General features: G+C 34.1%; 2 protein-coding genes across 2 annotated transcripts; one reads left to right on the plus strand and one right to left on the minus strand.

Moving 5' to 3' along the window:
- The first annotated feature begins 10,896 nt into the window (after nucleotides 1–10,896).
- Vmat (Vesicular monoamine transporter) lies at nucleotides 10,897–41,966 on the plus strand. Its single transcript, XM_068769913.1, has 12 exons — nucleotides 10,897–11,026; nucleotides 29,114–29,269; nucleotides 31,352–31,484; nucleotides 31,897–31,955; nucleotides 32,585–32,706; nucleotides 33,785–33,929; nucleotides 35,193–35,294; nucleotides 36,748–36,882; nucleotides 38,281–38,372; nucleotides 39,038–39,221; nucleotides 40,923–41,056; nucleotides 41,830–41,966. Exons 1-12 carry the CDS (start codon nucleotides 10,897–10,899, stop codon nucleotides 41,893–41,895), a joined length of 1,458 nt encoding a protein of 485 aa, XP_068626014.1. The 3' UTR covers nucleotides 41,896–41,966.
- A 3,848-nt stretch (nucleotides 41,967–45,814) lies between these two features.
- Nucleotides 45,815–58,519, minus strand: LOC137926112 (endocuticle structural glycoprotein SgAbd-1-like). The gene is made up of 9 exons (XM_068769640.1): nucleotides 58,457–58,519; nucleotides 55,272–55,340; nucleotides 53,184–53,298; nucleotides 51,743–51,826; nucleotides 50,221–50,375; nucleotides 49,307–49,361; nucleotides 48,331–48,416; nucleotides 47,244–47,321; nucleotides 45,815–46,011 (listed from the first exon to the last, which is right to left on the minus strand). The coding sequence occupies exons 1-9, from the start codon at nucleotides 58,517–58,519 to the stop codon at nucleotides 45,934–45,936; spliced, it is 783 nt and encodes a 260-aa protein (XP_068625741.1). The 3' UTR covers nucleotides 45,815–45,933.
- Nucleotides 58,520–65,050: the final 6,531 nt, after the last annotated feature.

A 65,050-nucleotide genomic window follows, 5' to 3' on the forward strand; every position in this document is an offset into this window, starting at 1 on the left:
ATATGCAGATGAACCGTAGCTTGCTATATTTGGAGATCAAACTAATAATAAATAAGCGAATGCTATCTGTTGCTCTTTCTTGGGAACTTCTCATACTCTGTCTTGAGTTCACGGGGACTATTTTTTAATTTTTTTTCATTATATTATTTGCGTTCTCACCTGTTTTCTTTCTCAATGTCATTCAATCATACATCTTTCATTTTTCATAAATTTGAAACAATTAGTGAAGAATGAAAGATGCTTTCACTTTTTTCTAATCCTTTCATTCATCATCCTTTCGTTCATCACCTCACTTTCACCGCCTTCTCTGTAGAATACTACAGACATTCTTTTTTTCTGTTTCGCTTAATTTTTATTTTTATTTTTTTCTTACATTTACATTCCATTATCATTTAATTTATTCTTTCCTATTTTCACACTAAATTCAATCACAGGTTTAAGTATTGACTTTTTACATTATTGTTTTTTTTTACATACTAGTTCCTTTTAACGGTCTCTCCTATTCATCTGCAGTACTCTTAAAAGGTCCAGCAACACTCTTCGCTATCCATAAGTGATTCGATGTTCCTCTCTTCGACCCCTTACTACAACCGAAACTGGCAATCCATTTTTAGTGCGCCAAGTTCGGGAAAGCCGGTGATCAGGTGCGCCGCGGTCTGCTCCACGGCAGGGTCACAAGTACACGAGGACTCTCCTTGAGTTTAAGCCTCTGCAGGTACTCGAAACCTCCGTGCCGCTTCAACATTTGGACCAGAACCGTGTCCACCTCTAGCTCTAAGATCTGAGAACAATGACATAGGGAACAGTTTAAATGAGACGAAACTTTGAAAAGCCTAAACACAATGTCCATGAGGCTACGCGCAAAGAGTTGCAGTTATTGAATGAGGATTGAAAAGAAAATTCTTGTTATAGTCGTGTATACACCACGATCCGGTAGACGCGAAGTGGGTAAGCCCTTCTCGAGATGAACCGAGTCGCTGATGCCTAGCGGTGCGCGTCTGCCGACTGGCTTGATGATGATGTATTTAATGGAATCAGGCGTTACTTCGCGGAAGTCCATCCTAAGTAAGAAAAGGACCAATATTTAGCCACTTCCGCACATACAGTGCACTCTGTGTTTGGCACTAATCGGTGTAACATAACTCCTGAAGATGCCCCGTGGAGAGGTGAAACACGTGTTGAGTGATTTAACGGTGGCAGTTGTGTAATTCGCATTGTTTGCCGCATGTGCATTTATCAGCGGGCTGGCGGGCGGTGCATTTCATTGCACGACTATCACTGCATGTGCGGAAGTGGCTAAATATTGGTCCTTTTCTTACTTTGATGATGATGATTATGATGCCCATGTCTATACCAGTATTAATATCCCGTGGACTTTACTCAGTCGATCCACAGGTACAGTAAGCACTAAGAACCGCTATGGAACGAGTTCAAAGATACAAAAGAATAATTCTTTCAGAGGCAAGTTGCTAGGGTGTCAAGCTTTTACGACATACGCGGAATTCCTATTACACAACGCATGAAATGTTTATAAAAATTCGTTAGAATTAAATTTGCCATTAATATTCCTGGAATGCCTCGCAGAACCGCACGGCATCCTACTGCTCTGTATTGACGGGATGGCCTAAGTCATAAGTGTAAAGGGAAACAGAGATATATAGATGCGCAAGAGGGAGAGAGATGGGTAGAGAAATTAAGGACCTCTTGCAACGGTCAGTCCGGAGATGGACGAAGCTGAGTTTTGTATTTTCCGCCAATAAAATGTTTAAATTGTCGCTTCGAAATCAACCTCTGTATTACAATGTATACATAAATACAATAAACAAATGATTAACATTTATTTTTGTATAACAAAATACTCCGAAAAGATTATTAACTGGCTAATTAAGTAGTTACCAATTTACTCCAAATTTAGTTAACGATTCATCTATATCACCTAAAATAAATAGACAAACTTAATACAAATTGTAGAACTGTTATTTTATATTATGATTAAAGTATAACAAATGTTCCCATATACAAAAAATAATGAAAAATCGCTATAAAAATGACTTTAAATTAATTTAAAGATTGTTAGGATAGTCATAACAAACCAGTGCTAAAGCTCAGAGTGCAGGAGGACAGCGTCGAAAGATGCTGGATGCAAACCGCTGTGTATTATAAATTTACGGTGGATGCTTATACCCAGCTGTGGGCTTCCTACAGCATAAATGATGATTATAAATAATATGTGATGGTCTCGCAGCATAGAAAGCAGAAAATTTATTCTGTAATTAACTTTTTTTTTATAAACATATTAAATCAATAAATAAAGTTATCACTCTCCAATACAATCTAGTAACGGTAGAAAGTCTGACGAGGAAGCTGTACTTTGCGCGTAATTGCTAGTCACGGAGAAGTCGCAACTGACAAGACGCACACGAAATATTTGCAAACAGATGGATTGACGTTTGACCTCACAATCCTTTATTTATAAACAAAGTTATTATAAAATTTATTGATTTATGAATTCGATCATAAAAACAAAACGAACTTTATTTGTCCTCTTTTCAGATGAGGGTGCCGTTGAAATACTAAAAGATTGATAATTCTGGATTTTATTGAATTGAGTTTTTCTAGCATTCAAGTGGATAATAATATGCCTTTATACAATCATAGATACTAATTTTTAACACGAACACGAAGTGTGCAGTAGACGGTAACTAACAGACGAAATAAAACTCTTATCACTTCAGAAAAGACAGTTTCCACGTTTTCTACGGAAGCTGCATAGCGCACTTTCAGCGGGAACTTATCGAAAACCTGTAGCTTTTAATGTACATTACAAGTCATTTTCGACCACAGTCGCTATGTATTATAGTGCAATTTTCCATACACTCTTTCACAGTACAGGACTCCTGAGTCTAACATTGTAAAATATACTCTATGAACCAGAGACATGGTCTATATTTAATTTTCTATAAAATAAATTATTACCAACGTCCATCTTAATTTGACGCACCTCTCCTCCCTCGCGGTGACGTCGTCAGCCCATCAAAGGGGCGTCGAACATATATATCAAGGATCAACAGTTTCTGGTCGCATTCGAAGACAGATTTTTGAATTTGGAATTGTGCGTGGTGAAGCTCAGTCGGTTTTCAGGCGCGAAGGAGTCAAGACGTTCTTATCGAAGTACTTATTACAGACAATTATAATAAATAGCAATAAATTTAATATAGTATTTGGGCAGATGATGGGCGGCATCTCCAGTCGGTGCAGATAGAGTGAGTATTATATTATAAATTATTAAATTTCAAGGTTAAATAAAACGTCATTTTTAAGACTTTTTATTAATTTAAACTTTGATTTTTGATTGCAAAAAACCCACCGAAAATATGTTGTATACAGAATAATTTAAATACGTTTTTTTAATATTATTTTTATTTGAGAAAATATATTTCGAATAAACTACGTACCATTGTATAAAAAACGTATAAATCAGATACAAAAACTGATTAGAAATACTGATTCGATTCAGAAAAATTTAAAACGTATTTATTTATTATAATAATAAATAAAATTAAACAAATTAAGAGTAATTGGTGATCATAGGGCAATTTATTTTTATTTATTTGACGTTATATTCGACAGCGAATATTATTGTAAAAGTTAGCCCATATTTTAACATTGATTTCTTTTTTCTATAAACGTTCGAAAGGAGCAATTTAGTTTACAATACAGTTTTTGTACGAAGTCGTCTTATAACGACATAACATAAAAGCGTCGATGGATCTTACAATTAGTTATTATCAAAAGCATGGGAGTCTAATCATTCCTGTTGCGTGTAAACTATGCCAAATACCAAATACATATTTATATACAAAGAATACACAAAAGTTCTAAACATTTTGATAAATTTTTCTAGGTCTATTAGTTTTTATTAAAATAAAACGTTGCGGCTAACGTCCGTTACAACATTGCTGTAGTAGCGGACTTTATTGTAAGTTTTGCAGAAGTTGTCAGTCTAGTAATTTGAAAAAAAAATCGCGCATTCTTAGTATTTTTTGATATGCATTATCCCAGCAATTCTCATTAGCTAAAGCACGGTCAAAACTGAGTTATACATACGCTATAATATCAGGTAACAGATTTGGAAAAATAACTAGTAAATGTTTAGTAGTAATTGTTAAGTTTTACTAAAAATATAAAGAGAAGAACAGTACTACATATTGTATATAGTCTGTTATGATCGTAGGTGGAAGCTTTGACTTCCGGCAGGTATGCTATCGTATGAATTAAAGGTAAAGCTTCAAATATTAAGCGAAAATATAAAAGTACCATGGGACAGAAAAACTTCATATACACCGACCCTTAGTCAGCATAGATAATGTTCGTATCGTCTCCCAAAAGCCTTATTCCAAGCCAGAAAAAACCCTTTTTCAATTGAAATGGGCTCTTCTATAATAGTATCCGTGAAATTAAAACTACGAGGATTCTTATTTCGCCCTAGTATTAGAAAAAACTACAAAAAACTCGGGTTTTTTTATCACTATCGCAATATCCTAATTAAATTGTAATTAAATAAAAGCAATTAAATCAGTTAAAAATATTTTATACTGTAATAGGATTTTTACTAGTTTTTGTTCAATAAAGATCACAAATTTATTCAGGAAAAGAGTTACAAATTTTATGAAGCCTAGAGAAAGGTATGTTATAACTAGGACATTAAAATGGAATATTTAATGGAATCAGGCGTTACCTTGCGGAAGTCCATCCTAAGTAAGAAAAGGACCAATATTTAGCTACTTCCGCACATGCAGTGGTAGTCGTGCAACAAAGTGCACCGCCCGCCGGCCCGCTGATAAATGCGTATGCGGCAAACAATGCGAATCATACAACTGCTACCGTTAAATCACTCAACACGTGTTTCACGTGGGGTATCTTCAGGAGTTATGTTACACCGATTAGTGCCAAACACAGAGTGCACTCTGTGTTCCTTTTCTTAATTAAAATGGAACTTATGACTATATGTAAATTATGATCATATTATATTTATTATTTAAAATCATTACAAATCTGTGTATGGTCATTCATAACAATAAGAAATTAACTTAGAGTAAACGAAACATAAAAATAATTTTGAACATATCGTCGAACTTAATAACGAATAGTCGAATATCTATTTGCTTTGATCGATTACCATACACAACCTTTTATCGTTTTCGTCATTGCAGAGAGTCGTGATACCATAGAAATGGAATCTTTGTCCACACTTTGCTGCACTTACTACACTATTGCGCATATTCTTGTCTTAGTCATCATGGAGCATAGTATAAACTTTTTAGAAGGCAGAAATTTCATTCCACGGAGATTTTTTTGGGTAGTACAAGTGGTGGCCTCTCAGTCTATGTCCAAACTTTAAGGGTATCTAAGCCTTCGTGGCTATGGAATCGGAAAATACAGGGCCGGATTTAGATTTCAGACAATTTTTTACACGCGGCAAATATTGAAGAGAAAATTAATTTTTAAAAATATTCATTTCTGAATGGGGGCGGCAAAATATAATTGCAGTGTGCATGTGTGAATTTATGTTGGTAGATTGTTCATCTCCATACTTTTTACCCGGGCTTGAACCAACAATGGCGGAGTTGAATACCATAAAACTTCTTCTTCTCCTTTTCAGCAGATAGTCACTTCAAGGCATAATGACCCGTTTTACGTTGCCCACGTCCAGTATCTTCCTGCGACCCTATTTCATCGGTCTGCCTAGAGTGTGGCCTATTCACATCGCTTTTACCAGTTCGTGTTCACCACTCGAGAACTTATAAAGACACCAAAAAAATTCGAAACATTACTCCGGTGTTTAAGATGAGAGGAAACCCTCTACCGTGCCGACGGCTATTACTTGTCTTAAAGTCAAGACTAATGGTCCTTGTGGACTTTTCACTTATACAAATGTAATTAATGTATCGCCTGATACCTTCGAGTTTGAGACGGGTGTCGTGAATAAACAATTACTATGTTACAGTAATAATCAATCGTGTCGTGATTCGACACTTCCGAGCATCGAACTAAACGCATGAAGTTCAAACTAAGTTTTCTTTCCTTGTGCTTTTATCATATTTGTTAATTATGACAAATAGCTACCAATATTTAATACAAAAAAGTAAAGAAATAAATAAATTGCAATTCGAATAATAAACAACCACAACATGCATGAGTTTAACAAAAAAAAATGAATATATATGATTTGTATAATCAAAACGAAACCAAATATCTAATTACATACTTAAATATAAATAATAAAATATGATTTATTTATTATTATTTATTTATTATAGACAGAATGTTATTGTCAATATTTACCAAACTATTTTGTTTAAATGATTCTCTTTATATTTGTCCCTTCGTGGAACGTCCGTCCATACGACCTTTACCCTTAATAGCCTAGTTTCAATTTTGATACCAATATTTTAAACCGAATGTTCACATTACTATTACTTTTTTTATAGGTTGGCTGTATGAATTTTACTGTTGTATAATATTCTTTCCAACGAAATTAAAAAAAAAACTGTTTTTCCCTTTATCTAGTCCCTCAAGCAAAAACAGTAATATTAAAAAAAATCACTTTCGTAAATCAGGCTACTAAGGGTTAAATTTAAAAAGCTTCGTCCAGCTTCAGCCGAAATCGCTTAAGGAACCCTCAAGCCTAGTACAAAGCTGTCTATTTGTAAAATAAATTTATGTGTTATTATATAAAATATAAAATACAAGTAAAAGATTGGGTCAATTACTGAAAATCAGCCCATAGCACAGGTAAGGTGGTATTAGTCTAATCAAACTCGCGGCATGCGATTTAGAGTCACGGTTCTTAGTTTCTAACCTATCACTGCTATAGTGCTTCCTCTTTAATTTTACATCAGTTTTATTACTTTTAACGGTTACTTTTCATACAATAATTATAATCATTTAATTTTATTGTGTGATTTCCCCTTTTTTGTCTGGATTTGAACCTCTCTCAAAAGTCTCATAAAACTTAAAGATTGGCTGAATACGCTGCGTTTTCCGCTCGGTGATCATCACTTCAGAACCTTGAGGTCCCAGCGGCCGTGTGTTTTGCACGCTATATGGCATCAACTTCAATTTACCTCTATTTGTATTTATTACAACTTTTAAAACGCTTAAATGAATCATTAATTAATATAAATCATTAGGAAATAAATCCTCGGAGAGCAAGAAGGGGAGGAGAAAGATTTAAGGTAATTTCTCCAGAGATTCCGTCCAGTACCGGATCGCTTTGATCCGTCGCAAATCTTAAAATCTATAAAGCGGATATGAAACGGACCACAATGATCCTCGTCGTTCCATCTGCCGAAGCGATGGAAATTTTATTGTCTATTTAAATTCGCATTCAGTTTTATATCAAGTTATTTAACCGTGGAAGCTAATAAACTGCCTGAAGAATCGTTTTATTTGTGAATAAATAACGTGCATTTAACTTGAATATAAATTAAATAATCCAAGGATTCTGTTTTTTAAAAATTGGTCTTGAGGTGGAATATTAAATATATCGTGCCCTCTGGACATCAACACTTGTTTATGACCTCCCAAGAAATGCGACAAAAATAATTAAGAGCTAATAAGCTATATAGCTTGTTAATCGAATAATTGCTCCTTTGACGGAAGGTCATAAAATTTGATGTCATAATCGCATTCACGGATTCCACGGCTTTGAGGATATAGAAGGCATGAAGTCTTTGCCGGAACTTCTTTTCCTCGATTGCAGTTACTGTAAAAACAAAAGTAACCAACATAGCCAAAGGGACTGGCAAGTTCAAGTGACAGTGGACAGGCCACGTAATGTGCAGAATACAGAATTGCTCAGGTTTTAAGGCGATGGAGTCAAGACTACAAACCAATTACTGCAGCGTAGCGAGTGCACACGGGAGGTCGACAGACAACTTTTATAGGAAAAGACGCAAGCAGTATCCAAGTCTTGCCGGAAATCTATAAGGAATGCCTCTATCTAGTGGTGGACTGCATACATATTTAATGGAATCAGGCGTAGCCTCGCGGAAGTCCATCCTAAGTAAGAAAAGGACCAATATTTTAGCCACTTCCGCACACTCAGTGTTAGTCGTGCAATGAAATGCACCGCCCGCCAGCCCGCTGATAAATGCGTATGCGGCAAACAATGCGAATCACACAACCGGTACCACCAAATTACTCAACACGTGTTTCACCCCTCCACGGGGCATCTTCAGGAGTTATGTTACACCGATTAGTGCCAAACACACTTCACAGACTGCCTACAGTTAAAATTATGATGTTTTTGCGTCTTTTACTTCAACTAAATCTGTTCACTATTTTAGGATTTAGAATAACAAGATAAATGGTTGTCCTGTAAGGAATAAATTTGTATGAGTGCTGTTTTACACAACAAATCTGTCGTTCCTCTCAGTTTTAACTCTTGTACCGTATGAGGCTGTAGATGGTAGGTGAAAAGAAAACAGCATATCGGCAACAGAAGAAAAAAAAAATTAATTAAAATGGGTAGTGGGCAGAAGGCCTGGTCTGATTTTACACCGCAACTTGGTACTCCCCTGATGGTGGTGATAGTCAGCCGCACGATCTCCAAGGACTGGTTAGGCGGCAGCAAATCGAGAGCAAGGAGCGCTGGTAGTTCACAGGATGTGTTTGTTCCAGTGCAAGGTGATATAAATTCAACCTCAATGATCGAAGGTTGTTTTAGTATAAAACTCGCAACTGTGTGTTAATGTCACAGTTATAATATACATATATAAATATATGTACAATTTGCTCCGCTGACAGTATACCCCAAGATGGCTTGCGATGAAGGAAGGAAAGAAACCGAAAGCAGTGGATGTGATTGTTTACTGTCAGAACGGAGTTACAAAATTTAAAGCATGTAAAACAAAAATAGAAGAGATAAACAAATAAATGAATTGATAAATAATAATGAATACATAATGATGGAACTATGAACACAGAAAAAATGTTCAGTTCTAGCTTATAGCGAAACTCTACTTAATATTTATGTCTATGTAATAGTTGTTCAATACTTACCCATTTGGGGTGCGAGGCAATATAAAGGTGGTGTGATTTTAAAACTTGCTTCGAGGATGAAGAAAACCAAGACGTGAATTTATAACGTGAATTCGAATTGGCCCCGGCGCGTGAGACGTCACGTAGCTGGTGAACGCAACCGACACAAAGAGTGTGCGTCTGTGCTCGAGACGACACCTAGCTAGTGAACGCGACCGAGGCCAGGGTCCTTCTTTCGGGAAATAGATGTAAACTGCTGTGGCTGGTGCGCGGGCGCATAGGAATATTTGTTTTAAAAACAAAGTTCCGCTGAACCAATAGCACGCTTTCATGATCCCACGCCACTTGAGATTATCTAAGTCAATCAAGTCAGTCAAGTCAAGATCAACTAAGCTATATGGGATGCTGACATGCAACGTTACACTCTTGCAAATTGCCCAGTAATGCAAATAATCTCAGATTTGAAAAGTATTATCGTTTCAGCCGTAGGACAATAATTGCTGGTAGCAGGTTTTCTCATCAGATTTCCTATAGGACTGGGTAAAAAAGGTCTACATCTAACATTCCGACACCATTAAAAAGACAGTTTGTCTACCTTGTAGTCAGACATGCTAAGCTGCGCTTGTCGGTCTGTGGTTTCCACTACAGAACCATAAGACCTGAGGCCACTTCAACGTTATAATCCGCAAGATGTAGAACAGATATTTCTTTTACAAACATTTACCATATAAATCGACTCTTACATATAATTTTATCTGATTTCAAATTTCGTCCGTATTTTAATACAAAGAATTTCGTAATGAAATATTTAATTAACCGTTGTTCAGCACTCCAACCGGATTTATTTAACTCTTTAAACGAGACATAAATAAATTTGCAAAAGCGAATTAATATCGCAAAGACAAAGCGGAAACGTTCGCCGCCATATTGCTGGGGACGACTCGTTAGTTCCCGGCTCATTTCCGGACGCCATTTTGACTCGTAGCGCCATTATCGCGATTTTCCTTTAATGCGACCAATTTTTCAACTCGTTTGGCATTAGATAGAAACCGGTAGATGGTAGGTGAATCTGTACAGTTGTAACAATATGGTTTACAAGTTTCTTTCTTCTGTCTGGTATTATGGCGTTTTTTTTATAATATTCTTTATGCAAACTATTTGATACTTAAACAATACAAAGACGAACTAGACTGTGAAACAAATTCTCTGAAAGAAAATCTTATAAAAAGAAACTTTCATATTTCATATTTTAAGGAGTACTTTAAAAATCTATTTAAAAGAAACAAGGAGTTTTTCTTAAATATAGAGACGGCAACCTAGCGTTAGAGGACTGAAACTTGCGACCATCTGTCATTGGTTCGATTCTACGGATAAAGTCGTATATGGCATTTATTATAAAGGATTGCTTGAGTGAGAAGGCTATGCTCGGAGCTTCGTTGCGAGATCGAGTCAGAAATGAGAAGAAAGCTCATCTGACGTGGCAGTTGTTAGGTGGGTCGCTGGTGCAAGCGAAGGCCCAGGAGGCCGAAAACATTTTAGAGTGATGACCATTAGCCGGTAGACGCGGCGTGAGTAGGCCTCCCCAAGGTAGATTGACGTGACAGTCAAGATCGCGGGAAGTCGGTGGGTGCGGGAAGCGAAACATCGGTCTTTGTGACGATCTTTACCGGAGGCCTAAGCCTTGCAGTGGGCTTTTATCGGCATGATGATCATAACGTTATTCCAAGTAATTTTAAAATATCCTGTTGAAACATGTATTATGTCATTAAATCCAGCTCTTGCTTATAGACTAATCTTAAGGTGATGAATAAAACAAATCAATTTCCATAGGAGTATATTCAACGCGCGAAGATGGGTGCGGCGTCGGATGGCTTCGGGGGATGGCGCGCGCGTGTGGCCGCCTGCAGGGAGTCCAGAAAGCTGGTGCTGGTCATCGTGGCTATAGCTCTGCTACTAGACAATATGCTGCTGACCACCGTCGGTGAGTTCTTTAAATATAATCAGGTGGCGCAGCCGTGCTATTTGCTGTGCCAATCTTAACAACCCTTATAATCGCATCACCCTTATAATCCCTTATAATCCCGCGGAATCTGCAAATACCACTTGAGCAGCAGTGTAAGTAAAAAAAACAGTAATATTTTTTTCAAATTTTATTAACACGAAAAATTAATTATTTTAAGGTATTCCCCCATAAAAACTAATGTTGGTGCTGACATTCACTTACATTGTAAACAATAATTAATGTATAACCGCACTGGGGCGCTGGTGAATGTGCACTGCGAAGGGAGATACAATGGCGGTGCATTCCTCACCCGGTTCGCTTAGTAAAGTTTAACTTGGTTTCTTACTTTCAGTAAAATAATACAATAATTGACATATCCGGTATATAACGGTTGATGGTTTGTAGTTGTAAAAGCTATCAAGGTGTGAATATATAGCTCATTTGTCACCAAAAAGCTTTTAAGCTTTCGCACCCTGTTATAAAGTGATTACCTCTGATATATGTAACATTAATTTATTTTTCCACATCGGAGATACGAGCGGCCAATAACTTTTGACAACATAAAATCAGTAGACACGAATAGAAAATAATAATTAATTATAAAGTATAATAATCCTAATTTTGAAATCGCATTTGAACATTATTTTTTCTGAAATAATAAGATTTTGTATAGGGTGCACATATATTAATTGACTGTAAATGAGCTATACATTCATTATTTTAAACCTTATATATAAATACCTATTACCGGTGTCTCTATTACTAAGTCATATTAATATTAATAATATGCTAAGGAAACTGTCGGTATAAAAATAAACATTTAGTTACGCATAAAATTTGACATAGCAATTTTAAAAATCGAATAATCTCATAATAAAGCGACAAGCGAACGCGTTCTCGCACAGATACTGCAATACCATTCACAATATTTCACAAGACAATTCAGGTAGATAACAAAAATAGAAAAACTCTGGTAATATTTTTCGCGAGGTTATAAATCTGTATTAATATATTCATTATATTCGAATTCGTTCGTGCGAGATCGTAAGCTCACCGACTCTTATGAATTAGAGATGAGCCACTCAGCTGATTGCGCGGCCATCTTGACCGATCGACGGGGAAACGCGAACATTGTCAGAGAAAAATGGCGCGCATTTTGCTCTTTCCACAGGTTATAAAACTTCAACGTCAATAAAAGATTATTTTTAATGAAAAACTTCAAAATTAAAATTTGCTTATAATGTAGAAGAGCAGTTTAATTTGCTATTTCATGTACTAGAAGTTATGCATGCTATATTTATCGAAATTGAGCCCGTGGAAACAGAGGTCCACGGACTGAAAATTTTTCGCTGGGCATCGTACCTCAGTTAAGACGAAGACGTCCACACGCGGAGAACTGTACCCGTGTAGGTGTATAGTGTAGTGGGTGGAATGTAGTGAATGTAGCACGAAGCGAGGACTACTCAGCTGTCTGGAGAGACACGGGCCTCTCCGGACCGCCTTCGCTTGAACGCGGGTTAGGCGGACGCGGCCGCCGTGTCATGTGTAAGTGAGTAGTGCGTGACGTGTGCATCAAGACCGCCGGGGTTCAATGTGAGGCGTGTATCCTGACGTTGAGACGGGGGAGCGGATTTTGTTTAAATTCTGCTTTAAGGGCGGCAAGAAGGGCCGACTGCTCCGCAATACAGAGAAAGCGCTCCGAGGGACCGGAGCCTTTGCGGAGTTTTGCGGCGAGAATGCAGACCTCGTCGAGGTCTACATTGTCGAGGTATAGCGCGAGGGCTTTAAGTTCCTAGGCAGGCGAAGGGGACTCGATTTGGGGTTTAGTGGGTTTCGATTGCTCGTGAGCCACCGAGGGGACAGTAAGGAGGTTGGCGGGCTTGTCTCTCGGAAAGAGTGGATTCGCCCAAGCTGAAGTGGCTGGGGGCGGAGGGGGGAGAAAAGGTTTTGAAGTAGGCTTCGAAACTTACTCCGCGAGAGCTGAGGAGGTTGGTCAGGCGGCGAAAAAGAGCAGTGGTAGCCCAGCGTTAGAGGAATGTGACTTACGATCGTAGTCGTGGGTTTCGGCTCCCGGGATACAATCTTATCTAATTAACATTTTGTACGTTAATTATACGGGATTTCCACGGCTCACAAATAAGTTTCTAAAGGGTGAGCAGCTGCGTCCACTGCGTACTTTAAACCTCACTGCGATCCCCGAAAGGTGTGTATAATGGCGACTATAGTATATTCCACTAGGGATATCTTTGGGGACATCTATGCCTTCCAGTGGGTGTCTTCCTAAATTATTAATGTACAGTATGAACGACATAAAATTGTATCCCGGGAATCGAACCTTCGGTGCACGATCGCAAATCTGAATCGTCTCTTTTGCTGGGCTAATACTACTCACTTGGCATTTGATATGGCACGTCGGAATTATTTTCGTTGGGTACAATATATCGTATATATAATAAAATATTAGATTTATATTATATATCTAATGTTTTATTTATTTTTATTTAATTTAGACACGCCTAGAAAAAGTTATAATGAATCTCTTCAAGCGTGTCATTCTAACTGTAGACGAAGTTTGAAGTACGAGAGAGTTTGAAGTAAGACGAGATAGTTTAGAAGATACACTATAACTACACTACATAACTGCGAAATAGTTTTTTTTATAAGAGCGTGCAGACTATTTAACGAGCTTTCACGCGAATTCAACTCAAACTTGTTTGATTCTACTGTTTCTCATTTAAAAATTAGATAACAAAAAAAAATATTTCATAAATTTCAGGCGCTAATTTTAAAACTATGTGATAAGACTGACAAATTTATAAGACAAATTAAATACTCTTTTTAAGTCTAAATTACAATTTTTTACCCTCATTTTTTCTTTATATATTTTTACTTTGATTTTTTCATGATTGGCAAATCAGCACTGTAGGAAATTTTTAAATTTTATTTTTAATGTCATTGTAGCAATCTGTAGGTTTATGCCTTGCAGGAGAGGTCTATCGGCTGACATGGTCCCATCCTGTCAAACTGTAGTATGCAAAGTTTCTTGCCAGGCTTTTCTAGATAAAATCAAATTTCCATACCCGCCAGTAATGCCAGTAAAATATATAAATGCACGTTTTATCAATGCCTTGAATGTCAAAAATGTTTAGCCTATATATTACCAATAAAAATAGATTAGATGTAAAATACATCTAGTGAAAGCTAGAGTAGAATATAACAAGCCTTTTCAACAATATTGTACAAACAAATTCAACGGAACCATTAGATATAAATATCTAACAAGACAGGTCAAATAAGTATATGACACTATCCGTAAGAAATTATTATGATAGAACCCAAAAATATTTGATCAAACAAAATTTAACAAAATAGTTTTCTTACGAAATGTGTTTTATCACCTTTGCGTTGTGAAAAAGAAACTTAAAAGACACTTGGTACGAAGTACTGGTCAAAATAAAACATCTAATATATAAAATTCTCGTGTCACGGTGTTCGAACTTGAACTCCTCTGAAACAGCTTGACAGATTTTTACCAAATTTTATATGCGTATTTAGTAGGTCTGAGAATCGGCTACTATCTATTTTTCATACCCCTAAGTGATAAGGGTTGTTCACCCTTAAAAAATTTTTTTTATTTTTTTGAGGAAATTTTTAGTTTTTATTTTTTTATGATACAACATACAAAAATCATACAACCCTAAATTTTCACCCCTCTACGATCAACCCTTATTTTTAAATTGAAAATTGAAAATATTTTTTTTGCAAAACAACGTTTGCAGGATCAGCTACTTTATTTATAATGTAACTGCATGCTAGTGTAACATGTAAATATATCTTGCTTGTAATAAAAGCGCCTATTTTGCAATAACAAGCAGTGTAGAGGTTGGTGATGTTTTATGTATTTATTTTTTTATCAAATAAAAATGTGTTAAAAATAATAACTGGAAAGAATACAACCTATTTTTGGATGTATCTGACAATCTTGTGCCTCGTATTAATTTATAGTGAACATTACTCGCATGCGAACGATCGACTAAGTAAAAACTATTCGTTGCTTCCAATGCGAATCACAGCTTTAACAAAAAAAAAAAAGCCTAACAATTTTCAAGTATACAAATTAAAAAGGGTTTAATATAAAAGCACAGCTTACACCGTGAACATTCCTGACGCGCTTAGTCGACCCTAACTGCTATGGTGAAATATTTGCGGTTTATATTGTGTTTGAAGTCCAACTTGTAAGGTAGCTGTATAGCTGTATATGGGCAGGCCTTCACTCTGAGGACTGACAATATAGTTAACGGCAATTATCGGCTGAAAAGTAGGCGAAGACGGTTACTATATGACTCTCTATAGGATAGACAATCATTGATTGTGAGGTGACAATTGCATTGGTTTCCAAGTAGTCGGCGTTGAAAGCGTATAGACATAAGCTCTACCGAAATAATGTTTGTTACTAGTTACACATTTTTATTTTATCGGATTAGCAGATCACTAAATTCTTTGCTTTATTTGGTGAAAGCATCATTCTTATTTCGAAAACGCTTTTTCTTATTATTTTATTTTTGAAACCTTTTATTTTTGGATAGGCTGTACCGTAGATTAATTGACAGCAAATTAGCTATACATTCACCCCTTTAAACCTTTTATACCTCTTACCAAACATACTGTACAGTTACTAAAATAATTTAGTAATAAGCTTTGTTTATCTCTTTGTGTATATTTAAATAATCTTTTTTTTAATGAATTCTCCATAGTTTTGCTATTTAAACATTTATTTAAATCTATTCATATTTATATGATTATTATATATATAGTTCAATTTTGTGCCAGAAAATTTATCTTGTGAAGCCAAGTCGTCGCAAAGCGTCTATTTAACACCTCTCCTATTTGAAGTCGGACCGGAACAGGGACAATTTCCCCTTCGGTGAGATCAAAGTTAAACTCACTTAGCTGCCTCATCAAAGGAGCCGTCCGCTGTAGAGATGGGCTTGTGATTTATCGATAAAACTACCATTTAAGTTTTATTTTTGTAACGTAATATTATTTGATGTAATTATAATAATCTTTAGTCCAGGCCATTTTATTAAGGGTTATACAATTAATATATAAAATACAAAAATGAATGTATAAAATATGTAAAATTAAAAAATACAGCAAGCTCCAAAAATTTGCTAACTTAAGCCTATATATATATATATATATATATATATATATATATAAAATGTGTAATCATAACATGAATTCCAAACTGCATCAATTATTTATTAAATTAAAGTTCAATTAAAACCTCTAGGTATCTATATGTACATTTGAAGGCGTTTACGATCAATGCTATGAAAAAGAAAATATCATCTTCCAACATTTTCAAAATTATTCTATAACCAATTTTTATGTGTTGGTTGTTCCTTCCTCATTACGGGGTAGTAACACCTTGTGGTCGGAGCTTGAATTTGACTCATATATGTATAACACTAAATACCATTAATATCGTGAAACCTAAGTTGCATATGTTACTAAGTTTCCCAAGACATCTTAGAGCTTTCTTTTCTTAGCTATAAAACTGAAATTGAAAGTATATTATTAATAAAATCTTATTATATAGTTCAAGAGTTGTTGATCATAATGTTGACACATTTATACTTCATACATGATTGATATTATAATGTATGCATAAAAAAATGTTAAATTTAATTTATGAAGAGCATCCGTTTAGTTTTTGGCCGGGTTTTCACAGAGTATCAAAACGTTTCAAAACTCCAGAAACTTATAATTCCAGCAGCCATCTGTTTGAGCACCATGTGGCCATTATTAAAGAAAAAAATAATGATTCATTTTATATATTTTTATATTAGACCGGAGATATTATTGTAGTAAAAATTACTGGCAAACACAGCCAGTTTTCTGTTCACGAATTGGCATATTTTGTGATGACTTACGTGTTTTATTTTTAAACGGTTTTATTTAGTTCGACCCGTACGGAATTTATTTGTTTATTTAGTTGGGCCAAAACTAGAAATTGAAATTTAAACACCTTCCCGTTGTCAGATTGATCTGAAATTTGGTACACACATTTAATTTAGATGACAATACAATATAATAAAATCAATAACATTATAAATATAAGATGGCCGCCGATACAAAATGGCGGATTACATATTTTTCCTTAACCCCCCTCAATATGGGTATCGAATGAAAGGGCTACACTAGTAAAACACGATGATTATGTCAAAATTTAAAATTCAAGATGGACGCCGTTCCAATATGGCGGACTAGGTACATGTTTTTCCACAGCCACCACAATATGGGTATCAAAAAACTTTTAACTGAAAAGTTTTTTAAATGTATTTATTATTGATATCGATAAGAATATTACGTGTTAAGTACATCACGAAATGGTGCGGTGTCGCAGTTGGTGCAGCGTCGCAAATCGCATTGCGCCCGGCCCGGCGTCTATTAGCGAACGTTTTGATACGGCGCGACTCCGCAAATCAGATTTACGGAGCCCTAACTTGTTGCTGGAGTCAATTTGCTCCCCATTTACTTTGCTTATATAAATTTGGTGAGTAAATTGAAGTGATATCTTCATTTTACTTACAAAATTAGGTGGCTAATGGTTGAAAACCCTTTAAAATTTGTTTTTATGAAATTCTCAACTTACCGTATTAGTTATGCAGCCAAGTCGCTTATGAAACCGACGACGTTGAGGCCGAAAGAGTCTCGAAGATCCACCACGAGGCGACAGACGTTACGTGTAGACCCCCATCTGGGCAGATAGACGACGCATCCATGGTTGTAAATAGTCGCCGGATACGGGCAGCAACACCGTTTATCGTGACGATCTTTAGTGGAGGCCTATACCTTACAATGGGCATCTATAAGCCAACTTAATGATCGTTAAGGATGTGTTTACACGTATTAGTTTGAATTGTTCAAATACGTTCTAAGTAAGAAAAGGACTAATACTTAGCCACTTCCGTCAATCAGACAGACTCAGAGTCAGAGTCAGAGACTCTGTGGCACTAATCGGTGTAACATAACTCCTGAAGATGCCCCATGGAGGGGTGAAACACGTGTTGAGTAATTTGGCGGTGGCGGTAGTGTGATTCGCATTGTTTGCCGCATACGCATTTATCAGCGGGCTGGCGGGCGGTGCACTTTATTGCACGACTACTACTGCATGTGCATAAGTGGCTAAATATTGGTCCTTTTCTTACTTAGGATGGACTTCCGCGAGGTAACGCCTGATTTTATTAAACAAATACGTTCTCTTTATCTAATCCTACGAACTTTCTACGAAAGCTCTACGAACGTTCTACGAACCTTTATTCTACGAACGTTCCTGCTTATTCTACGAATTACTATGTTGTACACTGTTTTCTTTGTAACCTGGAGTTTAGCAAGTTGTATTGATTACTAGTTAAACTGTAACTTGAGTTTTTTTTTGGAAAACGATGGATTTAGATAAGGATTTTATCTTTAATAACAACGCGACTTATTTTTGCAGCATACGGTAACATTACAACATCTTTTCTAACTTTAATGATACCAACGTATTGTAAGTGAACATCTCAACTGCCACAGGTTTCGGTATAATTTATAGTTCTACATATTATGGGCAAATTTTATCATAACTTAATTAATTAAACTTTAAATAATAGTCTATGGACTCATTATTATTATATTAATTTAATGACGCTTTTATAGAATTGAGCTAATGATTTTATATATTATAATTATATTCAGTCATTGCCACCGGCAGCCTAGTTAAATCAGCTTGGCTGGAATTATCTACCTCAAGACTTAAGACGACATATTACTGAAATTCAAAATCTTAGCTAGTTGCATTGTAAAGGATAAATCGTGTTATTTTCATCAAGAGTACTTTTTTCTTGGATCTTTTATTTTCTGTAGATATGTAGAGTGCAACGGTATAAAAGAAAAAAAATTTCCAAGTTTGAATATTTAAAATAATTTAGAATAATATCATTCTTGTCGGCATGTATAGGTATGTAGTCGAGCAGTTTCAGCGGATTGAGACTTACATCGTAGATCGCGGGTCGATTTTTGGAATACACACTCTTTATAACTCACATTTTGTGCATTAATTATATAAGATCGCCACTACTCACAAACAACTTTCAAGGCGATGGGCATCTACATAATAGTTCACAGCAATTGCCAACCCACCTTTTAAGCGTGGCTATTATGATATATCTCACTACTGATATCGTTGGAATAAGCCTATATCTTCACTGTAAGGCATAGAATTCGATCTTTGTTATAAATATTGTGAAAACAAAAAAATTAGTTAAATAACAATTTTTTACAAAAGAAATGACAATATTCATCAAAGAGATATATCGAGAAAAATCAAACTCGTAAATAAAATTATAAAAACGATGTCTTAACCAGAGTACAACTCTTTGCGAAATTAAATCAACTCGAAGGCAAAAAAAGTCGGTTTTTAACGACAATTGTGATAACAGAGGAGTCGTTATCGACAACACTAGTGGGAAATGAGCTGTCAACCGCACGGGCACTCGACACGAACGCCCGCACTCCAATCCGCTCGCGATCGAAGAGCCATCCGTTGGCGGGAATTTTTCCTTTTTCTACTGAGATAATTAACAAACTCTTTTATGAAACGAAAGACGAGACGAGCATACACTTGATGGAAAATTCAAACTCAAAGTTCGCTATTCAACATAGAATGAATGAATTTCAAATTTAAGTCAAGTTCAGTCTAACGTTGCCCAGATAATAAATGGCTCAGTTATGAATGGGTCGTGCTGGGTTTGTGTCCTCGAGGGCTGGCTGGGTGAGCCCCGCTGCTTCTATCTCGCGGCCACTACCTTTGTGACTTCCTTCTCCCCGCCGCGTACTGATACGGGTTCGGAAATTGAATCCTGTAATTTTATGTAGTTCACGGACCCCTCCGTTCCGTGAACACGTTTCCGATGAAGTTGTTAAAGCCGCAAGGTTAACAGCAAAAACTTCACATGAGACAATAGACAATAGAAGAATAGACGAAACTCAGAGGAACTATATGCTTTTTAAGAATATTAAATATTAAAATATCATTGAAACAGCTTGGAGAACACACCATTCCTTAGGTGTGTGTAACATTATATGACATTTGCAAAGATGCTTTCTGAACATTTTCAGGGATCCTATTGTAAAAACGTATACATTACATAAAGAAAGATTTACTAACTCTAATTTTAGGTATACAAAATGTATTTCTGACTATGCTATTTACATTGTACCTGCATAAGTTTAAACTCAAAGAGAGTCCCTCGTGACCCTGCGGTCAACCAAGAGCTGGATGGTCTACGAAGATTCTTTAATTTGAATGGACCGTAACCACATAATATCGTGTGTGGGGATTCTCTGAGTACCTGCATAAGTTTAAACTCAAAGAGAGTCCCTCGTGACCCTGCGGTCAACCAAGAGCTGGACGGTCTACAAAAATTCTTTAATTTGAAAGGACCGTAACCACATAATATCGTGTGTGGTCCAGATGGTCAAGGGGCACGGGGGTTTCTCTGAGTACCTGCATAAGTTTAAACTCAAAGAAAATCCCCCGTGACTCTGCGGTCAAACTGACCGTGGTGCATGCTATCGCTTACTACCTCGTATTTTGTGGCATGAAAACATATCTGAAAATAGAATTGGGAGGTAAAATAGACAGCATCGCCTCTCTAATAAGAACCACAGAAACCAACATTTTTGTCGATATAAGAATAAGTATAATAAAAGTATGTTATAAAAATTAAGGTTGGGCAAAGAAATAAACAGGTATGTCCAAATAACCGTAGTATAGAAATAAAACATATTAAAAATAGTGTTATAAGTAAATGCTTTTTAAGAAAAATATCTTGATTACTGTAAAAGAAAATATAAAGAAAAATTTAAAATAAAATCTATAAAAAAGTAATATTGTAAGAAATGCAGCGAAAGATAGAAGGCGGTGCTTAGAAGGTATATAAATGAAAGAAATAAGTATGAAAGAAAATGTAAAGGAACATAGATATATATAAGATAAAATTCCAGATTTGTGACGGACGAAAGAAGATAAATAAATAAAACTACGTTTAAAAACTAATTGAAATCAAAGTTCCCGTCATAAAAAATGATAAGGGAACGTGAAAACAACAATAACGGGGGCAAAAATATAGAAAAAATCCCGCCTGCCATGTGTGAGAACTATAATATATCCACTCATAGACGTCCTGAGGAGAGACCTTCGCCTAGTAGTGGGTGTCTATGAGCTGAAACGATGAGGTCTTAGGTCACTTAGACCAGCGCTCCATGGAATGACCTAGTGCAAGGGTTCCCGAGAGAGAAAACCATGACTTGATCGATTGCTGTTGTCTAGTTAACATACAACTACTAAAAGACATTTGAAGCTAATAGCAATACTTTTTTTCATTATTATTGTTCATTAGAAAAACGGAAGAGGTGTGGTTTTGAATAGCGTCGAAACATTTGTGACAACCCTGTAAGAATATTCTTACAGGGTTGTCACAAATGTTTTTATTCAGGGTTGTACAACGCGTGTAATATTAATAGATCATTGATTAATGTAGCACAAAGGGCGGTCTTATCGCTAGTAGTGGTTTCGTACAGACGACCTTTAGATCGATATGGAACATTCATACAAAGAGCCATCGTGGAACCTAAAACATTATGCGTTATATTTATAGTTAAGCATATATAATGACATTACTTTCTCTTCTTTTTATTTATTCTCGTATTATACATTTACAGGACAAATAAAGAAATCATATAAAACACACCAAAAAAATTGTACAAAGGGTATCGCAAACGGCTTTCTTTCAGACAACCATTAGATGATTAATAATGAAAAAAGAACGAGCGATATCAAGCGATAGGATGTGCTAGGAATGGGAATTCGTATATATTTCTGATTATATATATTACCAAATACTTATAACAAATAAGTCTTAAAAACACTTGCTCTACACTGCTAAAATAAAATACACCTATCCCCCGATTTATACGGTATATATATTCCTGAGAAAAACGTGTAAATCGAAAAGCTTGCAGAAAATGCATAGTTTTGCTATGATTTTATATAAATATATTTTTAGTTGTACACAGAAATAAAAACAAAATGCGTTGACAAGTTAAAATATTTAATATATTACGGATACACTGTTTTTTTATTTTTAATTTAGAAATTATGCACTCATTTGTAATTTACGAATATGAAAAATTAAATAAATAAATCTTTCTGAAACTGTGAAACTTTCACTCAAATACAATTTTCCGTAGATAAAACATTAACTTTATGCGAAGAAATACAGACACAGTGTGCGTGTGCAGCAAGTCAGCACATATGCTCGGGATTCCCCGTGAAATGTGTACACAGCACACGTGTTCAATCATAGTAGCATTTACTAGAGTGCGATGAAAACGAAAAAAAACTTAACTTTAACTAAACTAAACTTTAAAACGTGTAAAACAAGTACCGTGTAAATCGGGGGATAGGTGTATATACATACATTCAGTGAGAAGCTGAAATTATATATAGTGAAGGCCTATTTTTATATTTATATTATCTACTTTTTTAATTTTGAACACCTTGCAATCTTGCTCCACTCCATGCTTCGATCACATTTGTAGCTTTTCCCCTTTGACCTTTTTGGTACTACAGTCTCCTTTATAGGTGTTAATTCTTCTTCTTTTCAGCCAATGGCCAGTCTTGTGCTTTCTGCATCCAGCGACTACTTATGTTTCACCTACCTTTATTAATTTATCTCCGCACCGCCTAACGGTTAACTAGTAGAGAAAGCCTTCGGAATTAAGTTCTCCGTTATGCATAAAATGTGTAAAAAAAATTTAATCAATTTTTTTTAATAAAGTGACCACGCAGAATTATGATACAATAATTTATTTTTTATATTGGAATGCGACAGGCCAATAACATCTGGCAGTACAAAGTCTACAGAGACAGACAATAAAAAATAACTAATTTAAAAATGTAGTAATTCGAATTTTAAAAACGCTTTTTCTCTATTTTCTGTAAATTAGGCTATTTATTATTCCTAAAACCATTGAGATTTGGATAGGTTGTACCGTTCGTTGACAGCATATGCATATATTCACTAATTTAAAGCTTCTGCACTTATTATTATTACCAATCATCCTGTATATTAGCTACCTTGACGGACATGATACTGCCAAAATTTATTGGTCTCTTGCAGTCGAATAGACACTAAACAAAACTGTAATTCAGAGTGATCACTTTATTGAATTAATGTCTTAATAATAAAAAAATACTAACAAAGATAAGCACTCTATTTCATACATTGGTAATACGATTTATGCAAACATGAGGCGTTTATGGTTTTGATTGACGTCAAAAGGTTGTTTTTCTAGGTACAATTGTTTTAATTTCTGTATGGAACAGTACTTCCGTTTATTCCACTCAATAATCTTTCATTTCAATAAGTGTAGAGAATCTCTCTCAGCTCCTTAGGTTCTAGGTGTCTACGTCTAAACGTGTATAGTTTTTTTTTATTTCGTTCTTACTGCCATATGTGGACAAGGGCGTTTCATATTCCGGTATATAGATTTTTTCAATTAAACCTTTTATATCTCATTCTTTATCTATATATTACATTATTTATATTCTTCACAACAATTCTTTCGAGATTTCCTTTATCCTTCACAATATCTATCTTTCCATCGCTTACACATCATCATTCCTTCATCGCCTTTCTTTCTTCGTTTACGCTCTTAGGTCAGTTTGAATCGTCTTTATTTATTTTTTTAACATCTATAGTTAGTTAATTTTTAATTTTAATTTTTACATTTTTAGCTAGCACGTTTTTTATTTTTTTTTTCTTATAATGTTTCCACTTTTCTTAATAAAATTGCCTTGGGTTCTAATCAGACCTCTGTACTACGCTTGAGTTTTGTTTAAATTTATTTTATACTGTACTCCCTCGTGCAAAAACCTAAGATCTATAGGCGCAGTTGGATATAGACATTAGGGAGGCGATGTTATTTATTTATATTTTTACTCTCATCTCTAACTCTAAATCAGAGCGAAGCCTTCCAGAAACAGGACAGCCGGCGATAAGGTGCACCACGATCTGATCTTTCCGGCTCACAGATGCACGAGGGACTTCTTGAGCTTAGATCTATAAAGGTACTCAGGGAATCTCCCGTGCCCTATGAACATCTGGACGAGACCAGCTGAACTTTCTGGAATACGCGATAGGCTGATGCGGCGTCCGGAAAGAAACTCCTTGTGCATGCCATCGTACTTTCCGTATATCTCCTGTTCTACTCGTCAAGCGTATCTAGTTAGAGTTGCCGCTTGTCGAAGGAAGTAGGCCATTTTGATGATATTCTGGTCAAACAGTTGCATAATCTAACGGAATACAAAGCACGCAGAGAAACGTACTTATGTATCGTATATTAAATTAGGGAGGGGAAAACATATCCGATATCAAAATAAACCCACTTGTGGGATAAAACGTTATCTGCAGATAAATATTTAATAACGGTTATTCGACAATGTGGGAGGGACTAACGTTTTTGGTTGAGTTTGCGTAATATAAACGTAAAAGATGCTTATTAAGAGCTGGTTAGCTGGATTCTTCCCCAGTAGTTAGCTTTCTTAATTACGATCCCTTCAAATCGTTACACTGAAAGTTTGATGAACTATGCCTTTATGATAACTAAACCGAAAATTACTTAATATGAACTATGTTATTTATATGTCTAGTAGTGGAAATCCTAGAAAACAAATACTTAACAGTTATAAAAATTAACAAAATGGAAGTTGCTTCCCACCTTTTCTATTTGAAATGATCTTTGGTAGATCTTTATACAGCTGTGGACGTCTTACGACTGATATAATAACAATAAACAAAAAAACAGTTAATTGGTAGATAATGCGGCAATAACTTTGCCATAAAAGTTTTAATAAACACTGACAGGTGTACCGCCACAAAGTGTGGTCTTGAACACGTAGTGATGGTTACTACGAAGTTTTTTATAATATGCACTAATACAATAGCAGAAAGAATGTTCTTTTCGCTGTACATGTGAACGAATAAATTTATTGCATTTCGTCTACTTTATTACTTATCACGTCTGTAATAACACGTCGATTTACTGGTAATCCTGTGTAGTGAAACAGTAGGATCGTTTTTATGTTGAAAATAAGAAAATTTATAAAATATGTTATAATTTCAGTTATTGCTATATATCTACAGTGTTCGGTCTTGCAAAATTATCTATAACAGTTCGTTAAACATGCGGGTTTTGCAATAAGGATAATCGTAAAATAAAATCTCTTTTATATAACGGTTACTAGCGATGTTTAGATGATGTAAAAAGATTTTCATGTTTTAATCATTTTAGTCTTTAATATCACCGACGTAATGTTTTAAACTGTTTTTAAAGTACATTTATAGTCCGCAGTGAAAAATATCGAAGCTTTTAAAGTTGGAATTTTATAAAGCAGCGAGATGAACAAGTTAATTATTTTTAAAAAGCTTACAAAAGTGTAATATATAAAAATAATCAGAAATAATATCATAAATGTTGGTAAACAAACAGTATAACTTCTTACTATTATTTATTATAACCAAGGTGAATGATTCATGTGTACTAATGTGATAGTAGCTAGAATCTGATAAGTTCTCCCAGGTTATACTTCGACTTAACCCTTAATAGCCCGATTTACGAAAGTGATTTTTTTTAATATTACTGTGTTTGCTTGAGGGTCTAGATGAAGGGAAAAATAGATTTTTTTTTTAATTTCGTTGGAAAGAATATTATACAACAGTAAAATTCGTACAGCCAACCTATAAAAAAAACTAATAGTAATGTGAACATTCGGTTTAAAAGATTGGTATCAAAATTGAAACTCTAGGCTATTAAGGGTTAAAACTGCGAGGGTTCCAAACGCACCCAGATCTGACAAAAGTCAGACTTTTTCGTGGTCATCTTAACACAGTATCAGAGCAATTCATTCATAAGCTTTATTGTGAAATTAAAAATCTTATACATTTTAAAAATATTTTTTACACAATTTTTTTACGTAGCGGTATAGGACTTGCGATCGTTGGTCACGGGTTTGAAACCCAGGATACAGTTTCATATATAATTAGCACTTTGTGTATTAATTATATAGGATTACCACTGCCCACAAGTTTCCAGAAGATGAGCAGTAGCGTACAATAATACCACACTGCGATCGCCAAACCGCCTGCTAATCGTGGCGATTATGGTATATCCTCCAAAGATATCTTGGGGTAAGACCTGTGCCTTGCAGTGGGCATCTATGGGCTTAAGCGATGATACATCTTAAATTTATGATGTAATAATTCAGAGATATGCTCTGGGGGCGTATTGTAGAATATATAAAAAAACTTACGGAAAACGTAATTATTGCGAGCATTCGTACGTCATGACGATGTAATTTAAATAACTGAATTACTACCAAAAAATAGGCGTCAATTTGTGATATAATACTAGTATCGAGGCAATGCTTAGTTAAAACTACAGCTGTATATCGTCTAAAGTTATCGTATATAAACATGTTTTATGGACGATCATGCTACGCAGCCTCCAACTATCTAAGTGATGTTCCTTCTAAGCACGCAATTAACTGTTAAGTGTGACCTCAATTCTAGACGTACTGAGTCTCACGCAGCGCTAATGGATTTCTCTGAAGGTTGCTACGAACTTCATGTTATATTGATTGCTTTTAAAACTTATATATCTTATTTCTGTAAATTGATTTATAACAAAAAAATTGTTAGTAATTATTTTCTAACAGCAGACAGTCAAACACTTAAAATTTGTGTATATATTAGGTAATGCAGTGCTATTTCATCTGCACTTTTTGCAATAGAAAGGGACAGATGGAAGATAATAGTTTTTTTAATAATTATTGAAACGATATTCCTCTGAAAGGCAGTTGTATATTAGACCAGGGATAGTCTTTTCACAAATAATATATATTAACTTGTTATAAAATCTCTTTAATTATAGTATTCATATCAGGCTGGTTATTATGGCGTTAAAAATACATTTCAATTTCATTAGTTTTACAATTTTACTTTAAAAATAGAATAAATATAGTGCTACTCGCGTAAAATTTTGTAACCTTTATGGATGTAATGCAGTGTCAATAGAAGTAGCGTAAAGCTAGTTTAAGCGTTTAAAATGTGGTAATTTTGATTACAGAATTACACCGTCAATAGACCAGGGCGCGGTGTCTAATTACAATTAAAATGGACACCATTGTTATGTTCTTTGTTCTTAAATTTTTGCCGCAGTGAAACTTTTTTTATTGGCTTTGCTAAGCACCTTTCAAAGTTAGGACATTAAATATAACAAATTAAAAATGCATTTATTGGATTGTTGATTCCATCGAGAAGAATCTGACAAGAAACCCGGTAGTTATTTTACACACACACACACACACACACATATATATATATATATTTAAATATATAAGTGTGTGTGTGTGTGTATGTGTGTGAAATAATATACATACATATATATATATATATATATATATATATATATATATATATATATATATATATATATATATATATATATATACAATAATAACAATATAAATCTTCTTTTTGTCACGTAAAACTCAATACAATAATACTCCTTATTCATCAATCTTGCCATAGCATAAGCTCTGAAATTTTTGTTAATAAATTGGAAAATACTACAGAGATTTTATTACACAGGCGTCCCAAAAAGGATGAATCAAATTTATGTAAATGAAAACATGGTGTTGTGTGACAAGCTTCATTTATCCTCCTCGTATTTAAAAAAAGATGGCCGCTCCTTTTTTAATTATCTGTATTTTAATAAATATAAAGGATATGATTATAAATATATTGTGATGCAAAGTGAAAATGAAAATAGCTTTTGAATCTATAACCGCAACAAATGTGCGAATAATGCGACCGTAAATATATACCAGGGGTGGCCAAGCTCTTTGATAATAGGAGCCATTTTTCTAAATTAAAATTTTTTGCGAGCCGCAATTGAATACCCATTTAAAAATCGTATTTATTGAAATTATTAAAACAAAAGTACAAAATATGTGTATTAAAGTACGATATAACGGCACACGTATATGACAGCATTCCTAATAATAATTAAGATGCCGGTGTGATCAGAATTTCGCTACTTTTATGGTGGAATAATAGTAATTATTATTTACACCAGTAATTTGTTTCAATTGTCTAGGAGATGACATAGGTTATATAAATTTAAATATTGAAATAATTCGACAATCAATCGGAGCCAAAAATAATCGTTCAATGAGCCGCATGTGGATCGTGAGCCGCAGTTTGACCACCCCTGGGATAAACATCTCACTAAATACGTCTAGTGGACCTTGCTCTATGATATTGTTAATTACTCAAATTGCTTTTTTAATAATGGACAGCTAATGGACAGGCGTAAAAAAAATCAGAGAGGATACAATAGCCTCTCTGATAGAAGAAAAATCGACGAAAGATGACTTCCTCTCATACTGTAGAGAAATAATTAAAAAAGCAATTCATAATAACCAAAGCTAAATAAGATTAATAAAAATGTAAATAAAAAATAAGTAATAATGATAATAACTCTTAGTAAATTGTAAATAAATAAAATTATAAAGCTAATGTGCAATAAATGTAAAACAAAAAAAAAGAATGTAAATAAACAGAAATAAAATGATAAAATGCTAATGTGTAACGAGAGAGGAATGGAAGGTCACAGAGCGAAAGAGAATGGAAGAAGAAATGTGGAATGAATACCGAATAAAAGATCATAAGATGCATAAATGAAGAGTAAGAAAATAGAAAAGACTGTGAAAAATAAATAAATGTAAGCAAATGTCCCTGTCCCACACCAGATAGGGGTACGAGAGGCTCCCAATAGCGGGGGCCATTTAAAAAAAAATAATGGACAGTTTGAATAATTTTCAGTTCTTTTGGATTGAATCCCCGCGATGCGATGATTATAATTAAGTCTTATACGTAACTCTCGTTTGTCTAGTGCCAATCATACCGGAGTTCCTGTACGACATCCGTCACCCCGACGCACCGCTGTCCATGTCGCTGGACGAGCCCAGCACGCTGCCGCCCGTGCCCACACCCTACTGCCCGTGCCTCGATCACAACACCACCACCGTATACGAGAACGTGACGCATCGTGAGTAACATTTTATATTATTATCTTCCTATACTAAGTTAAATTCCAATGGCATTCTTTGTTCGAAAGTTTTTTGGGAGGTGCAGGGATAAATATTCATAATTTTAGCCGTAGCTATGTTCTAAAATGCTGCTAGACATAGGCGTTTCTCATATATTTCCAATAGGATCTGTAATCCTTCGCTGTAATTTGGTCTCCGCTCCAGAACTTTATAGCCCAAACGGTTAATAATGAAATGACCAAAAAATATATACATATTATTTATATATATATATATATACATATATATATATATATATATACATATATACATATATATATATATACATACATATATATATATACATATATATATATATATATTCCAAAATCCATGGAGGCGCGTTGTCAGAACTGTAACGGAGACACTGAAATCGTTCGAAAAGCGAAATGATTGTGATGCACATAATTCATGTGAAAATCATTCAACTATTTATAATATTATCAATAGAAAATAAATTATAAAACATCCATCATATAATAATTACATAAAGTGAAACAAATTTTAGAGACTCTTTCCAAGTATTTAATTTTGTTTAATATTTCTTAAAACTCTTATGCAGAATTAACTCGTAATGTCTATTTTAATTATTTATAAAGTAATGACATAATTACCTTCTTCGTCCACATTTATTCCTCAAAAGAAAAAAAATATGTATTTTTAATTTTTTCTATTATTGCGATATTGATTCAAATGTCGCCTGATCATCGTACGCTCCTTTGAAACAAGAGATTGTGTGCTCGATTTAGCTATCAACGCCATCTACAGACAACAAAGCGAAGATTTTTTTATAATACAATATAACGAACATTAGGCCGAACAACATTGTAAAGCTATAAAAGCATTAATAGTCAAGAAAACTAATTTACACGTGTCGTGAGTTTTATTGCTTACAAACGGTAAAAAGAAACACCGTTAGGCCCGTGTTTCAACAGTGAGAATCATACTAAGCTCTTAAAAAATTAATATAACTGTAAAAAGTCTGATTTCAAGTAATCTGTGTTTAATTTAATTCACTTATGCATATATAAAGAAATATATGGACAATTGTAAAAAAATGTTCTATGCATTATTTACTCTATGAATGTCTCAATCATTTGTCAATATATTACCTTTTAAAGCCCGTATTCGTTTGAAATAAGCGACAGACAGTTTTTCTGAAGAGACGTTAACGCCATCTAGCGACAAAAATTAAAACGTTATGGTTTAAAGTAGTCAAGAGAAGAGTCCAACTTTATGGATACTATTACAAAATTTTGCTTTACCTTCACTGACACCGGTTTTAGTGACTATCTTCATAGACGTTCTTAAAACAAATTAGTATTATTTACTAAATGATTTAAATTTTTTTAAGCAAAGTAAACTTATTTATTCATTTATTATTATTGATATTAAAGTAAATTCAGTGTTAAAGTAAATATTAAACTTGGTATGAATTATGAATGGCTTCTTGCTGAGAAAGAACAACATAAAATTATTTTTTTTTATCCTGATTGTATTTCAACAAGACAAAAAGAAATCGCATGTTGTACAAAAAAATTAAGTCGAATGGGTGGTCTCTCCGAAAAACGTGAGTTCTTCCAAACAAGCATTGGAAGGAATTGGTTAATACAGAGAAAGAAAGAGGGATCATCAAGCAATAGGTCATTATTTTTTCTTTGAGTTCTCCAATAAAGATTACAAATGAAATTGTTACTATTTAACATAGAAAATATAATACAAAACAATGTGTAACTTTAGTCTAAAGAGAAGTCTACATTACGTAAAAAAACTGATACCACATATACAATGAAATATTAAAAAAATGATATTTTTAAGAACATAAAATAAAAATAATCGGAAATAATCTTTTGGCACCAAAGAAATCCAGAAAATAACATTTGATCAACTTTATACTGCTACATTGAAGTCCATACTTTACATGATATGTAATTAAATTTTAATAAAGTATTAAACAAATTTTTGATGAAAAGGTTGTGAGCTCAAAGTGGATCTGGTGTCATACATATCACAAGTCATTTCAATTATCCACTTTCTTGCAGTAAACCTAACAGCGGAACGCGAGGAACGTCACAAGGAGCTGATCCACGAGACTGTGGCAGTGGGCGTGATGTTCGCCAGCAAGGCCATCGTGCAGCTGATCGCCAACCCGTTCGTCGGGCCGCTCACGCACAGGTAGGAAAGATTTTTAAGTTAGATCTTGACCTATTATTTATCGTAATCCCTTGTATGCGTCATGGGAAAGAGAGTTCTTTTGTGACCATTTCCACAAATATTCTTAATATAGCGAGGATAATTCAATCACAAAGTTTATTGTATATAAATTTATTTAAAAATCCTTTATAATGTAATAGGATAAGGATTTTTGCTAGTTTTATTCCCGCTTGTAGATAAAAACTGCAACAACCAAAGATGCAGTGCTATAATACTTTAAAATTTCCCGTACTTAAGTATGGGCATATTAATATCATCAAGAAAATTTTAAACATTCTTAGTAATTCGTTAAATCCTAAATAGCACATTTATTCTGGACAAAGAAAATTCCGGAGACAAATGATTTGGACGTAAAGTTTTCTTTTACTTCCAGGATCGGCTACAGTGTTCCCATGTTTACCGGCTTCATCCTGATGTTTCTGTCGACTCTAAGTGAGTAACGCTTTACTTTTATTTTTAACTTTACACCAGCAATAATAGCTTTTGTAAGTAATAATAGTTGTGTAATTTGCATTGTGCATATCAGCGGGCTGGCGGGCGGTGCACTTTATTGCACGAGTACTACTGCATTGGTGGAAGTAGCTATATTATTGGTCCTTTTCTTACAAATAATATTTGTAAGTAATGTACTAATGTAGAGCTATATTAATGTAATACATGAGCTATTAATCATCTAATATATAAAATTCTCGTGTCACGGTGTTCGAACTTGAACTCCTCCTAAACGGCTTGACCGACTTTTACCAAATTTTATATGCGTATTCAGTAGATCTGAGAATCGGCTACTATCTATTTTTCATACCCCTAAGTTATAAGGGTGGTCCACCCCTAAATTATTTTTTTTATTTTTTAGACAATTTTTTTGGTTTTTATTTTATTATGATACAGCATACAAAATACATACAACCTTCAATTTTCACCCCTCTACGATCAACCGTTTTTTTTGTTAATTAAAACCCTATTTTTTTTTTGCAAAACAACGTTTGCGGGAACAGCTAGTCTAAATATAAAATTTCACCTGTTGGAAAATGTTCATGTTGCAATGGTTTACGATATTCCAGTCTTTGCATTCGGGCGGTCTTACGGAGTCCTGTTCGTGGCGCGAGCTCTTCAGGGCATCGGGTCTTCCTGTTCCTCGGTATCAGGAATGGGAATGTTGGCAGAGAGGTACCCTGACGACAAGGTGAGTGTTTTGTTTTCATTTTTTTTTTGTTTTAAGGCCAAAGTATACATTGTGATTGTTTATAGGTGTAAAAACTTTAATCTTTTGATTGTTTAGCTTATTTGCTGTCGATTAATGTATCATATATATTACGCTGCATAAAAAAATTCAGATATAATAAATAACGTAATGACAATATAGTAAGAAAAAAAGCATTTTTAAAATATGGATTTCTAGTTATTAAAATCAATTATTTTTCTATTATTTTTAATAGTTTTCTGAAGATCGTCTGCACTGCCCTTGCCGGTGTAGTCTTGCATAACCCTCTTTGAATTGGTTATTTATTCTTTTTTATTTTATACAAACAACGTATCAAACTACAATTAATGCCAATGAAACCTCCCATCGTTTCTGGATTCTGGATTCTGGACAAGCCCTAGTGGAAACACTCGAGCGTAGTAACCATTAGAGGTATAGTTTAGGTTCGGGAAATAGGTATAAGAAGGAGATATCGTCTCCTTCATGGGCAATGATCGCTTGCGCCTATCATTCCTAAAATTCGGTAGAAAAGTAGTTCAGTCTGCAACAAAATAAAACCAAACAGAAATAAAAAATAGTAACACTTACAAAAGTCCAGAAAATAATTTGGATATATATATATACTTTATTCCAGGCATACTGAAAAAATATAAGATCAAGTTTTTTACAAAAAAGTATTAACCTAGTCCCAAATAGTAAAATAACAAAAGAAATGTAAATATATGAAATAAATGTAAAAAGTCTGTGATTTAAAATAATCTGATGAATAAAAAACTGTGATTTGGGAATATAGAATTTGCAAGGAAAGTATGCAAGCGAAGAATGACAGACCATGAGAGGCGTAAAAGGAATGAATATCTTTTATTCATACATATTATATAAATAGCCTAAACCCCTATACAGTTATTTTCTGTAAAATAAATATAGAATTAACATCGAAGGATCTGCCCTATAATAAAATACCGTAAGAGCTGCTATGATAATTACTAAAATTTCCGTAAAAATGGTTGGAGGTGTAGTGAAATGCACCCAGCAGTGAAATGCTTATTTTGTTCACCAGGAGCGCGGCAACGCAATGGGCATCGCGTTGGGTGGTCTGGCGCTGGGCGTCCTTATTGGCCCTCCGTTCGGAGGACTCATGTACGAGTTCGTCGGCAAAACCGCGCCCTTCCTGATGCTTTCGGCCCTCGCTCTCGGAGATGGACGTAAGTGAATTTTTTCGATACCTTACACCAGTGCTGGGAACCAAAAAGATTAAGAATCCTTTTTCGTTCCCGTATCTTTTTATCCTGATATCCAAGTAAAAATTTACATCTATCTATTTATTATCTCTGCATCACTCTGAGTTGACTAGTATATAAAAAGACATAAACAGTGTAATAAAATAAATTAAACCATAACGAAGTCCACAGGCTGTGCATAGTAACAATTAGTTTGACAATGACATTTCTAAAATCTATTATAGATCAAATAATTTTTATTTTACAACTAACAAAAAAAAATAACTAATTCAAATGCAAAATATTTTTATTCTAGTAGGCATTTACATACACTTTTGAATCGTATTATTCTGACGCTATAAATGGTACGGTATCACCAATTCGGAATACCTGAGAAGCGCCGAACAGAAACTCCACAGTTACTCTTTTTAAATGAAATTTAACAATTTTAAAAGAAAAAAATTCAATACTTACCACTAAAAACGTGCCATCTTTTCTTTGAAACAAAGTTACAAACGGTTCACGTTAAAAATGCTTTGACGCATCGATGTTTAATAATTAGTTTTTTGTTTATCTTACGAATACAACATAACATTATAACAATATTAAGTGCAATAGGCGGTCTTATTCAATCCGTGATTTCTAACAGAAAAAATATGTATTTTTAAGATATGTCGAATGAAAACCAAAAAATAACTGTTATATAATATACAAAGGATAAAGATGTATCTACAATTACATAAATATTTAATTAAATGGAAAACATAATAACACACATTCACTTAATACTATTTTCTTGATTTCTAGTTTAAAAACAAAAAAATGAATCCAAAGTATCACAGAACCAGAAAAACAATCCAATTAAAACAATTAAGAGAATCTCCAGCATTAACAATAAAATTTTCACGCACATCCCATAGAACTCCGCGTTTCTCTAACGTAGAAAAACGTGGACGCCGGAAAAAAAATAATACTCAAAATACATAAAAAGTTTCTTAAAAAAATCTAATTTTTTTTCTTTATTTAAAAAAATTACAGTCACGGTAAGTAATTCTTTCGTATAAGTCACATTTATTAAAATGTTAGTAATAGTTGTACCAACCAAAATTGAATACTTTTTTAATTTTTATATACGTAATATGTTATATATCATTGAAGCTGGGGTTGAAGATTCACAGAAAGCAAAAGAAAGTGAACACGTTATGTATAGGATGTCACATCAAGGGATCTTTCTTTTTCCGACACCAGTACTGCAGCTGATGATTCTGCAGCCCGGAGTGGTGCGGCAGGAGACCGAGCCACCGTCCCTGCGCGACCTGGTCACAGATCCCTACATCATCGTCGCTGCCGGTGAGTTGAAAAATCACGTTCACAGCTTCTCTGCATTCTTTACTATTCGACATCAAACTGAAGCCTGTAGTGTACGGGGTGTGGCTATGCTAATTGCACTTAGCATAGTTCCTTGGCTAACTATATAATAGTATAAAGAATGCTATATTACATTCAATAAGCAGTTGAAGTAAATCCTTCAGAAAGTATTGAGTTTTGTCATCTTGCCTATTGATGATAATACAGTATCCCATGTCATTAATGAATATGAAAATAGGCAGGATATCGACGAGTTCCAAGAGTAAGCATTCAACTTTTGTTCACCAACTCTACCTTTTACTTTGAATCAAGAGCACAATTTGATAGCAATAAATATCAAATTAAATTATTTTAGGAAGACACTTTTAAATTAAGAGGTCATTCACCCACATCAGAATCTAAAGATATTTTCTCTCACGTGCGACCACTTTTCTCTTCAATCTTTTTTCAACCATTTTTTTTATTTAATGTGGCATGATCTGTTGTATATTGTATGTAGTAAATTTTTAATGTTATGTCACCAATAAAAGAACAAACAACAGAACTATTATCTATACGGTAACTTTTATTGTAATTTTAATTTACGTGTACTGTTGGTGTACGTGACAACCTTTAATTCAAAATAGAACTACCAGAGTTCTTATCGCGTCCGGTTTCAAGAAGAGACCACAAGAAACCAATAGGAGTTAATCTTGGAATTTTTCAAAAAGATTTTACTTTAAAAATCTCCACTAATACAAAAAAAGTAATTTTTTTAAAAATTAATTTTAGTTTCCTGAAATTTTGACTATAGTAAAAATAATTCGTTCAGAAGGAATACCTTCAACATCTCTTTATAAATCAAGCAAGAACGATGAACTTGCTAGTTGTGGTCGATTGGCGGGTAATTAAACGGTTTTATTAAACGGTTTTATTTAGTTCGACCCGTATGGAAGTTATTTGTTTAGTTATTTGGGTCAAAATTAGAAATTGAAATTTAAGCATCTATCCGTTGTCAGATTGATCTGAAATTTGGTACACACATTTAATTTAGATGACAATACAATATAATAAAATCAATAACATTATAAATCTAAGATGGCCGCCGATACAAAATGGCGGATTACATATTTTTCCTTAACCCCCTCAATATGGGTATCAAATGAAAGGGCTACACTAGTAAAACACGATGATTATGTCAAAATTTTAAATTCAAGTTGGACGCCGTTCCAATATGGCGGATTAAGTACATATTTTTCCACAACCACCACAATATGAGTATCAAAAAACCGTTTAACTTAAAAGTTTTTTAAATGTATTTATTATTACTGCATGTGTCTCGAATAATGTTTTGTTTTGTTAACTTTAGTTAAGATAGAGAACTTCTCTACTCCTATAGTTCTCTACTCGTAAAAATTGATACTTAATCACACTGACATTGAGGAACATGTTTCAGGAGCTATCACTTTCGCGAACGTGGGCATTGCTATGTTGGAGCCAAGTTTACCCATCTGGATGGCGGACACCATGGAGGCGCGCCGCTGGCAACAAGGAGTTGCCTTCTTGCCAGCCAGTATCTGCTACCTCATCGGTATACTTTCGTCACTGTAGATTACACTGGTGTATTTAAACACTCATTCATTCTATGAATATGATAAAGAATCGTATCTATATATATAGTTCCGCTAATTAAATTATTCTCTTTGGCAATAAAATATAGATTGTAATAATATTGCTACATAAAAAGCCGCCATATGTGAAAGTTCCCGCGGACGTCGTCACAACGCTCAACCGTTTGCTCGTCTCGCCCACTCGTCTCGCTCACTCGCACGGCGTGCACTATACGCGCTCTTGCTTGCGCCCTGGCATGTAGCCAAGGCGCAGCACGTGCGCCCGCGGCCGTTGCAGTTCTCGGGAGTCGGATTTGAACCAGAGAACGATGCGCAACCGCTCGTAGGCGCATTATTCATTTTCCGGGCACAAATTATGTTAATTATTCAATAAATGTTTTTCCACATCACAAGATTGAATATATTATATATATTTTACCTCGGGATTGAGGGGACAAGACGCAGAGTGTGCTTTGTTTAAAACCTCCCGGAGGAGCCAGGGCTCATAACGCTTTATTCTACAGTTTCACTGAATTGACAGGCCGCCGAACTTTTGTTTTGCTTCGGCGAACGCTTGGAGTATGCTCACGGAATCCCTAAAGACCTTGACTTGGGCTGTCAATAGTTCATAATACCCTTTAAACTCGACTTAGCTAGTTGCTAGCTGGCTAAGTATACTACCACTTCGGAAAGCGTTTGCGCTGGGTGAAGAAGTGGATGCAACTCCATCAACGATTCTTTCTAAAAAGAAGATGTGGTCACATCTCTAGGTCAATTAGTTCTCAAGCGGCTCTGAAATGATTGAATTTAATTGTAGTTGGTGGAAATTGAAGATGAGACTTGATGTCTCGAAGAAATGATCAAAAACCCTTTACTGACCAGAATTGTGAATTTTATTTTTGCTAATTGTTAGAGTGATGTTTTTTAGACATTAGGACAACGTTTCCCAACATAGAGATACACATAGATACAACATAGATCCTCATGGAGGCAATTCAAATGTTGAATCGACGCAAGTTAAACCCTTTTGTATTAAAGTAAAAAACATATATATTACATAGTTTAAAATTTCGCAGTACGCTATATTGCACATATATTTTCTTTTACAAAAATAGCTTCACCATATCATTACGCGACCATAGCAGTAAGTAAAGAACAAGGTAATAGATGGCGCTATATGAAGCATAATGAAGATGAAGAATATAATGTTTTAAACAGATTACAGAACTAATGATGTTCGTGATTTATGTAAATATTTGTTATCTGTAATAATTGCAGGACTTGTTAAATTCATGGAAATATGTGACTTTCTTTTACAAATTGTTGCGGAGTTACTATGGGTTTCATTTCAGCACTGTGAAATTCAATCGTGTTTATAGGGACCAACTTATTTGGACCTCTTGGACATAAGATGGGGCGCTGGTTGGCGGCTCTGTCTGGACTTGTGATTATCGGACTCTGTTTGATCTTGGTAAGTTTAAATACACTAATTATACACGATTACGTTTGGGCATATTTTCAATTCATCATCATTGTCATTATATCAGACTATATACGCCCATTGCAAGGTATAGGCCTTCTCACCAAAGATTCCAACGATGACCGGCCTTTCGTTGCCTAAATCCAGCGACTGCAAGCGACCTCTACTTTGCCGTCGGTCGACCTAATGGACTGCCTTCCCACACTGCGTTTACCGATGCATGATCCCCACTCTTGAATTTTTCGGCCCCAACGGCCATTGTTTTCACGAGCGATTCGCTCCTCTGACTGACACTTAAAACGAGCAATTCTTAGAGTTACAGAGATGATCTTGATTTTTTTGTTTTCAATTATTTTCTCTATTTTGTTTACTTTACAGTTTTATATACTTTCCACTGAGCTGTGTTGTAAACGTATTTATGTAGAACAATGTCGTATTTTTCTTCTTATATTAAAAGAATCACATGACTTCAAATTATGAAGCATTATCTTCATATCTACTAGAGACACACACAAAATTTTATCAAAACGATTTAATTTCTTCAAATAAATAGGAGATGAAACTGATCAAGAAGTATGTACTCAATTTCTTCTAATAACATATTATTTTTACTATATTATCAAACTACTCTTATCAACTATTTCAATACGTTCCAGATACCGATGGCGCGAAAATTGGAACATCTGATTATTCCCAACGCTGGATTGGGCTTCGCTATTGGTATGGTGGACTCCTCTATGATGCCTGAGCTTGGGTTCCTTGTGGACATTCGTCACGCAGCCGTCTACGGTTCTGTCTACGCCATTGGTGACACGGCATTTTGTCTTGGCTACGCTGTTGGTACGTTGACCATTATACATTCATCTTTTTTGCTCGGTATATTGACGTGGGGAAGTCCGTTACTACCGTGAACCACCGGCAAGTATCTAATCTTGCTCCTTGCTAACAGTTGACGATACGAGTAAACAGTGATGATGCGAACAGAATATACGAATACTATGAAGAGAGCAAGGAAAATCGACAAGAACATGTTTTTTATGTTCCTTGAAATATGAAATGTTTACCGGTGACTAAAAAATATTATAATTATAATAAGACATTATTTAAAAAACTATTCGGTTAGTTTTTATTTAATAACTACAGAAATATTCGCTAGAATCGTTAATTACAATTCTTTATCAACCCAGGCTGATAGTGTTGTGGGCCAAGCAATGGCAACCAACCAAATCTAGGTTTGACTTTCTCATGGAAATGCCAATGCATATTGAGTGACAACCCAAGCTGATGTGCCATTGATTAGGACCATTCATGGAGGATCCCATCTGGGCGATCTAAGATACAATATAACCTCATACAATCTGAGTCAGATTTATTATCTATACAAAGCATCAATCTATTTGTCATAATGCTGTGGAAATATCTAGAATGCACTTTACTAGCAGTAGTAATATTTTATTTTCTAACTACATAAGATGTAGCACAAAGCCTGATCACAAGAGAATCGATGTGAGGGCTCCATTGAAGTTAATAAACAATTGGACAACTCAGGAAAACTGTAGAGTGTACATAGTTTAGAACATCAACATTCATTTATTTTTTTCAGGGATGCTTGATTTACATTGAATAAAAAATTCACAACTGCAAGCACGCAAGCCAGGCCGGACTGGCTAGGTTATCTTTTTCCAATTTAAAGTGATCACTTTGAAATATGTTATATGTATATATCATCTGTCAACTTATTTTTTCTTCTTTGACAATGCGACAGGCAAATACTTCTGGCAGTACAGTCTTCAAGGACAGATAATAAATAATAATTAATTTTAATAAATAGTTATCTGAATAGTAAAAACGTATTATCTTATTACGTTATCATTTCGTTATTAATTATTACTGAAACCATAGAATTTTTCGTTGGGTGTTGGGTACATTAAATGAAGTATATAAAAGAAGTATACGTGAGAGAGAGTTTTTTCACTTTTTTTGGTTTCCCTTTGATAGTTTACACCTATAACCAATCACCGTTTATAATAGTAGCTGCTCACAAACAGAGTAGTTACACATCGCATGAAAACTAACCAATAGAAGAAAAATGACTAGGCCCAAAAATGTAACCAAAAAAAGGCAATATGCACGCAAATCATCTTTTATTTTGTATTTAGTCTTATATGTATGAGTTGGAATCTTACATATAATGCGTTGGAATACCTAATAACACTAAAATTTTAAAAATGTTATTTATATAAATTTCAGTATTTATTTAGAGCAAGCAGGAAATATAGTTTTAAAAATTCAAAACATCAACATATTAAACAAGAAAGGTTTTAGACGTGGTAAAAAAAATACTGAACGATCTTAAAAATTTGTTTTACCCGCACACTCATCACTGGTGCTGAGAAGATTCGAGACCAAAGACACACACAATACACTACAAAGACCATAAAATACTTTATTTTTTATCTTAGGATCTGTGTGAGTATATATATGGGTTATTTATGTGTTATTAAAAGGGATTTTTATGATGTAATGATGTGGTGTGTGCAGGGCCTGCATTCTCCGGCGCTCTCGTGAACAGCATCGGCTTCGAGTGGATGCTGGTTATCATTGCGCTGCTGAACTTCGCATATGCACCCTGCCTGCTCATGCTGCGCTCGCCGCCTGCCAGGGATGAGAAACAGGTGTGACTTGTGCAACACTTGCTCAACAATTCATTGATTCTGTAATAAGACTGTAGATATCAAGGAATTCGGTTAGTCAGTTGTAGCAAAGCAAGCTTCTCGATAACTTAAGTGTATCGTTAACTTAAGATTTTTTAAGTACAATTTGAGGAGAATTTATTATACTCGTGGCATGGTTTCGACCTTCCTAACCTTATGTCTCCATTACGGACTATACCTTATTTAAGGGGAAGTCCCCTCGTCGGAATATCTTTATTAATTGGGTTCATTTAGTTTATCATAGAGCAAGTTGTTGCACTTGCACTGACCAGGTTGCACTTTATTTTTACATATATACGTCATACTTTTGCGCAGTGGTAGCCCAGTAATAAAGGACTGAGACTTGCGATCGTAGATCACGGGTTCTATTCCCCGGATACAATCTTATGTAATTCACAATTTTTACTTTGATTATATAGGATTGCGACTACTCCCAAAAAATTTCCAGAGTAGACAACAGCGTCCTCTGCGTACCATAATACCGCACTGCGCCTGTCAAGTGTAGTGATTATTATATATCCCCCATAAATGTCTTTAGAAGAAGCTATGATTTTCAATGGGCGTCTATAGGATGAAACGACGATGTCATACTCAATATTGGCGGAAATTTAAGCGATGCAATTTGTTTGTGAACCTAAAAAGAAACAAACACTAATACTATTTTGGAAGCAATTAGCTCCTAAGCAGTTAAACTTGTTTTTTATTAAATCAACTTTTTTGTTACAATTTTTCAGAGTTTGATCATAAGCGAAAAATCATCGGTACGGTACGTGACCTACCAAAACGAAGAGGAGGAATAAAGCGCGCCATTTTCGCTGTCACTATCGCGAAGTCCGCCATTTCCCAACGCCATTTTGAAGCCCGCCCGTTTCTAAGTATAACATACGCAAGAATTATTCCAAAGGTAATTTATTGTAAGACATATATATACATGTAATTTTAAGCATCTATATACTCATAAAGTGTATTTTTCTGTACAATTTAATCTAAAAAAATTCTTCATATTATCTAAAAAAAAATAAAAAAACTAATGAATCTATCTACTATTTATTATTCACCTCAGTGTATTTTACAGAATATATTTCTATGTATACTGTAGTAACTAGTATATGTTACATAATAGTCCATAAAATCAATATATATATCTGTAATTATGACCAATATATAGCTTTTGACTTTTAAAAATCTATTTATATTATATAATTCAAAACGGTCAACATGTAGTCGCATTTATTATCTTTAATTATTTATTTTATTCATTATACACTCCTTTTTAGTGCTCGCCCGCTTTACAGATAATTCGGTCTGTTGTATCTAATCTTACTTTATTTTTTCTACTACATCCGTTTCTCTCTCGTTTCAACATGGTAACATTTATTTACCTACGATAAAATCCTATTTTAAAACATTTCGATGAAATTTTCCTAACCAGACACTGTCTTAAAAATTTATTTTACCGCCTCTTAATATCATGTATAAATTATAATTTTGCGAATGTGACTGTGACAATATATTTATTAAAATGTTTTATGAAACATTAATATATACTGTATTTTAGACAATAAATTGATATTCATAAATTTGCTCCACATTCGTTGGATTTTTGTTTCACATTTAAAATATAGATAATGGACAATAATTTTTTGTTACATAAATTTTAGCCATTTTTGTACAATTCGATTAAAGGTCCAAAAAAAGTATTATCATTTATTTATAAGAAAAACATAATATCTGCCTGCATAATCAAATGTATTTGAAAAGTAATTTTTAAAAACATAGTTGTTAAGCGTATCTAGTTGATGTCTATTTATACATTTAATATGCTAAAAAGTTTAAATACATATTTTCTATATTTTTCAATATACCGGTGTATAAATTGTGACATCTCATGTAAATCAAATATGAATGATTAATCGATTTAATTCATACGTTTTTTGTTTAAAAAAAAATATATGCATTTAGATTTTATAAATATCGTAAGCTAGTGTAGTAGATCGTTATTAGTAAAGGTCTTGTAGTTAATTCTATACCTTTTAAAATAGTAGAATTATATTCATAAAATATACTCAGTAGGAATTTACGCTTTTATCTGTAGGCAATTTTAACTTAATCTAATTTTATGTACTTTGTGTTTATGGTGCGGACCTCATATCGATAGTGTTTCCTTAATCACATCAATTTTCAAAAACGAAAATTTCAATCTTTTTAATCTATTTAATAAAAAAATAATAATAATAATGTGATACATTTTAAATGTACATATTACGCAGACGTTTAGACTTTATCTTATGTTATCGCATTATATATTTTAACAATTGAAAGAATATCTATTTATCAAGTAATTTAGTAAATTTGAATACGAATACAATTAGATACAGAGATCAAAGAACACAAGAGGTTTTGTTTTTTGTTATAACTATGTAAAGTTTGTCTTTCGTTTGTGAGTTTCGATATCGTATTTCCCAAGTTAATAATTATGTTATAGTAAAAAGTAACTCGAAAAATTTATGTTCTATGTAATATTTTAATTACAAATATTTTTAATAGGTACCTTAATTATTTTTTACCGAAACACTCGCCTTTTTTATTGGTGTATGGCTGCACAGATAAAAAAGTCGATCGAAACCGGCCCATACCATTTACATACTATTAATTTTGTATAAAATTTTACTTTCAAAATCATTGATTTAAAATTATTTTTTAATGCAATAAATCATAAATATTTTTAAGTTGTTATAAATACACTTAATAAAATTACTTTTGATGTTTCTGATCATGGCTGTTGTAGGATAGGAGTAGTAAATAGTATATACAGTAAGAAAAAAGAAAATAATCACGTAATCTTCCAGTATTAGATACGCATTGTCATTCATGATTTCATCGCTAAACTAACGCTAATTCACGTAACATTAAACATATTTTAGGATTATGTTTGATTTATTTAACATTAGACATGAAGAAATTGATTTTTTATTAAAAAAATTCAGAAAAACAACAACGAATGAATTTAAAAAAATATTTAGATTATTTAACAATATATTAAGATGTAATCATATATTGATAACTCATAGATTTTTTTATATTAAGCTCATGAATTTGTTGTCATTCGCTTATAATTATCAATGCGTTTATTAATCGATCATTCATATTTGATTTAATTTATTTTGTAATGTTTGTACAAACGATATACTAAACAATAGCTGGAATGGGTCCTTTACACTTTATTATTACTTAGTGTTACTATTTTGATTGTCTGAATGATTTGAAAGTTTTTATATTTTATAAATACGTTTCATTGGTACTGTAGCTTCGATTCAAAAATTGCCTATCGAAGTAATTACAGAAAAATAACGTGTAAAACAGAACGTCTTTTAAATTGACAGCTAGAGGTGCATCGTTTATAGGTTATGTTTCATTATCATTCAGATATTCAGAATAATGTTATAAAATAATCCTAAGTGTAGAAATGAGCCTCAAGGTGAAAGTGTATGGTAGTAATAATTGAGAACTTTGTAAAATATACATCTATCTACTTTATATCATATATTTTATTAGGTAGTGGAATTTTGATGTTGCTATTAACGTGTTACAATAACATTAATGTGATAGATTTAGTGATATTTTGACGCTTTTTTCGTGTATAGCTGCGGAGGTGTCATATATATAAAATATTAATTTCGTTATGGAAAGATTAGAAGCTTGAAACGAGTATTGTCGCCTCAAAAGTTAGAAATACCTCTAATATTATCAAATTGTCATTTACTATTGCCGTGACGTACATCTGCTTAAAATTTTTCAAAATACAAACTATTTATTATAGTTAACAATCAAATTTTATTATCAGTGTTTAATTTAATTATTAATAATTTGTAATATAAATATTATTTAGTGTATTGTTATGTCAACATTTTATGTATTTTTATAGTCTGTTGAGTGCATACAATAATGTATATGTTTATGGTTTAATAAAATGTGGGTATATGGACGAAATAGTTAATTTTATTTTCCCTATTTTCCTGTATATGTTACCTAAGGACAAGTAAATCTTTTGATTCCTAAACAAGAAAATGACAAATTTATCTTGTAAAATCCCAGTAAAAGCTTTAAACTGGTTGTTATGAAAATAAGTGAAGTTTAATCTGTCCATGAAATTGGAACAATAGACACATGCTGGCATCATGTGAAATACTTGTCAATTAACAAATTAGTTTAGCCAGTTTCAATTTCCTCAAAATATTTAAACAATAATGCTCATGAGTTCCTAAATTTTTTATGTGAGCCTCGTATTGGAGGGTGACTGTGGAATTTGATTGATTTCTTTGATGGTTTGTCTCATTAAAATCATTGGAAAACCCTGGATGCAGACCACTTCGACCTAGAAGTAATCTCTGGTGCAGGCTTATGTCAAGGAGTAGACACATAAAGGATGATATGATGATGTGATTTGCCAATCAAAGAGGGCAGTGGGAATTTGCTATTTTAATGAAATAAAAAACAACTATTTTGGGTATAAAAATTTATTTACAAATCTTTAACCTTATGCTCTAAAACAATGTGTGGGTGACAAAAATTCAAATCTTATTTTAAAATTAAAACTGACAACTGCTTGACTGCATTAGTTAAGTTCAGACATGGCTCGAACAATACATTTTTTGTTTGATATGATCTTCTCACTGTCAGTCATAAATTTTTTTTAGTTTCTGACATAACAATTTTTTTTTTTTTAACTTTAGGTATAAGGTATCATGTCTCCCACAATTTGTAATAAAGCAATATATTAACAGTGGCATAGCATTTTATTTTTATAAACAAGAGTTACAGTTGAAACACCATCTTGTTTATCCCTTGAAGGCAAATGCATAGCCCTCGCCGAAGGAGTGTGGCCGGTTCGGTTCCATGACCTCGTTATCATGGTACTGAAATAAAGTTTTACTACAAAAATTTTGTTAACCATTAGATATGGACAATGCAATTAATGTATTTGTGACAAACTAAGTGTCTGGATAGTCTTTATACCGCCAAAACCTATCGGTGGGGTTCCAACCGAAAAAATCAATGAACGTAACATAACATATTTCAGAGTAATCACTTTATTTTTTGAAATACAAATATATAAATATTGACCGATGCAGTCTGTCAACTGTCAAACGCGCGAAGTTCATAACAAACAGTCAAATGTCCAATGTTGCCATAGTCAATATATTTTACGAAATTTATAAGTATTAAAAAAATCTGTAAAATTTTCTTTTTTTATTTTGATGAAAACCTTCGAAATATAAATTAAGCGCCGTGAGTAATCGCTAGTAACATACTTTAGTCTTAAATTTTCGTCTTAAAGCACTAAGGTACATTTATAACAATATTTGGCAGCAATTATAATACTGTTTATGAATTGTAACTATTGCTGGCGTTCTTACGTACCACCTTCGTTTCAGCCCATATACGCCATGCAGTGCAAGGCATAGGCACGCCCAAAGACATCTATGGGGATATATACTATAATCGTACGCTTGGCAAGCGGGTTGGCAAATTTAATGCGGTATTATGACACAAAGAACGCTGCTGCCTATCCTCTTAAAACTTTTTTATGAGAGATGACAATCTTTCTGCTTTAACTTAATATAATTAATGCACGGAGTGTCAATTACATAACATAGTATCGAATTGAATCGAACTCCAGAACTATGATAGTAAATCACATCCGGCTATCGCAGGGCTACCGCCGTTCCCGTACTTTAATAAAAATAAATAAATTAAAACAATGAAATGAAAAGTGTTTTGTTAAAAGAATTGACATGTGTTTACGTAGCCATGATGGATATTTGCTGGTATAATTCTTTATGACTTATAATGTTTGAATTCGAAATGTCAAATGGTTTTCATACAGTTTTTTTTTCATAACTCTTAAGTTTTTAAAAAGCTTGCTACAGAACTTCTTCATATTATCTTTCGATAAAAAGATGAAAATTTTTTGTTTTGCAAACTAACAGAATCATTAATATATCATCATAGTTACTGTAAAGAGGTCCAGGTTAAGTACATAACAATCAAATGAAAAGCGGTTGGTAATGGAAAAAAATTAACGCTACTATCTTACTCTCACGTAAACTAAAACGTCTACAAAAAGCCAAATGGAAGAAACAATTACCTGCCCATCCTGGTTACCGCCGGACTTCCAATTTTGGACGAAATATTGGCCGCCAGCTCCCGTTTGACCTCCGGAACCCTAAACATTTTATTTTTTATAAGGAAACATTATTTCAAACTCCACCACAGTTCTCATTCCAAAAATAAAACATAAAATAATGGCTGAATTTATCTAATGTTATTTCTAAACCTGATCATTTTATTTACGCCGAGATAAATGATCTTTAGATCTATTAATGTAAACAGGTTTTTTTAACCAAAAACGTCGATCCATAATAAATAAAGAAAGAGATGTGGCGCGCATATCGCGCGCCACTCAAACACGCGTTGCCTAGCAAGGAGCTCTTACCCACGTGTCCGTCGATCGCATCGCGGCGGCGGCGGCAATGAAACGGATAAATGACAGATGGCGCCACAGTAGACGCAACAAAAGTTTGCATCGCGCTGTTGAGAGTCTCCGCGCTCATTATAAGTGCTAGCGGAGGTGCGGTCATCGTTATGCACAGGGGCCAACATGCTCTCGGCAACCGATCGCCGGCGTCCGTTATGGCCAATCTCGCGTTCCTCGGTGCTTTCCTTTCACGAGTTTAACACTCGTGAAATACTAGACTTTGCGGCAAACTTTAAAGCCGCTGTGTGGTGTGTCAGGTGCCTAGGTGACCATGGCACCCAGGACTGCACACGTCAAAGCGACGCAACCGAACCACCGGCTTGCGTCCTATGCCAGTCATCCGGGCACCCCGCCAATTACCGTGGGTGCGCCCGAGCCCCCCAAGCGGCGTCCAGCGGGCCCACCGCGGGGACATAACCCGCGGAGCCCCCCCCGGCCCGCGGCCCAAAAGTTTAGTGAACTCTGCTCTATATCTAGTTCCACTGTTCTTTTTATCGTATATCAATACAGAAAATGATGTACAAAGATGAATTACAAAAACGAAAAAAGTTTTGATAAATAAAATATGATATATTAATAAAATAAAGAGAAAAGAAAGTTCGTAAACCCTTCAGTCTGGCGAACGATTGAGTTGCTATCCTGGAAGCTTTTACTTTTGAAGCAGTTTTAGCATCAATAGAAACGATATATGACTCACCTGGTTCTGATCTTGCGGCCACTCCTGCGGTTCAGGTTTCTGCGTGTTGTACTGCTGCTGATCGTACTCGCTCTGATAGTAGTTATCTGCAGCAATAACAAAGAATCTCATACTCTCTGAACTCACTCTACTGCCTTTGCAGCCTTTTTAAGAATAGGATATTTTTAAAATAATATAAACCCTATACATCGACTTTAGCAAATTTATCAATTTTTTCAATAGTTTTAAATATAAAATTGAAAATTTATTATTATGACATTTAAAAGTTTTTAATCAATCGAAATATGTGAACCTTGGTTTGTTGATTACTATAATGTATACATGAAATAATGTTAAATTTCATTTAAAGCAACAGTTGAGTTTCTCTCCGACTCTTCTCAGCAATTTGCATTCAAGCCAGTGATTACTTACTGCATTGTGTAAATGCCTACTCAAATAGAGATAATTTGAATTTGAACATGTCTTTGATTATAAACGTAATAGAATTTAATGAAAAATACTTATAACGTAATTTTGAAAACGCTGTTCTTTCATACAATTTACAAATTAATTACAAATTACACATTCATTTATATAATTAGATAATTAGAAGAATTAGTCTTTGTAAATGACCCTAACATCATTTACAAAGACTAATTCTTCTTATGACCACTTGGGTGCATCGTGAGAAGAATGGCAGATAAGTCCATTTTAATAGAAGCTAGAATCAGATTGAACTACACGACCATGGCATCCTTTAATTTAAAGCTAAGAGGGTTACAAACATCCTCTCATTGTCCAGTTTTTTTGAAGTCGAGCAATTTAAGATATTTTTAATTAACAAGCGAAACAGACGCCATTTTTATATGTCATAAACGCGAAGTCAAATGACTGTCTACATTCAACGCGTGTTGAGTGTCGTTTGCGTTTCCGAATCTACAACCTTATAAAATACAACTAAGAAGCATTTTTTGTAATAAATGTTATGTGAAAAAACCTGTGCGGGGCTGTTCAGGCATAGGGCTTCGAGGCAGGTGACTCCCTTCTAGGATCTGAAAACATAATTGATTTCATTGAAATAAATAATCAAAGTTTTTTTCTATTTCCGAATGTATTCTATAATTAATATAAAGACTAAACAATGATAATATTTTTGCAAGTCTTTTGCACAAAAACTTTACTATGGAGCGGTTTAGCCCACCTTTGTCCATCAGCGATCGCAAAGTTACATTCATTTAAACACACGTGTACGTACATATGTATATAAATAAATACATTTAGTAATATCATGATTTCATCGGATGTGAAAGGAGAGTGCAGGGTAGTTTGCCATTTAATTTCCTTATCAGTTGGTTTTTTGAATCAACAATTTTTATTTATTTATTTACTATAGAAAAAAATGAAGTATAATGAACAGTCTAATCGCAAAAGCGATTTATTTTAGACATCCACTGGATGAACTTAGTTAACAAGAGAAATAGAGCAAACATTGTACTTCCGCTGTACCTTTTCTTTAAACAGTAACCGAATCAAAATACGTGTTCTCTGGTTCTCTGGCGAAATTAATGTTTGTAAAATTGTAAATGAAATCATTGATTTCGTTACTTCATAGTAATAACACGAGTTTTTCTCTTTTGGCATTTAGTCGATTTAATATAATAAGATTTGTATTTATTTATATTAACAAAACGGATTAGCAAGAAAAATATAAAAGCCCAGAAAAATATGAAAGAGAATTAAAATAATTAGTTTCTTTGATGGCTCATCTGGTTTCACGAATTTCTGAACTTGTTTAAAGTAAAGTTCTTTAAACACCAACTATAACCTATGAATTCATCTTTGTTAATTGATAGTCAATAATGCATTAGCGGTCTAAAACAGTTGATTTTTGTTGTTGTTAGTGCTGCAGACCTGGAACCCTTCCTTTCCGGCCCGATATTTCAGCTTGACCAGCCGTCCGCTTGGGTCTTTGTACTGGTAGGCTCCTACCCTGGAGCCGTCCGGTTCTATCACCTCGCCCGCCGCCAGCCCGTTGTCTGATGCGTACTCGAATCGAAAACTACCCTCTGTGAACAATTACACTTTTATACAATATTCATCAAATCAGTCGATAGAAGCACACTGAAAGGCACAGACCTCCCCAAAATATCGCTATAATGACCGGTCTTGCGCCCGCATGCAGGTTTATTCTTCTTATTTTTTTTAAAGACAAACGTAAACTGGAGAGGTCAAAACAAAAGGTTTAAGCACCTTCGAAAAATATAGTCATTTATGTAACATACAGTTACATTTATATTTACGCATTTTTTTTTCTGTATATTTTTACTAATGTTAGGTTTGGAAAGTTGATTCTGTAGAAAAAAACCTGACAAAAAACTCGGTAGTTACTATTTTAAATGTCAGTTCGTTTAGGTAATAATTTTCAATTTCTCACGTGGAAATCAACATGATACTAATCCCATTCATTTTTGTCTCGTTTGTAGTCTTTAACGCAATAATTTATTTTATTTATCAATAAATAAAACAAAAGAATAATGATTATCCAAAAATATAAACGAATGACATGTCGTTTCAACTGAACGGTGTCATATGTCGTACATAAATCGAAACAACTTACTTCTTGCAAATTAGTTTCCATCTGTATTGATCTATCGGATCATACAATTGAGTATCACTAAATAATTTTATAGGCTATGTTATAGTTCATACAGAGTTAAAAAAAAATCGATCGCAAACAAAACTTAAGTGCTTGACGTAATTAAATAAATACGATCTCTTTAGCCAGTTAAAATGTGATTAATATTTTTGATTAAAACCATACTTTATACATTATCGATGTGTCTTTATGCATTGTTGTATACACATTAATTACTAAACCATATTCTTTCTGATACAATAAAAAGTTGAATAATATTCACCTTCGTTCTATCTTTAACTTTAATTTAAAAAACGAAAAGACTTTGTTGTAAAACTTGTTATTCAATTACTTTGGTATTTTACTAAAAAAATTAGAAACACCACCCAACTATGACATATGATTTAAAATGCAAGAAACGTTTATACTTGTTTATTTAAGACAGACGTGCCCAAACTTATGTAAACTACCTACCGCTCATCAGATCTTAATAATAAGATAAACATATTGCAGGCCTGAAACATATGTTTTTAAAAAAAAATTATGACAGAAGTAATTTTAAACTCGTCCCATATTCCTTTTTATCCAATGCCTCCCGCATGAAAAGCACTTGTGTTTCCTAAAGTGCGGCAACGTCCCCAAGAAGTATAAAAGCACAGCTAGTAATATCACTAACTAAAGCCTTTTCATACGTACGGGAATTCTTCAGCAAAGGTTATGACTTACGTCGATACTGACAAACTCCCATAAAACTCTCAATGAACATGAAACCCTAGAAGAAATAGATAAATATCTCACGTGACGTCAGCGCTTGCTTGTGGTGCAGTATCGAAGCATGTTTCTCCTTGTTCGTGCCATACGGGAGCTGCCAAGGTTCCGGAGCTGAAATTATTTACATCATTAAAAAAAGGTCATCGTCATTGTAATACAGTCGTAAGATGTCCATAGCACATAGGACTACGCTATAGATTAGGACGGGTAAGAAGCGACCTATTCCCTGTGCCTTTCCGTAACTTTTAGCGATTTTGAATGTCATATGGTCCACCTGATATTCCTGATACTATTTATTGTGTCTACTCTGGATTTAATGAAGAGAATAAATTACAAAATTGTACACTGTAGTATAATATGAATATCATTATTGTCAACCTTGACTAGGATTCGGTAGCCTTCTCATTCAAAAAAGCCAAAAAATGAAACGTAAAGATATGTTTTTGTAAAAATATTTATTAAACAGTATTTGTTATAACTACATTCTCTACCTTGTCTTTGCCGTGTTTGAATTATTTCAACATTAGCACGTCTACTGTACATAAATCTCCTCCAAAAATTTCCACCAGGATCAGATGGAAGCGGTACTCATTCAGTAATTTCTTTTAACTAGATCGTCTGCGTTCTGAGGACGTCTCAATAGACAAATCAAAATTGAATATCATAGTTTTTGCTCTCAATATCACAATTAAAAGAGAATAAAACTATGTACTGTCATTTAAAGCGAATAACCTCGTCGACAGCCAAATGAAATAAAAATCAAAGAATCATTTTTGAAAACGTTGACCTATTCTTGTAACATTTATCAATAAATAATTAAAGTCATAAATACATTTCCGAGCTTCCTCAATTATAAATCATATTAAATTTCATTTACATAATTTGATGATATAATTTATGACAAAATATTGCACCTTTTACACATTGTGATCAGTTATAGGTGTAAAAGCTTTAAAAGCGTGAATATATAGCTGAATGGCTGCCAGATAATTAATGATGCTTTCCGTCCAAAAATCAATGGTTTCAAAAATAATTACATACGCAATATACGCATTAAAAAGAAACTATAAAAATTCGTACAACAACATTGTAAAATTAATTATTTACTGTCTGTCCATACAAACTTTGTATCGCCAGAAGTTATTGGCTTGTCACATCCCATTAGCAAAATAAAAAAATATAACTAATTTCAGATTGCTCACTTTATATAGTTCAGATTGGAATAAGATATAAATCTTCAAAGCTTCTTGCTGACAAATGAATTACATAATCACCCTTATATACCTTTAACACTACACACATATAACTAATCATTCTGTGTATTATAATTCTTATTTTCTTCTAAATTAACTAAGTCATCGACAAAATACATAAAATTAATTAGGGTAAATTTATAATTCATATTTGTAGTTGAATTTTGTGTATTTAAACTGGATGTATCGTTTAAATAAATTAAACTAAACTGTACCTCTCCAATCCTGGGGAGGCGCCGGACCCGGTTTCCAAGTCTGCGCGTTGGAGCCCTGCGGGGTGACGTCCTTCGGGGCGGCAGGAGTGAACAGCCCTTTGGCGTAAGAATTCTCCTGTGTATTTATATATCAAATTAATAATGTAGTGTTAATAACATAGTAGTCATTACTTGGTATACAACTCAAGGTTGCTAATTAATTTTTATTAATTTATACACAACTGCATTCAATCATTATGATAATAAAATCATTTTTTTCTTCTATCTTATTTCGTAGGTGACTGTTAAGAGACCCTGTCGTCGCCGTTTCAACCCATGGACACACACTGCAAGGCATAGGTCACCCCCAAAGGTAACCACGCTTGGTAGAGGCCGTGTTGACGATCGCATTGTGGAATTATGATACGCAGAAACTTGTTCTTGAGCAATGGCAATTTTATATAATTAATGCTATGAATTGTATAAGGCTGAAATCTGGGAATTGAACCCACGACCTACGATCGCATGTCTCAGTCCTCTGCCAATAGGATACCACTGCTCAGGACTACAACTTTAAAGACTTCGCTCTTCTATAATTAAGACATTACTGTCAGTTTCTAAATTTAAAAAAAAATGTTAAGGAAGAATGAAAACAAAACATATATATTTTAGCTTGTGATATTTATAATATAATTATATAACTATTGTTATAATTAGTACCCGCTAGTGTTTTGTGTATCAAATATAAACAATTCATTTATAATACAGTATTACGCAGTGTTCTGTCCTATGTATTTACAACGTGGTGTTCAACATAATTGATTGGTGCAGAGCAATGAATTTAAGAAATGCTAATATTGGACCAAAACGTTTACTTTATACACTGTTTTCTGACTTTAAACTATTGAATTCGTTAAATATGAGATCTACATACAACATAAATGACAATATTATGTTTAAAATCTTAAAGAATGCAAAGAATATGCTTTTATAAACAGTGAAATTTATCGTGAAACGCAAACAAATTTTATGCGTGGAGAAAAAAAGTGTAGTGTTCATTTTCTTGCATTTTATTAAAATTGTATCCATTAAGGATCATTTATCGTTATGTATGTCATGAGAAGATTGTCACAATACCTCTGTTTGATAGAAATTAGAATCAGATAGAGCTCTACTATAATAGAATCATTCAACTAAAAGCAGGTAGACGCGGTGTTGGTAGCGCTCCACTGGGTAAACCCACAGCATAGTTAAGATTGCCAGAAGTAGCTAGAAGCTGGCAGTATAAGTACGGTCGCCTTGACGACCTTTGGTGCAGGTCGTGCGCTTATCTATTGGCAGAAAAGAGGAAGAATAAAGAGAAGAACTAAAAGCTCGAAGCTTTTCCAAACGCGTCCTGATCTAAGCAGAGCTCACGACAAAATTACTTTTTATTTAAGCTACAGGTCTTGATTTGTTTTTACCGAGAGCAATTTTTTTTAATTGCGTCGAGGAGTAGTAGGGTAAGTGTAAATGTTAGATCGACAATGTGCAGAAAGTTTTGACCAATTTTCTTCCCTAACCTGGACAAACCTTGCATAGAGAGACCTAGTTTATAGCTATAGACCTAAACTTATATGAATTTTATAACATTACTAGTAGAAATTGCTGAGAATGTCTTCGACATGTAAAAACGGCTAACAAAGTCCAATTAAAGGAACACTTTCAGTTTCTCATATACCTCGCTTCGAAACAATTTCAGGTTCATTAGTTAGCAGGCTATTTATTCATCTTCTAGAATGTGGAAAAAATTGTTGTGGAAAAAGTACGTGTATATTTGCTGAACCAGTGGATCTAGTCCGAACAGTATTCTAGCTAAAGTCTTATTACCTATAAATACGACCGCGATATAATTGATAAGTTTAATCTACTAAGTACATCTAGTATTCTTCACCACGCATGCATTTGCCCTTTTAAGTCATTCTGTAATTAGTTTTTAATTACTTAGTCCGGACTAAACGGAAAACTAAACGGAAAACAGGATTAATTAGTTAAAGCAATAGGCGAAATATAGTATATATAGGTAACTCATTCAGTCGTCGATGTACTGTGATGTTGCTTAAGGCTTACTGTTTTTTGTATCCTCATCGCGGAGTCCCAGGTCAGGTACGCAGGTTGGAAAAGTGTAGCTGAAGTCATCTGCAGAAGTCCGACATATGAAAAAGCAAGTACGACTTATTGGTGGTAGGTTCCCTTGAGAATGGGTGTTTAAAAGCTTATCTATTTCCAACCGTGACATCTATTTCTTAGTAATTCACGAACATACGTGTTCCAGTTATAAGCATATCATGAAATGTACTGGGTTCGCTGAACATAACTTAAGCAATAGGGGTTTAAGCAAAAGCGAAAGATTATAATTTTGATTATGAAAATTATTATAACAAAAGTTCTAATAGTCATCGAACAACTGACTATGAGTAGAAAAACGCCCGAAAGGTCACCGTCCCAACTATCGTTAGGACCTATTTCGCAACTCATCATCATGATAATCATTCAGTGTTAGAAAGCCTCCCTTCTATAGATTTGAAAAAAGACCGATTGAAACAGGTCTGTATTCCTTTTGATCCTCTGTCCACCTTCTAGGGTGTCCATTGGTCTCCACTGTATAGCTTTTAGGCCCGTGGGACTATCGTTTCTGCTCGCTATATGGCCTGCCGCGTTACTCCACTCGTTACCAGACATCAATCTTCATGTTGCGCTCCACAATGGTAGTGATAAGAACAGGTGACGGAGCGTAATGAAAATGAAGATTAAGTCGTATCGGGGGGATCACGACACTCAGAAACGAGGACAACGATGCGAAGAAGAGGGAAATAACAAATTAAAATGTAATAAATGGTAAGCTATGTAAACATGCATTTATTCCACTAAATTACCAAAGTGGTCCAGGCGGAACTCTGGGAGTCCACGGGAAAATCAACGGAAGTTTATATCGGAAAGACAAAAATGAGTATCCACAATACGTAAGCAGGAGTTCGTTAAAATTTATCTGTATTCGGAATGCATTCGGATGTAGTGAAGAACTAAAATTTTGGCCTGACTTCTCAATATAAGTAGATAATATTTTAAGAAGCTCAGCGACTGTTGCTTGTAAGAACTTGGATATTTGATATTCAATACAAATTGTCAAGAATTGCAAAGCGCCACTGCCGTCCGCAGGTGCAAAGGGACAAATACGATTTGTGGTGTGTGTTGCAATCTAGCATTATTTTTTTATTTTTTTTATTTTTTTTTATGCCCTCGCTATTGGGGACCTCTCTTTCCACCCCCTATTTAATTGGAAACAGAGTTTTGTATTTCTTAATATTTTTTTTTTCACTAGAATTTTTATTTTCGTTCTCGTCTTCCATAGTACACAATATCTTTTTTCCTCCTTTTATCATTTTACAATTCCATCTTCCTTTCTCTTTCACAATCTCAATCATTCCATTCCTTTCGTACATCCCCAAACACTTCAGTTGTCCATTTCTATTACAGTATCACAGTTTTAATTAGTTTAATTATTATCTTGTGTGTATCAATTTTATCACGGATTTATTTTACAATAATTTTTTTTAATATCAATGAATCTATTTTAATAACTTTACAATGTATTATCTACCTATGTTTTGTCCCTGTCTATTGCGTATTGTGCAACTTTCCTAAAGAATTTGAGGACGCACTCTCTTTAATCCTTTTCCATTATAATGGAGACAAGTGTTGCCTTCTCTATCTTTTTGCCTAGCCGGCATTGGGTCTCATATCGGAGCCCTCCAAATGCGGGACATTCTGCTACCAAGTGGATCGCGGTCTGGTCCACGCCCGGTTCACAGAAGCACGAGGGGTCCTGCCTGAGCTTAAACCTATGAAGGTACTCAGAGAACCCCCCGTGCCTCGTGAAGAGCTGGACCAAGATGCAATCTTGCATTAACTTAATTGATTTTCATCAATATAGACTATATAATTTAGATCTAATCTTAATACATTTGGTTGAGTTTTAGAATCCATCGGATCCGCTAAATTTTAAAACTGTCTATGAGAAAAAAAATTGTGTTCGTCATAAAATATTTAAAGTTACTTTCTTAAAACCCACAGTTAAGAATTTAGGGCATACCCGCTTCCCGCGTTCTGCGTTTTAGGTCATGTTACTGAACGCTCATTGATCCAAAAAATATTTAATAATAACAATTATTACTTTTTACTCATATTAGTCGATAAGCATTTTTAGTTAATTACCTTTTGCCCCGCCTAGCCGGCTCAATTATCGTAATGATCTTTGCCTTTAGTTACAAAATAAACCTTGCTTAACATTTGATCCATTTAATGACGAAACTCGACTGAATAGCAACGAAAGCGGCACGTCCGTTGCGTGCATGTGCCTGTCGTAATAAACACAACACTGACTTTGACAAGTGTATGATTGGCGGGAAATGAAGGCGACCGCTAAGAATCAATTTCAAATTTATTGATTTTTCTAGTTTTTAAAATGTGAATTCAGTTTTCCTGCTCAAAATAAATAACATGAAAGATCTATTTACAATAACTCTATGTAAAAATGTGAAAATAAAGATCAAAATGAAACAACCTGCGCATGTGTTCTCGAAGAAACCCAACAGTCAGGACGATATTAATTTATTTTCCCTAAGATAAGGTCATATTAAAAAAAAGTAACCGAAACTAGAAAACAACTCCAACAAATGACTATTATTTTTGGCCATCTTAGTTTATATATCAACAATGCGCGCCAAAACTAACAGACGCGTACCTATAATTATAGGGTATAAGTAATAAAAATGTAAAACAAAAATGTAAATTGAAAATGTAAAAAGAAAAAGGGAAAGAATGATAGATGAACAGAGCAAAAGGGAAAGAAAGCAGAAATGTAGCATGAAAGATAGATAATAGACGGAAAGAGAAAGTAAAGTATGAAAGAAGAGAGAGAAAATAAAAAGTTATGTGAAAAAATTAAATTGCCAATAAAGTCCCTGTCCCACCAAAGATAGGGGTACGAGAGGCCCCCGATAGCGGGGGCCATAAAAAAAAAAGATGATGAAAAAGAAAACAGATGCGTACCACAATACGAGGCGCTCAAATCATTTTTATGACGTATTTATTTGTATCGTGTTTCAATTTCTTTGAGAATTATTTCTATATTTCTTAATGTAAGCAGAGTAACGTGAATGATTGTTATATAATTCACCGTTTATGTTTCCAGGGTCTGCAAGATTGACTTGTCAGCGATAAATATATGCATATAAACACATTATTATTCTCACCTGTCTAAAGGTCTGCGGTTCATAGTAGTCGCTTTGGTCGGCGCATACAGCCGCCAGCACCATGCAGCTCAAGTAGAAATACTGAAATGTAAAGTATAATAAAACAGCAGCAGTATTTTTATTACAAATTAAGTTTGTACATAGAATATTGGTAACTTAGTAATTTTTTTCCATTAAACGTTTTGTTAGGAATTGGTAAGTAATATAAAAAAATTAACACGTTGAACGCCATGTGTAAAATCGAATATGTACAAGATGAGCTATCTCTCACGAAAGCATTTAAGCTATGGGGTACTAGTGAGTCGCGTATAACGTTTATAGAAAACGTTTACCACAAGCCACATAATGCAATAATCAAACAAAACGCACATAGAAGTGATTAATATATATACAATTAATAAATATATATTTCTAAACCCAGACCCTATGGGGGGTTTTAGACAGTAAGAGTCTGACACTGCCTGGGCCCTCCATTTCCAGGCGTCCATTTGAGGATTTCCCCCCCCCCCCTCGGTCTAGAAATTTAAATTTAGAAATATAGGCTCTATGTTAGAGGAAAACTTTGTAATATTAAATAAAAAGACCCTAAAAGCCACTTATATAATTAATCGCATTTTAGATAATTTAGAGTGTAAATATCAGTTAATATAAGTCACTGATTTCCGACATTTTGGCTTAGTCCGAAAGCAATAGTGGATAAGACTGACCGGTAGGTGGTAAAGCATACGCATATTGCAAAAAGAAATATCTTTAATTGGACTTAACCTTTTTAAACACAGTATAAAACATTATCATCATCGGAATTTTAACCGTAGTATATCCACTGCTTGTCTTAGGCCACCAAACATATATTTACAATAAGATAGGTTGCCTATTTACTAAAACTGGAGAATACTGTATGTGGCGTGTTGTGACGACTCTAACAAGATCATTAGTCCATCTTGAAGGTGGATGTTCTACGCCGCCCTTGCCGGCCATCTGCACGATGTAAGGCCCGCTCAACTACTTCACCTTTACCATCATCATTAGTATCCAGCATTTAAAAAAGATATTCATTTTATCTAATTTTTTATGTAAATAAATCTAAAAAACGTCGTATGTATTCCTATAATTCATTTTCGTAGTTTCTAATAAAAATCATGAACGTCATTTGGAATTTTATTTTGATATCTTTTCAACTAGAACTATAAGTTGGTGGTATTTTAAGCCAAATGAGGTGCAGCAAGGTAAAGTCAATTCGGGAAGCGGAAGGGTCAAGTGATTAACCTTCAAATAAATTATTCAGATCTAACATCAGACGATGTTTGGAACCCTTATAGTTTTCTTTATAATTGAGAACTGTCATAATAAAGGAGCTCAATTTGATACTCGTTTATATCAAGTTAGTCTCTCTTGAGATCACCATATTTGATTCAAAACCACACCTTACTTAGGCTTCAACTGTGGTTTTTAGGGGAGTTGGTATAAACAGGTTTAAGCTAAGACTGTCATATTAATTAGTTTTACTAAGTGCAATATAATTAAGGCGATACCTGTATATAACCACAACACATATACTAAAGACTCCACAAGATATACAAAAGTGCTATTGGTTTCAAATTATTGGACTTATTTAACTTATGATGACAAGTGATACGAACAACAAATTTATCTACATTGTTGAAAGTCTTCTTTCTTTTTTTGATACTCCGATTGTTTATACTTTCCTTGTGATTTATCGTTGTAAATATTTATTTACACAATAAAATAAATAGGGATAGTATTGAACGTTTTACAAGAAGACACTTTTTCACGCGGATTACTTATAGGCACTCATAAACATACGACGATGTAATCTTTCTCTAATAAGGTGGAGTTTATTAAATACAAATAATAGCAGAAAGTAAATATTTTACGTAAAAGGTTATTCTACTTGTTTGTTGCCAAAAAGGCGATCATCATATGAACCGATAGATGCCTTTTGCAAGGCTTAGACCACGCCCAATAATCGTCATGATGACTGGTCTTGAGTTGCTCGCATCCAGGGACTTTAACTGTGTCGTCGATCGTCCACCTGATGAGGGGCCTAATTCCCTGCACCAGGACAACCATCAAATCGAAGGACTATTCCATGATAATATAATTAAGAATACTCACCCTCATGTTAGGGTGACCACAACGCCTATCACTATCGACAAACACACGGACAATGTGGCCACCAAACGAATACCACTTCTATATATCAGTTTTGCAAGGAAATCAATGGACCAAATCGAAACAGGTCGTCATTACCGCCAGCTTGTTGGCTCGTGTCCATTTTGAAAAGTTTACTCCAGTTAAAATTCTGAAGGTTAACCGTCAACGCGAAAGATTAGCAGTAAATAATGTTGTTCAATTAATACACGATTGTACAATATTCGTATTTTAAGTAATAATAGTATGTATCATAGATATATCAGCGGTTGTAGTAAACCGATCAACATAACAAAACTATATAACATAATATTACGAACACAATTTCCAATTGAAAATAAATTTGTTCAGAATACGTGGGTTACCTCTCTTATTAACCTCAAGTCATCACTAGTTCAGATAGTAAATGACACAGACTTGGGAAGAACAAACGAAATAGCAGAACTACATATTTTTTATAATAAAATATGAAATTACTTATTTAATGAACATTAATATAGCTTGTAGCGAACATCATCTTGTGCTATCTTCTATGAAGTGATTTAAAGTGTAATACGCAAAGGTTTTCATGTTTTTTTTTTTAATCTAGCATTAGCAGCTTACTAAAGGCTATTTCAGATGCTATTGTAAAAACGTATACATTACTCTTTCATTGAGATAATGTTTGGTATATACTCGTATGTTGATACATTACACATAGAAACATGCACTAACAGGTTCCTCCGGGAGCCGTCTAGCTTCACTACCTTAACACGTTCACTGCGGGCCCAATTTTGAAGAACTTTCAGCTGGTGCGGCTGAGGTCGAATCAGCCTCAAGCTGAACTTCCTAGTAGTGCGGTTGAGGCCTTTTCTGCCTCATGTTCATCAACATTTTTTTACAATATTGAGTCAATGCTTCGCAGACATAAAGAAAGCTATATTTGTTTTTGTCATACCTCATACGGTTGAGTATAAACAGCCGCCGCACTAGAAAGAAAACACGAGTTTTACGCGCCGCACCAGTGCAAAGTCTACCATGAGGCTGAATCGACCTCAAGCCGCAGTGAACGTGTTAAAGTAATCGTAAGCCAGACCCTGTTACCAAAACCCGTGTAATCTATATGTTATATATAATATAACATCTAGTATTTACATTGTATCATACTTTCAGGGAACTATTATATCTGAACTGCCATAGCCTAAAGCGAACGCTCCGAAAAATAATTATTATTCATCAAATAGCGCCACGTTTACTATTAGATTACAAATAGTTACCATTTTGTTATTTTATGTTTCATTTATTTATCTACAATAACAGAACTCAATAATTGAACATTTCCTTTGAAATAATTACAGTAATGCATTATAAAAAAACTGATACGCCCGCTTATTGAAGACGTTTTCGAAATTCAAATAATAAGTGCGTAAAAATCAATTTATTGCATACAACTAAAATAAAGTACTCGTAGGTTAATGTCTAATAATTATAAACAAAACAAAACGTAAATCATATTCAATTAAAATTACATTCAGTACGGACACATTAGATGATGGTATAACATAGTTATATTTATGTATGTTGTATGTTGTATAGGATAATATGTATGTTGTATAAGATGGTATAACTGATTTGATACTTCTTTATACTGTGAGGTTTCTCTTTATGCGGATTAATTTTATTCGATTTTGAAGTATTTCATACAAAAATTTTTTAAACAAGCATACGCATATGTTTGTTCACGAAGCCTGTGTATAGACAGTCTCCAAAATTATCAAATCTCGTCGAAATTTCAAAACTAAAAATTTATTCCAGGTCTTCAACTTTTCAGTAAGTCTGCTCGTGCAGCCCAATGGCAGTTGGCCCCCTAAAACTTGTTGAATAGCAACCACGAGGCGGCAGACGAGGTGTGGGTAGACCCCCACTGGACCGACCTCATAATTAAGATCGCAGGAAGTCACTGGATGCGAGCAGAAAGATCGGTCACAGTGGTGATCAACAGAAGAGGCCTACGTTAATTGGACTCCATCTTTAAAAAGAAGAAGATATAACTCATCTTTACATGAATTCACGGTGCGGATGCCGAGACCATACCGTTATAGAAAGGTATGTGCTACAGTATGGTCGTGGAGACTGACAGCGTAGCAGATTTAAGAAATATTTCCTTGCAATGAATAGACGCCCTTTTCACTGAAAAGTTTTCTCCCTACATCCTCATAACATAATTAAGATCACGAGAAGTTATTGGTTGCATGCAGCAAAAGACCAGTCGTTGTAGCGATCTCTGGGTATGGCTTATGCCTTACCGTGGGCGTCTATCGGCTGAAATAAATGAATGAATTTATTATGCGAATGAAAATAGACTGAGGTACGCTTTGCCCGATGCCTCCAAATGTTTCACTTCTTTACTTCTAAGAGCAAGTGACAAAAAAATATTAGTTGGCGATACCGTTGAATGTTATTTTCACATTTAAACTGTCACTTATTTTACATTGAAATCACTACGTGTGAATGTCCCAGCATTTTAATCGATCGATCATGTTCATCATATGTTTTTACCAGCAAACATAAGATGTCATAAGAAAAACTCGACATTGTCACAGATAAAACAAAGACCCTAGTTAGTGGCTGATTCAACTTGTGTGTATTTACCGTTTAATATCAGATGAAGAAATGGTTTCTTTGTCTAATTAATAGACAGCGTGATTACCGCTGAAGTTACGTCTTAGTTAAATCGGAAAAAAATATGTATAGCATAAAATTTTTGCACAATTTATGCCTGTCATATCGTAGATAAACATAGCAAATAGCTGCAGCTATTGAATGTATCATATCCATTACGCTTGCTGAATGCAATGTGTGTTGCAATGCTAATTAGTCACGATCGATGGGTATAGAACATGCACATTTCAAACACTCATACTATCGTTTTTTTTGTTTTTAAATATGTATATATACATTGGTTAATATATAATTATATATAATAAGGTTATATAAATATTTAAACATTGTTAATATACGTACAATATAAAGGTAGGTATTAAATATAGTATTAATTAGTAATAAATAAAGGCCAGAAACACATGTGATATATAGTTTTTCATTAATTTCTTTTTTGTTTGACTATTTTAGTTTACTATTACATCGTTTAAACTTATTAATTAACTGTTTTATTAGATAATACAAAGTAAAATGCTTAAATGAAATGGAAAATTAAATATTGACATCAGCCTTTATTCATTTATTTATATTGGTCGATTGACGAATGCAAAGGCCTCCCTCAAAGATCGTCACAATGACCAATATTGCGCTTCCTTCAATAACTTCCCGTGATCTTACTGAAGTTGATCCATCTATTGAAGGGGATCATCCATGCTGTGTTTACCGGCTAATTGTCACCACTCTTGAACCTTTTGGCTTCAAGAGCAGTCGAGACGAGCAATTCGTCGAGTTACATCGGTGATCTTGGTTCTTCTACGGATCTCATTTCAGCTTTGGTTTCACAGCGACGCTCCAAGCATAGCCAGGCCAGCTATATAAGCAATAACTTCTCGGATACATAGGTCATCACCGGCAACTCACACCGGTCAAAGACCTTTTTTCAGACATTCCGGTGTTTTGGTCGAGAAAACGTTTCGGAGCTTTTCGAATGTTGACGAGTTTGATTCGATGTATGTACCTTTCTCGAAGTTTAGACTATTTTACTTATTTGCATACCTTGATAAAATTTATTCAGATATCAATTTTTTCAGAACCCGCAAATATGAAATCAAAATGCTGTGAAAAGTGGGCTAATAATGTTTTTATTGGGTTAAAGAAGTATAGATGTTTTCTGCGAGTCACATTTCAAACACGACGGTTGTTCAAAGGGACTTGATTTCGCTCAAAACCGCAAGTTAGGAATTGTGCAATAGGTACATAGGTTCTAATGTAATGGCTACAAAATATTTGCCTTTGAAGACATTAATTGATGCCATTGTAGAAAACAAAGTGAGTCAGACGTTAACAGGGCGTCCAACAGAACTTCCAAGAAGTAAGATTAGAGGTTAGGACAATACTGCTAGCTGCTTCCAGTGATCTTTTTTACAAAAAGCAAATAATGAAATAAAACATTCCATCTGTGGGACAGAAATGTTACATTCTAGTTGTAAATAATTTATTCAGGTTATTTTTTATTCTTGTTTCTTTGTTTTCTCATAAAGCCTTTCTCTATTTCCTCACATTCTTCACAATTTTTTTAATTTTTCACTTTCTGATTTTCTTTTACACTTCGCCTTACTTGACTCATTTATATTCCTGATTACATTTGGTTCTTATATCATAGAATATATTTAATTGTTCTCTTTGTTTATAAATTTAATTTACAATTTTTATTTATATTCTGTATTTATTTATTTCGCCATAGTTATCGATAATTGACCTCACTATTTTATTACATTTAAG

This window comes from Battus philenor, unplaced genomic scaffold (assembly GCF_028537555.1).
Source record: "Battus philenor isolate CCGP_79_NKW_IND1 unplaced genomic scaffold, ilBatPhil1.0.hap1 SCAF_29, whole genome shotgun sequence".
NCBI classification, from domain to species: Eukaryota; Metazoa; Arthropoda; class Insecta; order Lepidoptera; family Papilionidae; genus Battus; species Battus philenor.

Bases quoted from the DNA above. Each gene is read 5' to 3' on its own strand.
- Vmat (XM_068769913.1), top strand. From the start codon at position 10,897: ATGGGTGCGGCGTCGGATGGCTTCGGGGGATGGCGCGCGCGTGTGGCC. The intron at 33,930-35,192 runs GTAAGTGAATTT...TTCCGACACCAG, and splicing joins CCTCGCTCTCGGAGATGGAC to TACTGCAGCTGATGATTCTG. The intron at 39,222-40,922 runs GTACGTTGACCA...TGGTGTGTGCAG, and splicing joins TTGTCTTGGCTACGCTGTTG to GGCCTGCATTCTCCGGCGCT.
- LOC137926112 (XM_068769640.1), bottom strand. From the start codon at position 58,519: ATGGTGCTGGCGGCTGTATGCGCCGACCAAAGCGACTACTATGAACCG. The intron at 55,341-58,456 runs GTGAGAATAATA...GGACTTCTGCAG, and splicing joins AACCGCAGACCTTTAGACAG to ATGACTTCAGCTACACTTTT. The intron at 49,362-50,220 runs GTCTGCAGCACT...TTATGTTTTCAG, and splicing joins CCGGAAAGGAAGGGTTCCAG to ATCCTAGAAGGGAGTCACCT.